The 72089-nt window shown below is 46.6% G+C and overlaps 1 long non-coding RNA gene across 1 annotated transcript; it reads right to left on the bottom strand.

Annotated features, from left to right (window-relative positions):
- Positions 1-17455: 17455 nt before the first annotated feature.
- LOC146210339 (uncharacterized) lies at positions 17456-24383 on the bottom strand. Its single transcript, XR_014703530.1, has 3 exons — positions 24206-24383; positions 22188-22324; positions 17456-17576 (listed from the first exon to the last, which is right to left on the bottom strand). It is a non-coding gene; the product is annotated as an uncharacterized LOC146210339 (long non-coding RNA).
- Positions 24384-72089: the final 47706 nt, after the last annotated feature.

Here is a 72089-nt window from a genome sequence, read left to right as displayed (position 1 = left end):
GGTGACTCGTTTTGAGACCATTCCCTCCATAAGCTTACCGACGCAGCTCAGTAGGGCGATGGGTCGGAAGGATGCATAAATTGTTGGCTGTTTAGAAGGTTTCAAAACGGGCACAATTTCCGCCTGCTTCCATTCCGTTGGGACTTCACCAGACATCCAGGAAGAATTGTAGTAATCCAGGAGTCGAAGGCGGGAATTGTGAGGTAACTTTGCGATTGCGTCATAGGTCACTTCATCATGGCCCGGAGACGTCCGTCTATTTAGTTCTGCGATAGCTGTGGTTAAATCCTCAATAGTGAACGGTAGGTCCATCGCTGACACTGCCGCCGGGGTGATGTTTGACAGACCATCTGTGGAATGTGTGGAAGTCACTGACCCTGCGGACAGTCGTCTGCAGTATTCTTCTGAGACTTCTTTAATGGATTTTCGTTCATGCAGAGATAGTGCTGTTAAAGGGTAAAGCTGTTGGAGGGGCGTTCGCATACCGCAAGCCGTCCGCCAAATTTTGGCTACTGATTGGCGCACGTCCAGTATAGAACAAGTCACGCCATCTTTGCCGACTAAGCTTATCCAGGTAGCGTCGAATGCGACGTTGTGTGCGTCGGCAGGCACGAAGGTCTTCAATGTTTTTTGTGCGCTTAGCTTTCCTTTCAGCTCATCTGCGAATACCGCACAGCCTTTGGAATGTCTCATCATTTTTGGGCAAGCTATCGCTTTTAGTTGTGATTCGCGTGCTTTCTCTCAGGCAATAACCAATTGTCGATATTAGTTCCTCACGCCGGGTTGCGGCAGTAATTTCTTTGCAGCATCTTTGTACATATCCCAGTCTGTAGATTTTATAAGAAATTTTTTTGACGCCATCTGCGCACTGACAGCCGATATGAGAATTGGGTAATGGTCACTACCACGTGTTTCCGGATAGGTGGGCCAGCCAAAGTTGTGGGCAGCTGAACTTGTCACAAAGGTCACGTCAGTGCTGCTGGAAGTCGTCAGGCCTCGGAGATAGGTTGTGCTACCGTCATTTAGCGGTTCAAATAATGTTTTGCCAGAAGTTCTGCAAGCTTGGCACCTCGGGCACATGTGTGTGAGCTTCCCCAAATTTCATTGTGAGCGTTGAAGTCTCGGCAAATAATATGTGGAGTGGGCGTCCTGGTTATCAAAATTTCAAGCATCGAATGGCCTGCCTGGCTAAATATATACTCCAATAAGAGTGTACTCTTGTCTCCCAATTACTGTTATGGCGCACACATATTCCTTATTATTGTGAGGCGGAACTTCAACCAAGGAGGCCGGGATATCCTTGCGAAAGCCTATCAGCAATCTGCTAACGTCATCTAGTCGTTGTGAATGATGAAAATAGTATCCGCGTAGTATAAAAGTTTTCTCCACGCGCGATTCAGAGATGACTATGAAAAGGAAGTGGTACGCTCGCACAAGTTGCCAAAAATCAGAGAGTTTCGAGCGTAAACCACGAGCGTTCCACTGGAAAATGGTGCATGTGCGATAGATGTTGTGGATGGTTAGCTGTGGTGAAGCTCTTCCTGTCGAAGCCATGATTACAGATGTGTAATATTACGCCCCTGCAAAGCGTAAGAGACCGACAGCAACGGCTCCATTGCTAGAACAGCTTCTACTTCTGGGAGTCCTTGTGACGAAGGGCTAGCGCAGACAAGTGCCTTGATGGCGGCAAACAGCATCGGAATCAGTAGACTTGTGATTTCTTGTTCGGTGCTTCCGCTTTGCTGCGTTTCGCTGATCTTCTTGTTACATTGCGTTGCCTTAGGCTGAGAGTAAAAAAGGTTGTTTGTCGGATCTTGTGCGGAGTGTCGCTGCTGCTTTGTTGGAGGAGAAAAGCCAGAGGACTTTCCACGCTTCTTTTTGGCTGCAGCCGCGTACGTGTCATCACGTTTTTCCATCATGTAATTTTCCATGTTGTGGTGACTGATTTTGGGATATATCTAACGTTTTTGTAAAAACCACGTCAGGGTTAGTTGGTGGATCATGACGCTTGGGCGGTTTTCCTTGCGCTTGCTTCACTGAGCGTGCAAGTGTAGCAGCTTTCTTTTTAACACAACCTATATATGAAGCAGGGTGTGGGCCATCGCAGTTTGTACATTTAGGTTGCGCTCTCGAGGTGCACTCTTTGTGGGAATGGGGGCCAGCACACACTTTGCATCGCACGGGGCCAGTACAAAGTCTCGATATGTGGCCATGCCTTTGGCATTTGTAGCATTGTGTCGCTGCTCCGATGTAGTCAGTTACAGGGTAACTACAGAACCCAAGCGTGACTCTTTTAGGCAATGGTGCATCTTTTGAGAATTCTAATATAACAGAACGATGACATACCTCTTTGAACTTGCCACCGTCCTCAGGGATGTATGCTGTTTGCCTCGTAGCTGAAAGGACACCTTGGTCACGTAGATACTCCTGCAGATCTTCATTTGAGTAGGTGATAGGTACGTCTTGAATTTTCCCGTAGCTGGCTGTGTTAGAATACGGTACCCGAGCCTCTACAGCCACTCCAGCCAGCTTAGTTACTGTGAGCAAACGGTTTGCAGCCGGCAATGTTCATACTCTAACCATTAAGCTTCCATCCTTATTGAGACGAAGGCTGAGAACTTTTTCTTGTGCCGATGCTACAACTGCCGAAGCCACGATGTTAGGGTTGGCTTTCCATAGATTTCCTCCTACCTCGGTGGGTCTGAAGACAACCGGAACACCAGCAGCTCTCTTTTTCTTGTAGGAGACAACCGTGAAGCATGCGTGGTCCATGTCCTCTGCGTGGTCACCCAAAGCCGCATCGCTGGCGTTTTCTTCACGTGGTCTCTTGTTCGCGGGGCCCTGATCTGTTGCCGCCACTACAGGGGCCGCTTGACTAGCCGATGGCTCTCCTGCCATTAGTGTTGATACTAATATACTCTCTCTTCATAAAGACCAGACCACTCGAGAAATCGCCGAGGCTTTCCTTATTAACCGGAAGCAAAATGTTTGTGTCAGTAAAACGTCCGTCTAATTGAAAGAAAAAAGAGATGACCATGCTGCACAATCGATAGTGCGTCGGCAGTTTTCACCACGTGCTTGTGATGGGGGGCGTTTTACATGTGCTGATATATTTTTATATATTTTATAAATTTTTACTATGCGCATGTGGGTACAACAAGTGTGTATATTGTTACGATGAAATAGCAAAGGGGTGTTTATTTACAGTGATATGGCAGTGGGATAAGGTGAAGCCTACTAGCCCCAAGCACCAACGCTTTCTCTTCTTCTTCTCCCAGACCATCACAACCCTCCGTCGTCGTCAGTGGCGTGACATTTCCCCCCTACTCAGCCTAAGCCCTCTGGACGTGTTCGTGAGTCGTGCGAGGCTGACACGGCTTCAAGCAGGCAACATGACATAGTTCGTTTTTGGCAGACCGACGACCCGATGCTGTCAGGCGGGCTACTGCATAAGTTAAGTCACTGATGTGTTTGACAACCATATATGGTCCATCATAGTGGGCCAAGAGTTTTTGATGTAGGCCTCGGCGCCGAATTGGGCGCCACAGCCAGACTAGATCACCTACAGAGTACGTGACCCGCCGGTGTCTGGCATCGTATCGCACTTTAGAACGTTCTCGTGAAGCACCAGACCGTAATCGGGGATTCTCCGAGCTTCTTCGGCGAGACAGAGGGTCTCAGCCAGGCAGGGGCCTTCACGGCTTGTGAAGGGCAGGATAGTATCCAGAGGGTAGCGTGGCGGTCTGGCATAGAGAAGGAAAAATGGACTGTACCCAGTCGTCTCATGCGTGGCGGTATTAAACGCATACGTGATGAAGGGTAGTATGGTGTCCCATTTCTTATGACCTGCGCCCACATACATGGCTAGCATGTTGATAAGCGTTCTGTTGACGTGCTCAGTCAAGCCATTTGTCTGGGGATGGTATGGCGTCGAGTGTCGGAAAGTAACGGAGCATAAACGCATGAGCTCTTCAATAACATCAGCAGAGAATTGTCGGCCCCGATCAGTGATGACAATACGCGGCAGCCCGTGTCGTAAGATGACTGAGTGCAGCAAGAAAAGCGACACCTGATGCGCCGTAGCAGATGTAAGAGCGGCGGTCTCACAGTAACGTGTGGGATAGTCCACGCAGATTACAATCCAGCGATTTCCATCCACGGACTTCGGAAACGGACCTACGAGGTCAATGCTACTTGATCAAACGGAACTGTCGGGGTCTTCACAGGGTGCAGCAAGCCAGATGGAGCTGCAGTTGGACGTTTGTGGCGTTGACATTGCTCGCAACTGGCAACGTATTGTTCAATCGTCGAGCGCATTCTGGGCCAGTAAAATCTTTCTTGAGCACGGTGGAGTGTTCGAACCGATCCCAAATGCCCAGAAGTTGGATCAGCATGCATAACACGCAATACGTCCGTGCACAGCGTCTTGGGAACTACGAGTAGGTATCGCTGGCCGACAGGCGAATAACTCTTTTTTCATAGGAGGCCATCACGCACACAAAAACGGCTTGTAGGTACGCTGGCTTCGGCGGCGGCAAAGAAAGGCTGCAGACTGCTATCATTTTGCTGTTCCGTTTTGAAAACACTCGTGTCGGGGAACGCTGGCTCGAGGGTCGATATATAATTGTCGAAATCGTCACTGTCAGGTCCAGTCGTGGCCATTGGCATCCTAGAAAGACAATATGCGTCTGCATGACGCCTCCCGCTTTTGTACACCACGGCAAAGTCATATTCCTGTAACCGGAGGGCCCAGCGTGCGAGGCGACCACATGGGTCTCGAAGGTTCCGCAGCCAACAGAGGGAATGATGGTCAGTTCCGATAGTAAACGACCGTCCGCACAAATATGAACGGAAACGCTGCACAGCGAAAACTACAGCCAGGCATTCCTGTTCGGTGACTGTGTAGTTTCGCTCCGGCTTGTTCAGGGTACGACTTGCGTACGCAATAACATGCTCTCGTTCATCGTGCCGTTGGACAAGGACTGCCCCGAGACCGATTCCACTAGCGTCCGTGTGAACTTCTGTCACTGCAGCAGGATCAAAGTGACGTAGGATGGGTTTCGATATTAAAAGAAAATTCAGCTGACGAAATGACGCGTCGCAGTCTGGTGTCCAGTCAAAAGTGGAGTTTTTGTTGAGACGGCACGTCAATGGGTAAGCAACGTCAGCAAAGCGATGTATAAAGCGTCTAAAATACGAACACAACCCTAGAAAACTGCGCAACTCCTTCACTGTCTGCGGGGGTTTAAAAGACTACACAGCGGCAGTTTTCTGGGAATCCGGCATTACACCATCACCATTGACAAGGTGTCCTAGCACCAGCGCTTGGCGCTCTCCAAAGCGGCACTTTTTCGAGTTTAGAATTAGGGCGGCGTTGTGCAGACAATTCAAGACGCGTACTAGACGGTCATTGTGTTCTTGGAAGGATTTCCCAAATATGACGACATCGTCCAGATAGCAAAGACAAATGTCCCATTTTAAGCCGCGCAAAACTGTGTCCATAAAGCGTTCAAATGTGGCTGGCGCATTACACAGCCCGAATGGCATAACATTAAACTCATAAAGGCCATCCGGCGTTACGAAGGCTGTTTTTTTCTTATCCGCAGGGTCCATTGGAATTTGCCAGTAGCCAGATCTGAGATCAAGACAAGAAAAATAGGATGCACCAGAGAGGCAGTCGAGGGCATCGTCTATGCGAGGAAGAGGATAGACGTCCTTTTTCTTAACAGAATTTAGACGCCGATAATCGACGCAGAATCGCCAAGAACCGTCTTTCTTGCGTACAAGAATAACAGGGGCAGCCCAGGGGCTAGATGACTCCTGTATCACCTTCTTCTGTAGCATGTCCTCCACTTGCCCATGAATGACTTTGCGCTCAGATGGGGACACGCGATATGGCTTTTGACGAATGGGACGAGCCGAACCAGTGTCGATAGTATGATGGGTCCGATGTGCAGGGCGAGAGGTCGGTCCATATGTTTGAGAAAAGTCAAGCATAGGCGAAAAAGGTAGAAGAATATCCACAAGAGTATGGCGTTGAGGTGAGGTGAGATCGGCGCTGATCATGCGGAAGATCGAAGTTTCATCAGTAGGCAGAGGTGCGGTGGCACTCGTAGCATCTGTGACCAAAGCAACTATGTGGGGCGCATCGGGTCTACAGGAGGCAAGCTTCAATCCCGTTGGTAAAACTGCGGGTTCGGACGATGGATTGATTGTCCATAACGAGGCACTTCCGTGATGCACGGAGATCATACAGTGAGCGATAATAACATTTTTCTTCAGGCATGCTGGGTGAACAGGGTGCACCATGGCCTGAAATGAAACCTGGTCAAGAAGTGGAGCGGACACGGGGACGAACATGGCAGACAAAGGTGGAACTACTGTGTTTTCGGTAATACTAAAAACTGTTTCTTCATTGCGGCCACTTTCAAAAAGAGTCGGCAGATGCGAGCCGTCAAAATGAACCTCTTGACTTCGGCAGTCCACGGTAGCGCCACAAAACTTCAAGAAGTCCATTCCTAAAATGATGTCATGCGTAGAGTGGGGTAAGACTACGAATTCGGCTTGAAAAATTGCACCACCCACAGACACTTGCGCACTACACACACATAGTGGCCGCAACGCCTCTCCACTCACACCACAAAACGTTGAAGCACGGTCATATTCAAACATCACTTTGCATCCCAACAAGCGCCTAAACTGATTACTCATCACAGACACAGTCGCACCCGTATCCACCAAAGCTAATGTATACACACCATCAATGAACACACGAATTTTGTTTTTGAGCATTAAAGTTGGAGGGATGTTGGCACACAGCACATTTCCAGCGGCCTTACCTCCATTGGTCGCCCTGGTTAGTTTTCCTGCTGAGGATGCTGAGGCGACATGGAGTGCCGTCGTGGTGATGGAGAACGACGCGCACGGAAGGCGGGTGGTGGAGTAACACTTCTATCAGATGCAGGGGGGTTGTCGCGGAGATCCTGGTTATGGATGTTGCGGTAATACCCATGCTGAGTATTTGATTGCTGAAAAACTGGATTGTATTGCCGATTGTTGGGTACTGTTGGAAGCGCCGGACGGTTATAGCGAGGTGGGAACCTACTGCGGCAGTATCTGGCGATGTGACCTTCGACGCCGCAGCGGTAGCATATCGGCGGGGAAGGTAGAAAATGCTGTTGCGAATAAGAGCAGGGAACAGCTGGGTGCGTCGTAGGTCTGGCTGAATGCTCATACTGCTCAGGAATCCTGGTAGATCGAATGGAAGATCTATGTGCACTTGAGGCGACGTCATACCTTGGGGCGTCAGGCACCGACGCATTACGGTTGGCGAAATGCATAGGAGGATAGTCAATGGAAGCTGCAACTTCAGGAGCTTGCGGGAAAGGCTGAACTGTAATCGTTTGTGGTGGTGAAGCCGGCCGTCTAGATACCCTCTCGACAGATACCTGAGCAGATTCGTGCAGGGGAAGTGGGTTGAGCCGCAGGAGTTCTTCCCGCGCGATTTGCCGGATCGTCGACGGAAGATCTAGTTGGGCGTGGTCATCAAGGCTGGCCACGGTAGGCACGTTGGCCAGCCGCCCACATTTTGGCACAATACGACGCGTTTTGAGAGCTTGAAAAGCGCGGATGTGTTTAATAACATCGGAGACGGTTTCAAGGCTGTCATTGACGATTAAAAAGTTGTACACGTCAGCCGCGATGCCCTTCAGAATGTGGCCGACTCTGTCTTCTTCGGGCATGTTGGAATTCACACATTTGCATAATCTGAAGATCTCTTCTGTATAAGTGGTACAAGTTTCATCCGGCAATTGAGCTCTTTGGGCAAGGGTCTGCTCAGTCCGCTTTTTTCTCGGCACAGAGTCACCAAAACGCTGTTTGATCTCGGTGGCAAACCGTTCCCAAGTTGTCAAATTGTCCTCGTTATTCTCGAACCATGTCATAGCCGTGTGAGTTAGAAAGAAAACGACATTTGTAAGCATGGTGATAGGGTCCCACCGGTTGTACCGACTAACTCTTTCATAATGAAGCAGCCACTTCTCAACGTCCTCACCTTCTTCTCCTGCAAACGGTCGTGGTTCCCGGTAAGGCTGGCAGGGAATAGAGCTGGAAGGGGCAGGCCTGTCACCAGCCTGGCTTGCAGCGTCGCGGCTGGCACGGTTAGAATCGGTGTGGTCCATGATGGTTTGAAGCGATGGCAGTCCAGCAAGGCGGCGACTACGTCGAAACTCCAGTTGGTCTTGCTGCGCCGTACTTAGGGATCGAACGGAGCACCTCCACCAAGTTGTTACGATGAAATAGCAAAGGGGTGTTTATTTACAGGGATATGGCAGTGGGATAAGGTGAAGCCTACTAGCTCAAGCACCAACGCTTTCTCTTCTTCTTCTCCCAGACCATCACAACCCTTCGTCGTCGTCAGTGGCGTGACAATATATATATATATATATATATATATATATATATATATATATATATATATATATATATATATATATATATATATATATATATATATATATATATATATATATATATAAAACTGTCGGCCACGATCGCTTATTAACACACAAGGAGGCCCATGTCGAAGAATGATGGACCGTAGGAGTAACGCCGAGACATCAGAAGCAGTGGCTGACGGTATAGCAGCAGTTTCACAGTACCGCGTAAGGTAGTCTACGCACACTATGACCCAGCGGTTTCCGTTGGAGGAACGGGGAAACGGTCCTAGAAGATCAATTCCCGCCTGTTCGAATGGGGTTCGTGGTGGCGTTATAGGCTGAAGATGACCCGGCGGTGAGCAGGTTGGGTGCTTGAAACGCTGGCACTGGAAGCAGCTGGCCACATAACGTTGAGTAGTTTGACGCATCGTCGGCCAATAAAAACGTTCCTTAGTACTGTGCAATGTCCTTGCGAAACCCAAGTGTCCAGCTGTGGCATCGTCGTGCATTACCCGAAGAACCTGACACCTAAGACTTGTAGGAACTTCCAGAAGAAGCCGCGCACCTACTGACGAGTAGTTCTTCCTGTATAGTACACCGTCACGAATGCAGAATGAGGTCGTAGGGTTCCGGGATTTTGCTGCCTCAAAAAGCGGCGCCAACTCGTTGTCGCGCCGCTGCGCAATCTTGAATTCGCCAACATCAGGGAAACTTGTAGAGATAGCAGCTATATATTCATCCAAGACTTCATTGTCGCAATCAGTAGTTTCAAGTAGCAACCGTGACAAGCAGTCAGCATCACCGTGCTTACGACGACTTTTCAAAGACACAGTAAAATTGAATTCTTGAAGGCGCAAAGCCCACCGCGCAAGGCGTCCACAGGGGTCACGAAGGTTTACAAACCAACATAAGGAATGATGGTCCGTCACAATTTTAAATGCACATCCATAAAGATATGACCTAAACCGTTGCACACCGAATACAACAGCTAAGCATTCCTGTTCAGTTACTGTGTAATTACGCTCAGCCTTGCTCAAAGAACGGCTTGCATACGCAACGACATGTTCATCGCCATTGTGGCGCTGTATGAGCACAGCACTAATTCCAACTGCGCTGGCGTCAGTGTGAAGTTCTGTTGGAGCTGATGGACAGAAGTGGCGTAGTACTGGTCCTGATGTCAAAATAAACTTTAACTGACGAAAGGCGGAGTCACAATCGGCAGTCCACTTGAAAGGCACATCTTCTTGCAGAAGACAAGTAAGGGGATATGCTAGATCAGCAAACTTCGGAACAAAACGCCGAAAATAGGAGCAAAGCCCCAAAAAACTCCTGAGCTGTTTTAACGATTTCGGCGGTTTAAGACAAGTGACAGCTTCGATCTTTTTCGGATCAGGCCTGATTCCATCCTTGTCTATGAGATGTCCAAGTACCACAGTCTGGCGTTCTCCAAAACGACATTTCTTGGAATTGAGTACCAGACCAGCTTTCTCAATACACTCCAAGACAACCTCTAATCGACTGTTGTGTTCATGAAAAGTTTTCCCGAATATCACTACATCGTCCAAATAACACATACAAATGTGCCTTAGCCCGCGCAAAACTGTATCCATGAATCTTTCGAACGTGACTGGAGCGTTACATAATCCAAACGGCATCACAATAAATTCATACAGCCCGTCTGGGGTGATGAATGCCATCTTTTCTTTATCTTCCGGGTGCATGGGGATCTGCCAATAGCCTGATCGCAGGTCAACTGAGGAAAAATAGGAAGCGGAATGTAAGCAATCAATGGCGTCATCAATACGTGGCAGGGGATACACGTCCTTCTTAGTAACAGTATTCAGACGTCGATAATCAATACAAAATCGCCATGTGCCATCTTTCTTTTTGACTAGAATCACGGGGGCAGCCCACGGACTAGACGATTCCTGAATGATGCCCTTATGCAGCATGTCACGAACTTGTTCTTCGATTGTTTGGCGCTCTGATGGGGATACACGATAAGGCTTCTGGCGGATCGGATCAGCAGTTCCTGTATTGATTCGGTGCTGAGTACGGGAAATGGGAATCCGTGGCGGCGAGTCCCGAGAGAAATCGAAAGCCGCAGTATGTTTCGCCAGAACTTCCACTAAACTGTGACGGTCACTTGTTGGCAGGGATTTGTTAATCATGGCAAGAAATTTTGTCTCATCTCCTTCTGAGCATGCGGTAGGCTGGGAATTGTCTGTGCTGAGCACGGCCACTGATTTAAAAGTGTCTTCGTCAAAGTTGGCAAGTTTTAGACCACGTGGTAATACAACAGGTTCGTTAGAGCAGTTAGTCGTCCACAAAGAAGAATGGCCATTCATGACTGAGATGATGCAGCGGAAAATCAGAATACTTTTCTTCGCGCAGTTGAGGGTGAGTGGTTCAACCACAGCGTCGAACGCATCACTGGCACAGCTGGAACTAACAACTCGTATAAACTCTGCTGACATTGCAGGAATAACTATGTCTTCCGCAACCGAAAGCGTGCTAGGATGGGTCCGCGAATTTTCACGCAAAGCAGATTCAATTCGAGTGCTCACAGAAATGTCTCCATTGCGAAAGTCGAGAGTGGCCCCACATTGCTCCAGAAAATCGAGTCCAAGAATTACGTCATGCGTTGATCGAGTAAGTACTGCGAATTCAGTTCGGAATGTGTGGCCGGCGATAACAAGATTCACGGAACAGACTCCAAGTGGGTTAAGCGGTTCGCCACCAACACCACATAATGTTGTCGCACTATCCCAAGCAAACATAATTTTACGACCAAGGCAGTTTTTAAAAGCGAGACTTATAATAGAAATAGTTGCACCTGTGTCCAATAACGCCATAGCACGTACACCGTCCACAAACACTTCAATTCGGTTTTTTAACATCGAAATGGGCAGAGGCATGGGTAAGCTAGAATCTTTTGCGACCTCACCTCCATCGGCCGCACTCACTAGTTTCCCGGAGGTGGCGACCGTCGTCGAGGAGAAGGGGATTGTCGTAGGCGCCGAGATGGTGGTGTCAGGCTACGGTCAGAGGCCGGTGATTCGTTTCGGTTCAGCACCATTCTGCGTTCTTGTCGGCTAGTTGTTGATCTGTACTCATTCCGGCCAAGTGTTCTTCTATATGAATCATCATTGTCAGCAGGAAGCCTTGTACGGGAGTTCACCCACTGTCGGCGATACTGCTGGTACGGACGACGGTTGCGGCAAAAGCGGGAAATGTGGCCGATCATTCCACAGGCATAACATACTGGCGGCTCACGTTCATTCGATGAATAAGGCTCATCGTCGCTTGTATTAAACGTTTCATGCTCTGGATGTGGTCGACGAGGAGGACGAGAGTGCTCGCTGTTGTAGGCGTTGATGTTGAGAGGCTGGATGTTCGGGCGATGAGCAGCAGAGCATCGGGTGTCCGAAGGAGACGTAACAGAGGGAGCATAACAGGTAGAAGATGGGCTGTCTGACGAAGAGGTGCTCCTGTAGACGGGTCTGACGTGGCCCCCAATATCTTGATGCCTCCGAAGCTCTTCGCGGACGATCTGGCGAATTGTATCTGCCAAGCTTGTCGTTTTAGACACATCCACACTAGCGACAGTTGTCACATTAGGCAGCCGACCAAACTTCGGAATGATACGGCGTCGCTTCAAAGATTCAAACGTGCGGCAGTGTCGTGTTACATCAGCGGTGGTATTCAAATCCTCCTTGCAGATGAGAAAGTTGTACACATTTCGCGCTATTCCTTTGAGGAGGTGGCCCACTTTGTCTTCTTCTGTCATTCGATCATCAACTATTCTGCATAGCTTGAGGACTTCTTCTATATAAGTTGTGCAGGTCTCCCCCGGTACTTGCGCTCGATGAGCCAGAGTCTGTTCTGCGCTCTTTTTTCGAGCATCGGCATCGCCGAATCCCGCTCTCATTTCTTCCATGAAGCGATCCCAGGTGGTAAGATGCATCATGATTGTCAAACCATGTTAGTGCAGTTTCTTCAAGAAAGAATACCGCATTCGCAAGCTTGGTATTCGCATCCCAGCGGTTGTATTTGCTCACCCGATTGTAGTGGGTGAGCCAGTCATCCACGTCTTCCCCAGGCTTGCCATAAAAGTGTCGGGGTTCCCGATAAGGCTGTAGGATGGTCGGTTGTGCTGCTGACATGGGCGGCGTTGAAACATCTGCTTGCGCCATCTCCGTCCGTAGGGGGGTAGCCCAGCAATTCTGCTCCGGCGAAGTAGGAGAGGTTCCGTGGTGATCTTTACCCCGCACCTCCACCACACTTGTTACGACGTTTATTTAGACAGACAATAGGCTGCGCTAGAGAATAGCACACAAAAGCGGGGCAGAACCAGCTTCCTCCTCTTCTGCTTATCCCGCCAAACCTCATCTTCCTTCAATAAGGACCACGGGAAATGCGTGATACTATATATATATATATATATATATATATATGCTCTTCCGTTCTTCCATTAAATCAGTTGTCAGTTCTGCGCCGTCGTTGTCCACTTCTCCTATTAGTCTCGTCTTTGTTACGCACTTATATTACTGTCCATCATGGTTCACCAACTCGCCCAATCAGCCGTTCTTCTACAGAAAATATTGGCTTGCAACACGTCCGGTCTAGTCCGCACTATCCCCGTTGCAATGAAATGGCAGAACCATATTTGGGAACACAGAGCGGAACAGGACGCAACAGAAGAAAAGGAAGGATGACAGGACGGAGCGCTGAACTGACAACCTTTATTTCAAAAGAAAGAAGGTGACCCGTATTTAAGCGGTGCCTATCATAACACGTGATAAATTCAGGGGGAAAAACACTGCTAAAAAACCTTTCTTGAAGAAAGAATTGGCCAAAGACAACAAAAATGTTAAGAGGGATAAGCTCTGATAGGGATAAGAGGGATAAGCCCTTCGTTTTCTTGTGTTGCGTCCTGTTCCGCGCTGTGTTCCCAAATATGGATTTGAACCAACTAGGCCAACAGCACGTGTTGCTGAAATGGCAGAAAGAGCAGTACGTTTCGGTAGCACTAAATTTTGTGCCGCATTGCTTGAGTGCCGAAATTCACCTCGGGATTCCTCTCTGAAGTGCCCTGTACAGAGGCGCATGGACCGACAACCAAGAACAGTGCTTCCTGTACTAACCAGCCACCTACAGCCACAAACAGTGCCACCCAAGATCGCGCGACAAAGGCTAGAAGACATCTGGAGCAAGCGACGCTGCTTCTACAACAGAAGTACACGGCCTCTTCCAGAGCTTCGCACTGGCTCGACCGCCACCTATGTACAACCTGTCCTCAAGATCATGGTCCTCTGTCACGGTCATACAGCGGGTCGAGACCCCTCCTGCCTACATAATCAAAACGAAAGAGGGCACCAGTTTCAGCGCTCAAGAGAACACCTCAATCCGGCTCCTCCTCCCTCGTGGGCAGACCACGAGACAACCGCGCCACTGCCTGCTGTGCAAGCCCAAGACACCACATGGCCATCCGAATATATACAACTCCGCAGGAGTCAACGGAAGCGCCAACCACCACGAAGATACCCGGCGCTAGAGTTCTAAAACATTGCTTGTTTCGACTATAAAAAAGAAAAGAGAGGAAATGTAACATAATGCAGTCATACACACGCGCCTAGCCGGACAGAAGCCGCACCCATTTCCGCTATCTAACCCCTTACCTATATAACAGCTCGCCTTCTTGAATAAAGCGTCATTCATGCACCATTCCTCGTCGTGTCTACAACGTTGTTCGGCAAGGAGACACAATCTCCCCAGTGCTATTCAAAGCTTGTAGAACTATTCACAGACTTGGAATGGGAGCGGTTAGGGATAAGGGTAGATGGAAAATACCTTACCAATCTGCGATTTGCTGATGACATTGTCTTGCTAAGTAACTCAGGGGATGAACTACAAAGAATCACTGATGAACTAAACAGGAATAGTAGAAAGGTAGGCTCGAAAATCAATATGCAGAAGAACAGGATTATGCTCAACAGCTTCGGGAAGGAACATCAATTTACGTTAGGAAACGAAACACTAAGTTGTAGCCGAATATGTCTACTTAGGTCAGGTGGTAACCGCAAATCCAAATCGTGAAAGGCCGAAAAGAGAAATTGCCGAAGCACTTGAAATTCACTGCGCAAACGAGCAATGTGCTATCATACCTTCCCTGTGTTTGTCAAAAAAAATGCAATTTTTGAGAGGCACGGTACTGTTTAGTATTTCCCACGCTTTCTGCCATCTAATAGCCTTAAGAAGCTTTTTTTACTGCAGGTTGCTACCATTGTCCCTTACCGTATAGCGTATCATATATAATACGGTAATTCTTTGTGCTAAATTGTTTTGAACCAGCAAGAAAATAAATTTTCATTATTTACTATCACTGTGTGTACTGTCTGGAATTCCTGTGCCTAGTAACGGAATCTTCAGATTGAATTATTTAGTTATGGTAATTCCAAATGAGCAAGAAGGTGGGATTTTGTATTTCTTGCAGAAATTCGATGGGTAGAGGGAACATTTTTTTCATTCTCACTGGAAGCAGCGCTTACAGAAAATTATTAGGATATTATTACTATTCCTTTTGTTTGCATACAGCATCATCTGCGCAATACTTATTTGGGCTACATTGTGATAACGTCATTTACTCGTGTATCAGATATTATACACCCTTGCAGTTAGCCCTTACAAAAATGTCTATGATCACTTTATGCGATGTCTTTAGACAATGTGATCATAGAAGCTATCGACCATCAAAAGAAAGTCTTTAGAACACGTATGATCTATGTATGATCTCCCTTCCGACAATTGGCCACCGTGATTGAATAGAATGTATTTAAATAGAGCGTATTTATACCTAATATGATTAGCCTGTTGATAGCGTATATGGACACTGTAACGACTGTGTTCCGATAATTGGCCACCGTTATTTTAAAAAATCGTGTTCATACAAAGTATTAATACCTTGTGTTGTGCTAACTATATTTCAAGTGTCCAATAATAACGTGTATTTTACTCACTATTCACATGCATGTAATATTTCGTGAAAAGTGAAAGTGGCGAAAGAAACAGATGCAAATTCATACCTTCATTTATTGCACAAACCCTTGACACAGAAACACTTGGTTTCCGACGGCAACGACATTGTGTGTTTGATGTACCAGCCATATCAAAATTTATCATGGTGTCACCTAGAAAAGAAATATACATGCTCAAAATTTTTCTGCCAATTTCACACGCTTTGTCCTAGCATCACACACATCTCTCTTCACTCAGATGCCTGTTTTTCCTCAAAATATGCTAACTGGTTTCCAACCACTTTCTGTGCAAACTAGTACCTGCAAAACACCCCCTGGAGATAGAGACTATTGCTGTGTTTAGTTGTATCCTTTTGATCCTCTATATCATTCGACATTAGTTTATCACAATAGGGGCCCAGGAAACAAAGGAGTGAAATTTACATGCCAGTATGCTTGGTCATCAGATAAACTCTCTCCTCTGCCATTTGCTACATCAAGCAAATACACATGTTGAGCGGCAACGTATCAGTATGTATACATACATTTTGGTGCATGCTACCAGCAAGTGATGCCACTATGCCTGTTTGCTTCCATTTTTCCTGAGTGATGGCTATGTTTGCCATAGCAGATGACACACACACATAAGTAATTACTGAAGGAGACCAGCTACACCAAGCACCTAGGGGAATACAAGAGCGATAATAGGGAGTGATGAAGTATATTATAGTTAGCCTACAATATGCAGTCACACATACTTTTTGCTACATATGCAGGTAACAAGTCTCAATAGTGTATTCCCAGAGAGTAAGAAAATAAGAAAATGCCACTCATGCCCATCTTTTCCTTTCAAGAGCTTGTCACCAAGGTAAAATCTTTATCACATATGTAAGACAAATTTAGAATACCGTTCTTTTATAAGAAGTCCACATGGATGCTGCTACGTCCCACTGCTACTTGTCCAGGAAGTCAGGTTGCCTTGTTACTTGTCGGCACAGACCCCGGCAACAAGGTGTCTCCAGATATGGTCGAATGAAGCAATAAGAGGACTGCATGTACATATGAGAACACTACTCAGAACAGCAGGAAGAAAGATTTTTTGAATAATAAAGGAAAAGTCAAATGCACAAGTAAAAGAAACATAGGAGGAGTATTTCATATGGTTGCTGAGTGACAGCATGAAAAGCCCAGAATTGAAAATGCAATGCTCCACTGAGGAAAATTACATAATCATAAAATACATAAATACATAATAATCTAGGTAATCTCAGGAATAGTGGCAAGTCTTATGTAGGCACTATCTTTTGGAGATACGTGGAAAGACAAGTCAGATGGGGTGGTAAAAAATGACTGGTTTGCTTTATGTGGTTTAACATCCCAAAGCAACCCAGGCTATGTGAGATGCTGTAGTGGAGGACTTCAGAGCGTTTGACAAGCTGGGGTTCTTTAACGTGCACTGACATTGCACAGGACATGAATGCCTTTTTGCTTCAGTTTTGAGCTTACTGCTGAACTGGTCGTACTCAAAATAGGTTGGCGCTACTTTTATTTAAATTTAGACAAGGTATTTTTGAGGATACAAGACTTGCATGTGTCCCAGACACATTCAGGGAGACACGTTGGCCCTGTACAAAGGCTTAAAACGTGGAGAGCTTGTCTCATTAAAACCCACCCGGCCCCGCATAATCACTTTTTGGTACCTAATATTGCCTGCTTTGGCTCGTCAATAGTAGGCTACCGACAATAGGAGCTAAATTATTTCATCCTTAAAAAATCATGACTCTTACTGCTGGAATATGCAGTCGCACATAATTTTTGCTACATATGCAGTTAACAAGTCGTAAGAGTGTATTCCCGAGAGAAAGAAATTAAGGAAGTGCCATAAATGTCCATCCTTTCCTTCAAGAGCTTGTCACCAAGGTAAAATCTTGATCACATATGAAAGTCAAATATAGTAGAAATACCTGTCTTTTATCAGAAGTCCACATGGATGCTGAAGAAACCATGCAGCTATGTCCCACTGCTACTTGTCCCGGAAGTCAGGTTGCCTAGTTTTTACTTGTCGGCACAGACCATGGCAACAGGGAGTCTCCAGATATGGCTCAATGAAGCATCAAGAGGACTGCATATGCATACGAAAACACTAGTCAGAACAGCAGGAAGAAAGTTATTTCGAATAATAAAAAAGAAAAAGACAAATGCGCAAGTAACAGAAACAAACAAGGAATACTTCATATGTTGCTGAGTAACAGCATAAAAAGAGAAGCACAGAATTAGAAATACAATGCTCCACAGAGGCAAACTACAGTAAAATGCTTGTGCACAAAATTCTCTTCTAGAGTGGAAGATTCAGTGATATATGCAAGGGGTTACATTTATCTATTGTGCATGCATACGGTACAATAGGAATAAAACAAAGTTGACGACTGGGCACGTTAGTATGGGTTCATACTGCACCAGCCAAAAGACGAGACACAGCAAAGAGGACAGGACAAGGCTGGACTATCAACTGAATGTTATTGATAAGAAGAAAACAACGAAGACCCCTTCCGAAAAGCTCGCGCACAACCTAACCGGTGGAATGGCAGGAAATTGGGAAGAAGATGAAGAAAATCCAAAGCTAATTCCAAGTCAAGGCGTAACTAACGACTTTTCTAATAGATGAAGTTCCTTACAATGAAGGCTAACAGACGCCTTAGCCACACACTTGTCCTCGGCTTTAGCAATGTAAAATGCTTCAACGAACTCTCTGCAGAGTTGATTACCATTGCTGTAAACTACACCCGTATTATTGAAGTCAGGCGCACAAAGGGACGGGTCATGCTCCGACTTACACTCTCGGGATTGCACATGTAGCGCAAGATTAGAACTCGCCTTCCCTCCCAGAGAATTGGAGTGCTCCGTCAGGCGCACATTTAGACATCTGCCTGTCTGCCCGTAGTAGCACCGGCCACAATTCAGCGGAACGTGGTAGACCACATTCTTTCTGCAGGTGGTGAACTTTTTCTTATGTGACACTGCACAAAGAAAACTATCACGAGGTACACTGTCGAGCCCTTTTCTAACTCTAGCGCACAAGGCTCCTATCTTGTTTCTCGCTGTAAATACAACGGGCTGACAGGCAGATGTCTAAATGTGCGCCTGACGGAGCACTCCAATTCTCTGGGAGGGAAGGCGAGTTCTAATCTTGCGCTACATGTGCAATCCCGAGAGTGTAAGTCGGAGCATGACCCGTCCATTTGTGCACCTGACTTCAATAATACGGGTGTAGTTTACAGCGATGGTAATCAACTCTGCAGAGTTGGTTGCAGCATTTTACATTGCTAAAGCCGAGGACAAGTGTGTGGCTAAGGCATCGGTTAGCCTTCATTGTAAGGAATTTCATCTATTAGAAAAGTCGTTAGTTAGGCCTTGACTTGGAATTGGCTTTGAATTTTCTTCTTCATCATCTTCTTCCCAATTTCCTGCCATTCGGAAGGAGTCTTCGTTGTTTTCTTCTTATCAATAACATTCAGCTGATAGTCCAGCCTTGTCCTGTCCTCCTCTTTGCTGTGTCTCATCTTTTGGCTGGTGCAGTATGAACTATAGGAATACATTACTGTCTGGGAAGTAAACCTCCACATCACCAGGTATCAAACTATTTCAGAAGTTTCTGAAAGATTTCTATGCAATGACAGAAAGATCTTTCACTATCAAACACAGTTGCAAATAACACTAAAATCTAATGAGCCCATGTATGTTTCTCTTAAAAATGTGCGGACGAAGGAAATGTAGTTGCTGCTCCTTTTATTTATTTACTTGTAACTAATACTGCATAATTTCCAGCTATAGCATGCGTGAACACAATGCAAACAAACAATAGAGGTGAGCAAGCTTATTTAAAGATTTAGAATGACTTTTTGTAATAAAATGAACAGAAATCATTTAACTAGCCATGTACAGGAGACAATGTATGTACTAAAGCAGAGCTGCACAGATTTAAGAGCCTTAAAAGCTCTAGCAAAACACCCTTCTTGTCACTGTTGCCTTTTCACAAGCACTACAGGCTGGTCGAGAGCTAGTTTAGATACAATACCTCTAATTATCGCATTCAAACTGATCACTTTTTCAAATACATTGATAAACACAGGTACACATGGCTGAGCTTTCAAAACATCATCTGTTGGACAAAACCCTCATTATACTCTTGGATAGGTCTGATAATAAAGATCAGCATGGCGAACAGCCATTCGGCACTTCCATGCGCTATGCAAGCTTAATAGCCTTATCATATCTTACAGAACACTGTTGTAATTTTCAAAACCTGAGAACCAAATTCCATGGGGGTTTAAAGGGACATCTTTGAGCAAAGTTCACTGTAGGATATTTCCCCCAAAAAACCCAATCACAACAATCTATAAACACATGTTCGACAGCCTCTGGCTTTCTGCACAAAATACAGTTCACACCCCATGGCAGAAAGATCTCTCTCTGCCATCTATGTTTATCCAGGCAGAACCCAAACATGCAATTTAAAAAGATTTTTAGCAGGTTGCAAAGGCATTCGTTTTACATGTTAGAATGCATTATTTGATAAACACAAAAGGGCCGCCACACTGATACTTCCCTTCGTCCATGCAGCCCACCCCTTCTGTAACAAGCCCCCTCATGTTTGCAGAACTCAAAAACACACAAAACAATTAAACAGAAAATGTTCTCCAACAGATAAATATCAACATATTACTTTTGTTATTGCTAGTAACTGTTTGGCTCTAGGGTTAATGATGCATTTATTTAGGTTGTGAAAATAAAATGAGTTCGGAAGTTAATTGCAAATCTTGGTGACTAGCAAGAAAGTAAATATTTGTGTACATGTTGCTTTGAGCAAAGTAAATGTTCTCATTTAGTCACAGAAAAACAGAATACCACTTGAACGAACGTCACTTCCACGATGTATTCAGACGTACGAACTTTATTAAATCCCCCCACTGAAGCTCTATTGAACACTATGCAAACGCACTTCATTTTAACAAACTTCAGTTATTGCTCATTTCAGTTCAACGAACATTTTCCGCGGTGCTATCCTGTGTCTTCAAAGTCATACTGAGCGCTTAAAAAAGCACAGTCCGCACTCTTTGTAGCATATTTTTACGTTAAGAACCACTCTTCATTATCGCGTGAAGAAAAGTGGCCGTTATTTAGCTTTAAAGTGAATTGGCTGTCTAAACTAGCTTGTAACCAGATGAATCCATAGCTGTCTCCACGCTTAATTAGCTGTACAGTCATAGCCAGTCAAAGCCAGATCTTCAGCCCTACCAGGCCCTTTAGCTCCAAGAATTGCAAATGTGTGCATTTTGGTTAACCATGATCTGCTTGGAGAAAATGAAAGCCTTGTCTCCTCAGCAGGCCGTTGTGATAGGCAAGATTCTCAGAGCTTGCACAGTAATCGAGTTCAAAACCACTGTAGTCCTTTCAAAAGTGCTGCAAAAGGTTATGCACTCTTCACTTGCAAATCAGCGCAGTGACAAATAAATGGGCTCAGATAAGATTTGAACAACCTAAAAATCTGTGACAGATTTTCTCTTCTTGGGCTCCAAGATTACCTCGGAAGGAGACTGTAGCCATGAAATTAGGAGACGCCTTCTTCTGGGAAAGAGAGCAATGGTTAGCCTTGACCGCCTAGTAAAGAGCAGAGACATTAGTCTGCCAACCAAGATCCGTATAACTCGTGCTGTGGTCTTTCCAGTTGTGATGTATGGATGCGAGAGTTGGACTGTGAAAAAGGCTGACCGCCGAAGAATTGACGCATTTGAATTGTGGTGCTGGCGAAGACTCTTGAGAGTTCCTTGGACTGCCAGAAGATCAAATCAGTCGATATTGTCGACCATAAACCCTGACTGCTCATTGGAGGGTCAAATTCTAAAGTTAAAGCTCAGCTACTTTGGTCATCTGATGAGAAGAGAGGAGTTGCTGGAGAAAGATTTGATGTTGGGAAAGGTTGAGGGTCGCTGGAGAAGGGGTAGGCAGCGAACGCGATGGTTAGATGGTATCCTCGAGGCACTGCAGATGAAGTTATGTGATGTTAGGAAGATAGTGAGAGACCGGAAAGCATGGCGTGACATGGTCCATAGGGTCACGAAGAGTCGGACACGACTGAACGACTGAACTGAATATTTCTTGAAGCTAATGGAAACAATCTTCCACGCATTTATTTCAGTCCAATGAACTTTCATTTCAACAAACTTTTTCCTGAGGTCCCTTGAACTTTGTTCAAGTGAAACATCACTGTATGTGTACATATGCTGAGGCAGTCTAAATAAACAGTAACTGAACGTCAGCATGAACATGCACACATATGCACAGTGCAGTCAGCTATATTATGAAACCATGTTTGTCACTGAGCTATTAAAACACAGGTTTACTCAATTTTGCCTCAACTAGAAATAGTAGGTACTACTGCAATAAAACAGCTAAGTATATCTCCTGTTTTAAAGCTCTGAAGAGGCCATGAAAAATTTTCTTTAGTGCAGACTATGAGCAAGATTCACCAACATGTCAGTCTTGCACTAAAAACACAGCAAGAATCATATAACAACACCGAGCTGGTTTCAAGCTTTGCTTTAATGAAGCCTGTTACACATCCGCCCTTTATACTCTCAAAAGAAAACAATAAATGCAAAGCATGAACCAGTAAAAATTTTACAGTTATAAAGCAAACACACGAATGCAAAAAACATCAGCATGTCATACCTACCAATTCAATGTCTCCTTTACAGGAAGGATGCTTTAAGGCAGGGCACCCATGGCTGATAGAATAAACTGCCTCAACAGATTCATGACGCTGTCTGCTTCATATTCAGGCAGCACTCCCTCGATGGCAGATGAAATCTGCTGCAAAAGCAGTGTGACAATACAATTGCATCAGCTGGACTGCAAGCATTATTGCCAAACAAGCCGTAAACGCAGTAAAAGAAAGACTTCATTAAATCCATGCTTCTCAAAACCCATAACATACCATTATTTTCCCTACACTCCTAAAGAAAAGCTGTCTCAGAAAATGAATTCCTAGCAGCTCTAGGTCACATGCCATAAGTTACCAAAAAACTCGATCCTATCATCTGTTTCAATTCTGACCCTTGTCAGCAATGTCAAACATTAATAAACGAAGAACTTCCATAGTTGAAATTCACTTTTCAAAATATGCTGTTTCTCTGTGAAGCTTAAAGGTTCTTAGAAATTAAACAAAACAGAAGCCTAAGTTTGAAAGCTCTAATCGCTTAATTCACAGCCAATTGTTAGCTTGACCCACATAACTTGCCACGCCTCCGTTAAAAAAAAGAAACAGAACACTGGGCCTGCACTAAAATAATACGTACTGACCTACTAGGGATATAAATATAACCATCACTGCGTTGAAGTCTGCAAATTGTTATATATAAAATTATATATCACCCCCCCCCCCAATCTATGCTTACTCTAAAGGAAAGCTTAAAAACCTAATTTTACGCGGAAAGTCGTTGCTTATGGACTGTTCCAATAAAGCGGTAACCACATGAGGCGACAGTCCCTAGCGATCCGTCGCGCGACGCCGCCGCCAAAGCCTGTCGTTGTCGCTGGTGCATACCGCACGGAGCGACGGCGCTCAGCGACAGAGGTGCGTTTTCAGCGTTGCTCTGTTACCGCCGCCTCGTCATTCGGTCAAGGGGAATGCAATCACGCTATATCCCATTTTTAACACTAAACAGCATGAAGTACGATAAAACACTGATGAAATTTCTTGTAACGCATCGTATTTTAAAGGGTCACAGCGCAGCGGTGCGTTACTATACACTGCGGTGCCGACTTGCATTGCAAGCAGCGACTTTCTCCTGCTCCTTTCGGAAATTAACAATATCAAGCCACGCTAACCTTTTTCTTTCTTTTTTTACCCTTCCAAGCTTCTACTGAATTATCTCGACGCACTCATATATATACACGGATCAGACGAAGTGAGCGCGTGAAGGCACCAGGTTCTTCGCCCAAACCGGACTAGGAAAACTAACTTCACACGCAATAAAAAGAAACAGAAAGCCAGAACGGAAGTTGAGCACCCTAAAGCCCTCTGCGATTGGCTGCCTCGCGAGCTGCTTCCGGGCGACACGCGAAATTTTCTAAAAATTCAGAAACCGAGCGACGGCGACGAGCGGCAATGCTTTGGCGGCCCTCAGCCCGTCGCGCGACGGCGTCGCGCGGCATGTCGCCGCGAATTGTCGCCTCATGCGGTTAGCGCTTTAACCTCGAATTACCGGCTCCATGTGCAAATAGCTCAACGAAGAAACGCTATAAATAAAACAGATAGGTAGCGAGCGATCGCACACATCTGATGGAATTTAAAAATGACAGGTTTTATACGTCTACATAGCTTTTACGCAGTACAAGGCCTCTCTCAATATTTGAAATTTGACGGTTATGGCTGCGAGGCCAAGCGGTTGCTTACCTTTGAAGAATTAGTAATAACTCCGCAAAAAAAACGACTTAAAGATCTGAACTATGTTGCAAAATGATCGGAAAGAGGCCGCGGACAATCGAGGATCACTTTTTAAAACTTAACTAGGTGATTAAAACGCTAAACAATGAAAAATCTTCCTAGAGCATTGGTCGTGCAGTATGCAGCAAAGTAAGAAATGGGTAAACGCTTGTAATGTAAAAACTGCTCACTTCTGAAACACAAAATTTTCCACGAGTATGCACAAAGCGTTTATAAGAAAGGAATGAAAAAGTTTGTCAACTTACACTGAAGATTTCTGGCAGAAAGAACTATTTTCCAAGCTCGACGTCGCCAAACAGCCAAACGCCGCCTCTCAGTCACGGGAGTTTTTGCAGATCTTCGGTGCGCAATCACGTGACACATGAAGCTGCATCACGTGTTTTGTGGAGTTCGCTTTCTTTCTTTCTTTTTTTTCCAGTCGCGCTGCCACGCCGCGCTGCTCCATCACGTGTCTTGTGGAGTTCGCTTTCTTTTTTTTTTTTCCCAGTCGCGCTGTCGCGCCGCGCTGCTCAGTCGAAAGGCGGGATTAGTGGAACGCCGAGCGAGCGTCAGTTCTGTACGTTCGCTATCTTGTGCTTTCGTTCTTTTTCTTCCGGTGGTTTTGTGGGGTGGCTGGTATTCGAGGCGATGCAGAGACTCGGAGTGGCGAGCCCACTTCAGCGATCTTGTGTTTGCTTCCTTCATTGTAATGAAAACTTGAGTTCTCACCGTATGCGGAGCCGCACATATTGAGTGCCTGCGCATGAGTTATTTGCACGCACGCGCGCTCACACACATGCAGCTTTGCAGAGGCGAAAAAGAAATAGCTCTCAAGACTGAGAGCATCATGCATTTGTGATAAATAAACACGAAAAACTGATTGCTGATTTCGTTACCTCGGAGACAACTTTGCTCTGTGAATATTTTGTGAAACTTTAAACCCATCCTTTTTGCTGTATTGTTGACATCACTGCGGTAATACCGTGAAATGGCGCTGTTATTCGGTGAACACATATCTGTTTTCCTTTTCTTTCCTTTTTTTTTGCTTTTGTGCTGTTCATCTCTGTAATGTCTACAATGTTTATGCCTGTGTTTATGCCTGTAATGTGTTCCATGTAAACTAGCTTCCTGTTGAGCTGTTACCTGCTGATGTTTGCGAGGGTCCTCGGCACTCTCAAGCAGTGTGCAACTGCTTTTTCGCTGAGGTGCCCCCCCCCCCCCCGTCCTCTGGATTTGAAAACAAAAAATTGATTGATTGATTGATTGAAGGGCGCGTAAATGAAGCCGTCACAGGTTTGATACCGCGCGTTGTCTACGTTGGCTAGCCTGCCCGCTTCTCCTTTCATACCTCCCGCACTTCTAGGGAAAAAAAAAAAGAATGCGTGCGTGCGTGCGCACTGCTGTGTGCTTTTCTCGCAGGGCGGCTAGACGCCCCCCCCCCCCCCCCTCCTCCAGCTCGAAACCGTGCTCTGATGGCCAAGCGCCTCCTTGCATCCTTCCCGCGCATTGGATTTGAAGGACATCTTGCAGCCAACCTCTCGAGAGGGTGGTTGCGACTAGAACTAGCATAACGTTCCCAATGGATCACAGCGGAAGGATGAATATGTTCAGCTACAGCTGGTTGATATTCCGTGGTTCGGGTCAAGTGCATGTTAATTGTGCCGTAAGGGCGCTTAATTGATTTACAGAGGTCGGTGCCGCGGACCGCAGGTTGCGCGCTGATATAGTTCACGAGGCTGCATGAACGCTATGCGAAGGCTGCGAGCGAATATGCGTGTTTCTGCTAGCGCATTCTGTGCCGTTATGTGTGTTAGTTCGCCGCCCCCCCCCCTCCCCAGCCGCCGCGCCTTCTCTTCCCCCCCCCTCTTCCCTTACCATTAGCGCGCTTCCTTACCCTACCCTTGCCCTAAGCTCGCACCTCACCCAGACACCACCTCCAGCAAAAACATAACAAACAAAAGCAGAACCTGTAGAGCGTTCGCTCGGTTGACGCACATGTCCAAAGGCTGCTGGGTGGTGTCGGATAACCTCCGCGAGCGAAACATACTGTAACGAGTACAAGGCAGCGATCCCTGATCGGAACAGTTCCACGCGCTACACTCAGTTTCGTCCTCTTTGTCCTCTGTTCTTCTTTGTCCTCTTTTCAGAGAGGCACGCGGCATTACCCCCCTCTTCGAAAGCGGCGACTCGACGCTGGGAATATCCTCAGATTATGCACACAGGAGAAGCAGGGAACACAAAGCTGCACACGCGCAAAATATCACTGCCTCTCATAATACGGTTTCATCCGCACTACATGAACAGTTTCAGCACTTGAGCGCCGCCGTGTTGAAGGTCGCTGGCTCCGAGCAACAACTTCGTAAGTCACGTTACTAAGACGCCGAATGACCTCGTATGGCCCAAAGTAACGGCGAAGTAGTTTCTCGGAGAGTCCTCGACGGCGCACTGGTGTCCACACCCATACAAGATCGCCAGGTTGGTAGTGAACGTCTCGGTGTCGGAGGTTGTACCGACTGGCATCGCGATGTTGTTGTTGAATACGGCATCGTGCGAGCTGGCGCGCTTCTTCGGCCCGCTGTAGAAATATATCGACGTCTGCATAGGCGTTGGTGACATCGTCGCCATGACTTATGGGTAGCATAGCGTCCAACATTGTGGTGACGGGACGACCGTAGACTAGCTGGAATGGTGCAAGACGCGTCGTCTCCTGTTCAGCCGTATTGTATGCAAAAGTTGCATACGGAAGGACTTCATCCCACGTGCGATGCTCAACGTTGACGTACATGGAAATCATGTCTGCAAGCGTTCTATTGAGGCGTTCAGTCAGTCCGTTTGTTTGCGGATGGTAAGCAGTAGTCCTACGATGACTTGTGCGGGTAAGACTGAAGAGAGCCTGCATTAGTTCAGCCGTAAAGGCTGTACCGCGGTCAGTGATAATAACCGACGGGGCACCGTGGCGCAGTACGATGGTCTTAAGAAAAAACTGGGCTACTTTTGCAGCAGTTGCACGGGAAAGTGCCTGTGTCTCGGCGTATCGCGTTAAGTAGTCCGTCGCCACTACTATCCATCTGTGCCCTGATGCGGACGTTGGGAAAGGGCCCAGAAGATCCATACCCACTTGCTGGAAAGGGGCTGTTGGCGGAGTTATCGGCTGAAGGAGCCCTGCAGGCTTCAGCGGAGGTGTCTTTCGCCGCTGGCAATCTCGGCATGTTCTCACGTAGTGCTGGACTGAAGGCAGCAACTTAGGCCAATAGTATTTTTGTCGAATGCGTGCTAATGTTCGCGTGACTCCTAAATGTCCAGCCGAAGGCTCATCGTGGCATGCGTGCAAGATTTCTGGCCTGAGGTCGGACGGCACAACGAGAAGAAAGGTTTCCTTGTTGTGCTGAAAGTTTCTCTTATATAGGACGCCATTGCGAATGCTGTAGGAGGATAAACCCCGTGCAAAAGCACGTGGGACAGCTACATAAAGGCCTTGGAGATGCTGAATAAGCGGGCGTAAACCGGGGTCAGCCCGTTGACGCTGGGCCATGTCGGTGGTCGTTGTTACGACCGTGCATCATCCGCACTTGCGCGCTCTATTGTTCGCCTGTGGGCATGGATAAGTGCTGTGGATATGTGGTGTTGGTACAATGGCTCTAAGTGAGCCTGTTTCCAGGAATCCTTTTGTGTAAACCTGTTTTGCTTTGTGGACACCCTGCAAATGCCAAATTGACCCTGTCAAGAGAACGTCTAGAAAAACACAAAGAAATGTTCCCCTGCGGGAAATAGCAGGAGGTGCTTTGGTTCAATTGTTCACCCTTCCCGTCCAGAAGCCCTATCGTCCAGTGAGGAATGCCTACTGTACAAAGGAGACGACAGAGTGACACGTCCGCTGACCTGCAGGACAAGAAAGGAGCATGACGCATACGGCCATTAGATGATTTCCTGGGAATGCAGGAAAGATTTGCAATTGTTGGAAAGGGACAATGCTGGGAGCCGTATGCGGCGCGCACGTGCACTTGGGTTTCTGAGAAGTAAATCCACTTGCCGGAACCAGCCTATCGATTCTTGGCTGAAGAATAGAAATGTACCTCCTCGCCGTTCCCAAGCTTTTCCCGCCAACAAGTGACCAGGCCCAACGAAACAATGCCGGGCCAGTCAGTGCTTCAGACCATCAGTGCAGTGATGTGTTCGATTGGATGCCGATATCTGAGGGGCGTGCCCTGGATTTGGTTGGTCAGCATCTTCAGAGAGGGGCTGGACATAGGGGGTTTTAAGGACGCTGTAGAGCACGAAATGTCGCTCTGAGCCCTGGGTAAACGGCTCATCCAGTCGCTTCTCGCTATGAACTCTTAACGCTTGCCATTTTGCTGATGTACCCTTCTTTTTCGTGTAAATAATCATGTAAATAAGTTTTCTCAAAGTGCCATTAAACCTGCTTGTATATATTTTACCAACTTCGAAGATTCAGTCCTTCTTCAACCCCGAGTCTCTGCACGCTACCAAGTGAAGGCCGGGTCGACTTAGCCCCAGCGTCACGACATCGTGACGACAGCAAGAAACGGGAAGTTATCGTCTTCTCTGTCGGGAGGGGCAGCATCAACTGGTACACGAGACAAGCAATCGGCGTCGCTGTGCTTACGGCCGCTCTTGTATACAACCGTAATGTCGTATTCTTGGAGACGGAGACTCCACCTTGCAAGCCGTCCAGAGGGGTCTTTGAGGTTGGCTAGCCAGCATAACGAATGGTGGTCGCTCACAGCCCTAAAAGGTCGGCCGTAGATATAGGGTCGGAACTTAGTTATGGCCCAAACTACCGCGAGACACTCCTTTTCCGTGGTTGAGTAGTTTGTCTCTGCTTTTGAAAGAGAGCGACTTGCGTAAGCGATAACTTTTTCAGTGCCATTTTGCCACTGAATCAGAACGGCACCGAGTCCAAAATTACTGGCATCGGTATGGATATCCGTAGCGGCGTTTTCGTCAAAATGGGCAAGTATCGGGGCGGCCTGCAGTCGCCGGCGCAACTCGTTGAAAGCATCCTCTTGATCATATTGCCACGCAAAAGGAACATTGTATCGGGTAAGACGCGTAAGAGGCTCGGCAATCAATGAAAAAGTCTCTACGAAACGGCTGTAATAGGCACAAAGCCCCAAAAACCTTCTAACGGACTTTTTGTCGGTTGGGCGCGGAAACTTTTTCACAGCAGCAGTCCTGTCGGGATCTGGTTTCACGCCCTCAGAACTAATTACATGGCCAAGAAAGCGGAGCTCCTGGAATCCGAAATGGCATTTCTGTGGTTTTATCGTCAGTTGGGCTGAACGCAGTGCCTGTAGTACCATTCGCAGTCGGTCAAGGTGCTCCTCAAAACTAGCCGCGAAAATGACGACATCGTCAAGACACACTAAGCATGTTTGCCACTTCAGTCCAGAGAGAACGGTGTCCATCATTCGCTGGAAGGTTGCTGGTGCAGAACAGAGACCGAAAGGAAGCACTTTAAATTCATAATGCCGTCGGGGGTGACGAACGCTGTTTTCTCTCTGTCCCTTTCGTCCTCTTTGTCCTCTGTTCTTCTTTGTCCTCTTTTCAGAGAGGCACGCGTTCAAGACTGGAGGATGACGAACTGGGGTGAAGACTCTCCGTTAGAAGCAATGTTCGGGTTGGACCTATGCATGTTGGCCACAGGCGTGCAGGAAAGAGGCCCGAACTCTGGCGACTGACCTCGAAGGCGGCGGCTGCAACTGCGATGGACCGGTGTCAAATCCGTGGTGGCTCTCGGTTGCCCTTGAGGGGTTGCACTCAGCAAAAAGGGAAATCGTACCCGGCACCTCCACCAGAAAATGTAACGAGTACAAGGCAGCGATCCCTGATCGGAACAGTTCCACGCGCTACACTCAGTTTCTTCCTCTTTGTCCTCTGTTCTTCTTTGTCCTCTTTTCAGAGAGGCACGCGGCAATACGATGCGCGCGGTCAGGAACAGATGGGCTGAGATATGGCCGCTGCCTTGACGGGAGCGGCGGCGCAGAAGTGAATAAGAGAATGAGACAATCGCTAACATACTGAGCGCGGCGAGAGAAAATGTCGGCGGCGGGCGCCGATTTGTTTTCATAAGTGGTGGACAGGGGCGTATGCACAGCGGGGTGGCTCGGATGCGTCTGGGAGCACGCTTCTAAACACGATCGGGTCGATAAAGAAAAAAAAATACAAATTCATTTGGTCCTTGCCAGGGAAATGCACCTTCCATTTTCCAATAATTTCGGCGCGTGAGAAGGAAAGCGAAAATTGGGGGGGAGGGCTCGTTCGGTAGCTTACTGTACCTGTGCATATACCCAATCATTGTGTGTATGCCAATATATAATTCTAAAGTTTCGCCCATATAGCTTCTGCTGGATGAGCTACGTGGATCCGAGAGTCCAGGGCGTGCGTCTCAGCATCGCGTGATGTAACCCGACAACACCCACAGCGCGCATTCTCCACTGTAAAGTCGGCGGCGCGGTGCGTTTACCTTCCATTTGTGATGTTTTTGTATTTAACTGTGCGAGCGAGCTCGATAAAAGGACTCAGTGCGTCCTCAACAAGAGCGGACGCTTGAATAAGAAATGCGCGATGAAGAAAGAGCGAAATTGTAACCAGTTAAATTTTCAAAATATAACCTTATACGTTTTATCTATAATTCATGCAAATTGATCGTATCAATTTTCCGTTTCCATTTCTTTTTTAACAGATGCTATTCATAATAAAAAATGTAATTCAAATATGAGTTGCAATGAATAGCATGCACACGGTCAGTTAATTTGGACTATATACTTTCGATCTGAACATTTTTTCTTACATGCCAAATTGCTTCAATATATTTTAATAGCTGTGTATGAGTGGTATAACCAGAAATAATTTTCGAGGGCGTTATATGGCATCGATAAAAAAAATTGCAAAAAAGGCCGAAAGAAGGAGTTCAAAAACTTTCAGAAGGGTTTCTGACATCGAAACAGAGCCCTGGCTACGCCCCTGCTGTATATTGATAGGAGTATATACAGAGAAGTATATTCACCTAACAACTTGCTATGTACAAACTTTATATGAACTGATTTAAATACACAAAAGTAACCGTGTATGAACTTCGTATTTACGCATGTTCATACAGATTAAAAGTACGTACAATATTGATAGAGTCAATAAGGTGTTAATACAGATTCTAAAGACTGTTCACGACCATTTTTGTAAGGGAGGGGTCATTTTTGTAACATTGTGTTTTATAATTTCATAAGCACAAATAAATACCATAATTTTACATACTTTTTGGAGTTCAGATTATTTCCCCTTCCTTATTTGCTACATATTCTAGTCAAAGTAAGGGCATTACAGTGTATAACAGACCCGAAAGGGTGCTCCTGTGCTCATTCTACATCCTGTGGTAGTCACATTGAAAGTTTACTAGAGGTCACTATACAGCGCACTGACTGACTAGGAAAAAGGCAACATTCTCTGGTAAGTAGGAGGCAGAAAAACATTCTGAAGGTTGCAACAACGGCTGCTTGGGTGGTTATCCATTAGTGTTGGTTATCCATTAGTGAAAAAACAGCGCAATAACAACGAGACACACGAGAGACAAGCGCTGACTTACCAACTGAGTTTATTGCAAAGAAACATGCCTTCTTATGCATGTGCAACAGCCACGTGCGTCACAACCATATCGCTCAAGCATTGGAAAAAGTAACAGAAATTTGTAATCATGCAAGCGCGTCAATTTACATGTCCAGTTCACGTTTTGTTAATGCAATACACGGAGTGCTGATACACTTATCTCTCAGCTTCGCTATAGCAGCTGCCTCGATAATCTCGCGGACTAGCTGTTCTTTGTGCTTGGCAAGCACTTTGCACCTGCTGAGTTTCGGAGCACAAGTTTTTGAGAGGCAGTCTCTGCAGTGAACCCCTAAATGTTGGTAAGCTTGCTCAAAATTCCTTTTATGCTCTAATAGTCTTTCATTCAAACATCTTCCCGTCTGCCCAATGTACTCCTTTCTAGAGGACACCGGCAAAGGATACACAAGGCCTTCAGTACATTCAACAAAAAGGTTAATGTGCTTTGTCAGGCACACCTGTTTTTTACCACTTGAATTAGTGTTTACCTTTCTAGAGAGACTTTTCAATTTGTTAGGGGCAGTGAAAACCACATTAACACCAGCTTTTCGTCCAATTCTTTTAAGGCGATGAGAAAAATTATGGATGTACGGCACAGCAACCACCTTCCCCTTATCCTTTATTTTCTCTTGCCCACATTGTTGTTCAAGCCTTGGCAATCTCAAGCCCTTATTCATCTTCTTGGCAGCCGACACCAGCACATGCAAAGGATAACCACCACTAACAAAACGTTCTGTCTGACGTAGGAAGCTAATTTCCATTTTGTGCACGCATGATTTCTTTAAAGCATTTGTCAAGCATAAGTTCACAATAGCTCTTTTTGTCAGCTTTGAGTGAGCCGAAAGGAATGGCAATGGCGCCTTCTCCCCCCTAGGCTCAATATGCCCAACAAGTATGCCCTCTCGTAAACTCAAGATTGAGATCTAAACATCTCAAAGACCTTTGAGATGGAAGCTCATGAGTAAAAGCAAGGGGCTTTAACGCTTGAGAAAATTGACCAACAGCCTCCAATACTGCTTCCTGGTTGTTCGAGCCTTGGCCTTCACATAGCACAAGGTAGTCGTCGACATACCTGAAACTTTTTTGACATTTGTGCCAGCGAGCATATTGTTTAAGATCCTGTCTTTTTGGGCCAGGTACAAATCACTAAGAAATGGCGCAATACATGACCCAATACACACCCCGCGTTTTTGTATATACACCTTATCCTCCCAGAGGACGTAACTCGACCTAAGGTACACTGAAAGGAATTCCAGGAACCCTTGGATTGCTATTCCGCAGTCGTTTTGAAAAGCGACCGCACCAAACGTATCTATGCATTCTTCAACACATATCATCAATTCGTCCTGGGGAATGGAATAATATAAATCTCACACATCTATGGAACACGCTGCAAAGTCCCTGCTAAAGTTGTCACTTAAAAACATCACTACATCGTCAGAGGATTTTACCTGAAAGGGGACGTCAATAGTTAGCAGTTTAATTTTTCCTTGAATGAGAAGAGAAGAGCCATGAACAGACAGTGCTCTGAAAACAAGATCTTCCCATGCGGCGTCGAGTTTCTGTCATCAGCGGTGCGCGAAGTGTTAAGTCTTGGTCTAAAGTTCGCCACTTTTACCTAAAAAAGACTACACCAGAGCTGCTAGCCATGGTACGTCAAGTTTAAAAAAGAGGCCCTGAGTGTGAAAGTGCAAGGTGCGTCTCCGATGGGGCGCAGGTCGTCAGCCGCGTCCAACAGAGCTACCAAAACCTACCGGTGGGAAAAACTGTTAGGTGCTTGAAAGAGAATTCCCTCGCGTTGCTGACCTCTGATAAAGAGGGGTGTTTTGCTGTAATTCCCAAGCACCTGTACAAGGCTAAGGCTTTAGAAGCCATCACATCTGTTTTTGACGAGCACAATACTTCAGTTTTGAGGAAGGCAAAGTCATCAGCTAAACAGCTTTGTAAAAGACTAAAACTTGACCGCCTCTTACGAGGAATCACAACTTGCAAGAAATCTTGCCTGGACGTATTTTTCAATGTAAAAACGCATAAGCCTGACTGGCCCTTAAGAGTAATAGTCTCTGAGGACGGCGCTTGGCAAAAGACGTTCGGCAAGTTCTTGCAGGAAAAACTAAAACTACTAACTATTGACGACCCCTTTCAGGTAGAATCCTCTGACGACGTAGTGATCTTTTTAAGTGACAACTTTAGCAGTGACTTTGCAGCGTGTTCCATACATGTGAAAGATTTATATTATTCCATTCCCCAGGACGAATTGATTAAGAGATTAAGAAGATTAAGAAGAGATTGAGATTAAGAAGTTCGCAGGGCTCAAGTGGATGCAGCTAGCACAGAACCGGGTTAAGTGGAGAAATATGGGCGAGGCCTTCGCCCTGCAGTGGGTATAATCAGGCTGATGATGATGATGATGATGTTGAAGAATACATATATACGTTTGGTGCGGTCGCTTTTCAAGACGACTGCGCAATGGCAATCCAAGGGTTCCTGGAATTCCTTTCAGTGCACCTTAGGTCGACTTACGTCCTCTGGGAGGATAAAGTGTATCTAAAATACGCGGGGTGTGTATTGGGTCATGTATTGCGCCATTTCTTAGTGATTTGTACCTGGCCCAAAAAGACAGGATCTTAAACAATATTCTCGCTGGCAAAAATGTCAAAAAAGTGTTCAGGTATGTCGACGACTACCTTGTGCTGTGTGAAGGCCAAGGCTCGAACAACCAGGAAGCAGTATTGAAGGCTGTTGGTCAATTTTCTCAAGCGTTAGAGCCACTTGCTGTTACTCATGAGCTTCCATCTCAAAGGTCTGAGATTTTTAGATCTCAATCTTGAGTTTACCAGAGGGCATACTTGTTGGGCATATTAGCCTAGGGGGGAGAGGGCGCCACTGCCGTTCCTATCAGCTCACTCAAAGCTGACAATAAGAGCTATTTTGAACTTATGCTTCACAAATGCTTTAAACAAATCATGCGTGCAAAAATGGAAATTAGCTTCCTACGTCCGACGGAACGTTTTGTTAGTGCTGGTTATCTTTTGCATGTGCGGGTGTCGGTTGCCAAGAAGATGAATAAGCGCTTGAGATTGCCAAGGCTTGAACAACAATGTGGGCGAGAGAAAATAAAGGATAAGAGGAAGGTGGTTGCTGTGCCGTACATCCATAATTTTTCTCATCTCCTTAAAAGAATTAGACGAAAAGCTGGTGTTAATGTGGCTTTCACTGCCCCCCAAAAATTGAAAAGTCTCTGTAGAAAGGTAAACACTAATTCAAGTGGTAAAAAGCAGATGTGCCTGACAAAGCACAAAAACTCTTTTGTTGAATGTACTTAAGGCCTTGTGTATTCTTTGCCGGTGTCCTGTGGAAAGGAGTACATTGGGCAGACGGGAAGATGTTTGAATAAAGACTATTAGAGCATAAAAGGAATTTTGAGCAGGCTTGCCAACATTTAGGGGTTCACTGCAGAGACTGCCCCTCAAAAACTTGTGCTCCGGAACTCAGCAGGTGCAAAGTGCTTGCCAAGCACAAAGAACAGCTAGTCCGCGAGATTATCGAGGCAGCTGCTATAGCGAAGTTGAGAGATAAGTGTATCAGCACTCCGTCTATTGCATTAACAAAACGTGAACTGGACATGTTGTAAATTGACGCGCTTGCATGATTACAAATTTCTGTTACTTTTTCCAATGCTTGAGCGATATGGTTGTGACGCACGTGGCTGTTCCACATGTATAAGAAGGCATGTTTCTTTGCAATAAACTCAGTTGGTAAGTCAGCGCTTGTCTCTCGTGTGTCTCGTTGTTGTTGCGCTGTTTTTTCACTAATTCTTATGGTCTTCCGTTGAAAAAGCTTTGCAGCAAATACCACAGATAGGCGCCATGTGCTACAGTCATAGTTTCTATAGATCCTGTCTGTTTGGAACTCTAGAAAAACGTTTTTGCCCTCGAAGTGCCGTTTGTTAATCATTTGTGTATATTTCATTCAGGTAGAACTGCTTCTGATAAATTTTATATTTTCGCAAAAATACACCTAACTGCATGCTGTAGCATATATGATACACGACAAAATTTTACAAAATATTGGCAATTTCATCGTTTTTCTCAAAATCATTGTCATCATCATCATCATCATCATCAGCCTGATTATACCCACTGCAGGGCGAAGGCCTCTCCCATATCTCTCCACTTAACCCGGTTCTGTGCTAGCTGCATCCACTTGACCCCTGCGAACTTCTTAATCTCATCCGCCCACCTAACTTTCTGCCGCCCCCTGCTACGCTTTCCTTCCCTTGGAATCCAGTTTGTTACCTTCAGCGACCATCGGTTATCCTCTCTTCGCACTACATGTCCTGCCCATGTCCATTTCTTCTTCTTAATTTCCACTAGAATGTCGTTAACTTGCGTTATTTCTCTGACCCACTCTGCACGCTTTCTATCTCTTAATGTTACCCCTACCATTTTTCGTTCCATAGCCCTCTGGGTTGTCCTCAACTTAAGTAGAACTCTCTTGGTTAGCCTCCACGTTTCAGCCCCATAGGTGAGTACAGGCAAGATGCAACTGTTGTATACTTTCCTCTTGAGCGATACCGGTAAGCTGCTAGTCATAAAATCATTGTGGATATATGCATTTGTGTCATGAATGAAACACACTAATTTTTTGGGCTGAATAAGAAAATTCATGCATTAAGGAGTTAACGCTTTTACGTGATGTTTTGGCTAAGCTACTCATCTGTTTTTGTCCCGGTCTTTACAACTTTTTATCGCTTTTAGTTTTCAATGTTTTCTTTTTTTTTCACCTGACTTTGCTGTGCTTTGGAAGTGGCGCATCATCGCCATGGCTCCACCCCCTTCATGTACCTTTAAATGCGTTTGCTCCAAAATTAAAATTAAGTTATTAATCAGCGCTTGTGTCTCTTCTTCGTTATTCTCATTCTATCTCGTTGCCGCTGTTCTTTAGCCACATATATTTAGTTTTCAGGGCTTATCTGTGATAACGTAGGTCCGTGTGTTCTGAAAGAGCGGGGGAAGCTTTGCTAAAATACAGTCTGAATAATTTGCTTTAAGCAACGGGCATTCGCCAAGAGCCGCCGCGAAAGCCTAGCAAGCCAGCGCCACCCTGCGAGCAGCGGTGGGAATATTGCAGGGTCGCTCCGGCGCAGCCGGCGTAAAAAGAAAGCATGCGAAAAAAATGGCTATTCTGGTTGCGATTTATGCCTTAGAAGCTTGAATTATCTGTTCTTTCATTTTTAGAGGCCATTTCAAAGCGGGACGCGCTTATTTGAAGCAGGACGCGTATATGATGTGAAGGAGGTGATGCCCGGCTCCTCTAGAAACACATGGAATTTGCTCGTCTCCGATGATCAACGCGGAGCCGCACTTCCTTTTCAAAACATCTGTATTAAATGGGCTTATAGTTCTGGCTGCTTTCGCGTGGCTAGTACGGCCAGTGCCGTACTAGCGCGCATCAGTTATGTTATGGCGACACGGCATAATTTCGATGTCTTAGTGGAGCGGTACTCGAACTTCCTATGCATGGTCGTGTGTCAGCATTTCGGCTAGAATGTGACTCTGAATGGAACCTAAACTGCGTCGCAGTTCAGTGGGAAGCTCAGAAGTATGCTGTGCCGCGTAACTGGCCGTAGTTTTGGCATACTTATAGAACGAGAATTCTAGGACTTTGTGACGACACCGCAATACTCCCGATGTCTTGAGGCTGAGTGCAGGACACCCATAACAACAAAAATGGTGCAATTTTAACTGATCGAGTAGCACTGGTGGAAGCTTTTCCGCACAGCTGGAAGTTGATGAACAGAGTGTGTTGCCTTCTGCACATGGGGTAATCGGCTGCGGCGATAGCTACGAGACTTCGTGCCCGCTTCCTACGAGAAATTACTGGGTTCGAATCCGCTCATTTCCGACGGCTTTTTCCCCCTGTGCTCGGCAGAGGCTTAAGGCAAGATTCTTGGTGTGACCGTGTTAAGTCTTGTCTAGTGCATTGAACGTAGTGTAGCTGTTGTGCTTCTCATTCATAGCACTGAATTTCGATCACGAACCAGCCAAGTCTAGCATATTTACGCAGGTAAATAAATTATTTTTCAGCGGAATTGTCCGACATATAAAGAAAATAGCATGCAAATGTAGCAAGCAGTTGCTAATTTATATCTGGATCAGGTGAAATGAAATATTTCAAGTTGGCGTACAGCTAAATTCAGCTGAACTAAGGTTGTGTAGTAATCCCGATCGCCATCAGCTCGCGCGCCAACCCGAAGAGGTAGACGAAGTGGAGCCGGAGCCTTGTTGGCGCTGCACTGTTGGCAAGCTGTTGGTTCGAAAGCTACCCCCGTCGCTTTGGTTTGCGGACGTTGTCTACGGTCTTGGTGCTCCAATATACACCTTACACTTGGTGGAGGTGTCTCGGTCGTCGCCCCAGTCCTCGAAAATTTCACCCTGGAACTTCGGAACCGCACGCTACCGCCTTCGGTCACAACCATGCAGGACGCTCCCAGCCAACCATCGACGCCCATGCCTGCCACTCCTGTCACCATCTTCTGTCCCGGGGCACAACGCCCCCGTGACCCGCCTTTCTTCAGTGGTACCGACGACCATGACGTTGACGACTGGCTGGCCTCTTTCGAGCGCGTCAGCACTTACAACCGCTGGGGCAATTCCATAAAACTGAGCAACGTCCTCATCTACCTCACGGACGTGGCAAATCTTTCAACACGAAGCCGATCTTTCAACATGGTCTGTCTTCAAGAAGAACTTCGCGGATGTCTTCGGCCGTCCTGCAGTACGCAAACTCCGCGCCGAACAACGCCTCAATGCACGGCTTCAACTTCCCGAGGAAGCGTTTACCAGCTACATTGAGGACGTGGTTGACCTCTGCAAGCGGGTCAATCCGTCCATGCCCGAGCCCGAACGAGTCACACATGTTCTAAAAGGTCTCACTGATGATGCGTACTATATGATGTCGGCCAGGGACCCTACTTCCGTATCCGGCATTATAACCCTGTGCCAGAAGTTTGACGAGCTACGAAAGCAACGCGCTTCTACGCGGCGGAATGCCGCACCTGCCGGCATTGCTGGCTTGGCACTGGCTACGTCGTCGATGGAACAGTCTCAATTTATTCAGAATATCCAAGACTTAATCCGCGAAGAAGTTGCACGCCAGCTGTCCCTCCTCCATCCAGTTCAGCCGACCGTCTGCACTTCGCAATTAGCGCCGGCCAACGCGCCATCCATATCGCCGGCTATCCGCCAAGTTATCGAGGAGAAAGTCGCCGAAGCGCTGCCTTCTAGTGTTCTCATCGCTCCTGTGCAAGCCCCACTCACGCTCGAGTAACCGCTGGAACGCGCGGTCCGCTTCCTACATCGTCTTACCAGAACGGCCCTACATTTTATGCTCCACCTCGTTTCATGGCCCCTCAGTCTCCGATCCCTCGACCGCGACGCCGCATTACGAGCCCATGGCGAACCGCCGACAATCGCCCAATTTGCTATGCTTGCGGGCTCCCGGGTCACGTCGCTCGCCTTTGCCGTCAGCGCCCGCTTCATCCTGAGAACACATTCCGTCAGTACCACTACGATCCCGAGCAGCCCTTGAGCAATGTCTCTTCCGGATCGTCTCCACCTCGGGCTCAGTACTCGACACGCGTTCGCCTTCGCCTCGCCGACGTTCCATTTCGCCGATGCTCCGGCGACAGGGCCCTACGCAAGGGGAAAACTAAATACCGCACTTCCGGAGGCAAGAACTGCGCGTTTGGCGAACTCGTTAAGTCCTCCGCCTTCTCCCGCCAACGTCATTGAAGTGTTCGTAGAAGGTTTTCCCGTTCTTGCGCTGGTGGATACAGGAGGTGCTCTGTCTGGTACGCAGTCGTGGCCGAGTGGTTTGGGCGCCCGTCTCGGCTGCGGGAGGTGGTCAGTTCGAAACCCGCCGCCGGACACCCACCGGTAAAATTGGGTACAAGCGTCCCCCGGCCCGGCGCCCGGCTCTTTTAGGGGTGTGCGTTTGGAAGAGGCTCTGCTAACCCTGCTGTGCCCCCTCGGGGGCTTAGTTTCGAACAACCATGGCCTGCAAAGGCCGTGCTGAAAAAAAAAAAGGGCCACATAATGGGCTTTTGCCGCGCGAGGCGGACTTATTGTTGTCCGATGGCGGAACGAATCACTGCCACATCGGCGCAACTATTTAGGCCGTGACACCATTTCCCAAGCATTTTACCCCAGAAGAGCCGAGCACCAGGCCGGGGAAATGCTTGTACCCATTGAAAAACCGGTGGGTAACCGGCGGCACTGGGGATTGAACCCCGTACCTCCCGAATGCGAGGCGGACTTATTGTCCGCAATCGGACAATAAGTCCATTATGCGACCCTTTTTCCAAGCATTTCACCCCAGAAGAGCCGAGCACCAGGCCGGAGGAAAGCTTGTACCCATTGAAAAACCGGTGGGTAACCGGCGGCACCAGGGATCGAACCCGGTACCTCCCGAATGCGAGGCGGATGCTCAAGACTTATTGTTGTCCGATGGCGGAACGAATCACTGCCACATCGGCGCAACTATTTGGGCCGTGACCCCTTTTCCCAAGCATTTCACCCCAGAAGAGCCGAGCACCAGGCCGGGGGAAAGCTTGTACCCGAGCACCCGGCGGCACCAGGGATCGAACCCGGTACCTCCCGAATGCGAGGCGGATGCTCTACCACAAGGCCACCGCTTCGGTGGCCTTGTGGTAGAGCAAGGCCACCGAAGCGGTGGCCTTGTGGTAGAGCATCCGCCTCGCATTCGGGAGGCACCGGTTTCGATCCCTGGTGCCGCCGGGTACCCACCGGTTTTTAAATGGGTACAAGCTTTCCCCCGGCCTGGTGCTCGGCTCTTCTGGGGTGAAATGCTTGGGAAAAGGTGTCACGGCTAAATAGTTGCGCCGATGTGGCAGTGATCCGTTCCGCCATCGGACAACAATAAGCCCGCCTCGCGCGGCAAAAGCCCATTATGTGGCCCTTTTTTTTTCTCGCAAAGTCAGACAGGCCGGAAATCCGGACTTGCCGTGGGACTGCAGTGATCTCTGAGAAGTGAACTTCATCAGTGACAGTGAACCTTTACGTCTTTCGACACGCTGGCTTAAAGCGTTTCGCACTTGAAACAAGGCATTTTCTGAGTTTTCGCGTGTGCAGGACACGACTCGTTTTCAGTTTTGAACCCCGTGAAACACGGTAACTCGAACCACCTTTGCAGGCTGAATGTTCGAAACTATTTTGCCCCAGAAGGAGCGCAGCGGGGTTTGCGGAGCCTCTTCCAAGCGCACACCCCTGTGAGAGCCGGGCGCCAGGCCGGGGGACGCTTGTACCCATTTTTACCGGTGGCTGTCCGGCGGCGGGTTTCGAACGAACCACCTCCCGCAGCCGAGACGGGAGAACTACCTGGAGTTGGCGTGCTGCGCGGCTGTGCCTGGTGGCGGCCGGAATAGAGAGTACGCCTTCCACGTTCTAGCTCTCTGCCAGGGAAACCTGCAGGAGGCGACCTTGCGGCTGATGGAGCGGGAGCCGCGCCTGCCCGGCGGCCACCCCCTGCTCACGTACCGCTACCCCGAGTGCCACCGCTGGAACCGTGAGGAGGTGGAGCGCTTCCAAGAAGGCCTGGCCACCTTCGACAAGGACTTCCTGCACGTCGCCGCCAAGGTTGGAACAAAGAGTGTACAGCAGTGTGTCGAGTTCTACTATGTGTGGAAGAAAGTAGCGCCCGAGGAGTACCGGCGGTTGCGGTGCTTGCGTCGGCGCCGTGAGTTGGACCAGGTGGCGCCCGAGGAAGATGACATGGAGGAAGCGGCCGGTAGCCCCGCTGCCATAGCCGCAGCCGCAGCAAAGCCGACAGTGCCCTCGGAACCTGTGCAACCCTGCGAGCCACCTCAGGAGTTCCCCTGCAGGCTTTGTGGCAGGGTCTTTGCGAAGGTGAAAAGTCGCAATGCCCACATGAAGAGCCACGGGGCGCCCCGCTCGGTGGCGAGCAGCCGCTTCGAGTTCTGAACGCTGCCCGCTGGTGCTGCCGAAACTCCGCTGCTGGCCCGGCGCTACCGCTGCAATTGCACAACGCCCCGCCCCGCCTCATGTTGTTCGTCTTCTTCTCTGTACATGGCTTGTAAATACTAGGTTCTCATTGTTCTTTTTAATTGGGGGAGTGCGATCCCGTTGCCAAGGCCGTCCGGCGGGTCCCGTTATTTTTGTACTCGCGACGCGCATTCTCCACAGATTAAAAAAGGGCCACATAATGGGCTGTTGCCGCGCAAGGCGGACTTATTGTTGTCCGATGGCGGAACGAATCACTGCCACATCTGCGCAACTATTTGGGCCGTGACCCCTTTTCCCAAGCATTTCACCCCAGAAGAGCCGAGCACCAGGCCGGGGGAAAGCATGTACCCATTTAAAAACCGGTGGGTACCCGGCGGCACCAGGGATCTCCTGTGTTTGTCTTTGTTTGCGCCACATATCTGAATACAGGTGCTGCCGTTTCCGTAATTAGTGATGCCCTTCGCCGCAAAATTCGCAAGGTCACGACGCCGCTTTCTGCCTTTTCGCTTCGTACGGCCAGTTCAGAGCGCATCACCCCTGTGGCAGCGTGCACGGTACGAGTTTGCATCAAAGACATTACGTATCTCGTCGAGATGGTGGTGCTTTACGCCTGCTCCCACGACATAATCCTCGGCTACGACTTTCTGTCGACTCACAGTGCTGTGATTGATTGTGCTCGTGCTGAAGTTGAGCTTTCCCCTGTGTGTAATGTTTCCCTGTGTGACTCGCCTGTGCGCCCTGCTAAACTCCTTGTAGCTGCAGACACCGACATTCCTCCCTTTTCTTCTGTTCTCGTTCCCATTATTTCGACATCTGCCCTCCCTAGTCCTGTTCTCTTTACGCCCAAACTTGCCTCCGCCCACCATAACCGCCTCCTTCTCCCTTTCGCCGTTCTAACGATTTCTGATGGCAGCTGTGTCATCTATGCTTCCAACCCTTTTCCCTGCCCGACGGTTGTTCTTCGCGGGGAGTGCCTCGGCTACATTGAAGAGCTGGACCCTGATCGCACTTACATGTTCTCCGAACTTGAAATTTTTCCTCACGTCGCTGCCCTGATGTCTTGTGCTGCTACGAGTGATGAGCTTCCTGTCGAAGCCCTTCATCGAGCTATCGCGACCGACCTTCCGTCCGCCCAACGGGACCAAATAGTCGCCCTCCTTCAGCATTTCAGTGCATCTTTTGACGTGTCCCAGCCTTCCTTGGGTCGCGCCTTGACCGTTTCTTATGCAATCGACCCTGGTCCTCATGCTCCCCTGCGGCAGCGACCATATCGCGTGTCGCCCACTGAGCGCCGCGTCATTCGTGACAATGTCGCCGATATGCTTCAACAGGGCATCATACGACCATCTCGTAGCCCTTGGGCCTCCCCCGTAGTGTTGGTGATGAAGAAAGATGGCACGATCCGCTTCTGTGTGGACTACCGGCGTCTGAATAAGATAACCCGCAAAGATGTTTACCCACTACCACGAATTGACGACGCGCTAGATTGTTTGCAAGGAGCGGAGTTCTTTTCGTCGCTAGATTTGCGCTCTGGCTATTGGCAAGTACCGATGGCTTCCGCTGACCGCCCGAAAACAGCCTTCATCACTCCCGATGGCTTGTATGAATTCAATGTGATGCCATTCGGACTGTGCAATGCCCCCGCCACCTTCGAGAGAATGATGGATAACATTCTCAGTGGGCTCAAATGGGAAACGTGTCTTTGTTATCTAGATGACATTGTCGTTTTCTCGAAAGATTTCTCTTTCCACCTTCTGCGCCTTCAGCGTGTTCTTACGTGCCTTACTGAAGCCGGACTACAGCTCAACTTGAAGAAATGTCACTTTGCCGCTACCAAGCTCACAATATTTGGTCATGTCATATCCAAGGATGGCGTTCTATCAGATCTTACCAAACTTCGTGCCGTCGCAGACTTCCCCAAGCCCACAACCTTAAAAGAACTTCGCAGTTTTGTCCGCCTATGTTTGTATTTGCGCCGTTTTATCCGCAACTTCGCCAGTATCATCGCCCATTTAACGCAACTTCTCGCCGGAGGCCCGAACCTCTCCTCTTGGTCACCAGCCTGTGATGCTGCGTTCAGTACACTATGCCGTCTACTGGTCTCTCCCCCTATACTCCGCCATTTTTGACCCTGCCTGCTCTACCGAAATACACACTGATGCAAGCGGCGTAGGTCTGGGCGCTGTTCTTGCTCAACGGAAACCTGGATATTTCGAGTATGTCGTCGCGCACGCTAGTCGTGCTCTCACGAAAGCGGAATCGAACTATTCTGTGACCGAAAAAGAGTGTCTGGCCATCATATGGGCCATTACCAAGTTTCGTCCTTATATTTACGGTCGCCCATTCTAAGTTGTTACCGACCACCACGCGCTCTGTTGGCTATCCTCCCTCAAAGACCCCTCCGGCCGCCTCGCCCGCTGGGCGTTACGTCTTCAGGAATACGATATCCACGTCATCTATCGATTTGGACGCAATCACACCGACGCTGATGCCCTTTCCCGTTCACCGCTTCCTAACGACTCGACGGCTGGCTTCGTTTGTGCCTATGATATGTCGCCGCTCAACATTACCAACATAAAATCTGAGCAGCAGAAGGATCCATGGATATCCTCCCTCTTAACATTCCTGTCTACGCCCGCAGAGTGTCTCCGTCACGTGCACTTCGTCGTCAGGCCCACCACTTCGCCACTCGTGATGGACTTTTATACCGCCGCAATTACCATCCTACAGGGCGAAAGTGGCTTCTCGTGATTCCGCGACATCTCCGTGCTGAAATATGCGCCTCTTTCCACGCCGATCCCCAATGCGGTCATGCAGGCGTCATGAAAACATATTCTCGACTGCGTATGAGATATTACTGCGCGGTGTGTACCGCTTCATTCATCAATACATCCGATCCTGTACCGCCTGCCAACGTCGCAAAAATCCACCCCCTCAGCCAGCCGCTCCGTTGCAGCCATTGCCTTGCCCCAGCCGCCCTTTTGACCATGTCGGAATCGATCTGTACGGCCCGCTTCCGACCACTTCGGCTAACAACCGCTGGGTCATCGTAGCCGTTGACCACCTAACCCGTTACGTGGAAACATCGGCCTTGCAGTCTGCCACCGCACGGGATGTCGCTTCGTTCATTCTGCATCGCCTCGTTCTTCGTCACGGCGCACCGAAAGAATTGATGAGTGACCGCGGACGTGCGTTTCTTTCCGACACTGTCGAAGCCCTCCTCAAACAGTGCCAGATCATTCACCGGAGCATCACAGCATATCACCCCCAAACGAACGGCATGACTGAGCGATTTAATTGCACTCTTAGTGACATGCTAGCCATGTACGTTGATAGCGCTCACTCTAATTGGGACCAAGTGCTGCCTTTCGTAACGTACGCCTACAATACAGCTACGCAGACTACGACTGGGTTCTCCCCCTTCTTTCTTTTATATGGTCGTGAACCCACGTCCACCATGGATACTATCCTGCCCTACCACCCCGACGCTTCAGAGACCACTCTACTGTCTGAAGCGCACACATTTGCCGAACAATGCCGACAATTGGCGCGCTCCTTCACAACAGAGAACCAGGCTCAACAAAAGCATAACCGGGACCCTACAAATCCAGCGCCTTCATATCCCTCAGGTGCCCTCGTTTGGCTCTGGGTGCCTTCCTCAGCACCCGGCCTCTCATCCAAACTCCTATCGCGCTATCATGGACCTTACCGCATTCTCGAACAATCTTCTCCCGTCAATTACGTAGTAGAGCCTTTGAACCCGTTTCCAGATCATCACCGCCGCGGCCGAGAAACTGTACATGTCGACCGCCTAAAGCCGTATTATGATCCCCTACCCTTTCCTCCCCATGAGTCAACAGGATGGCTCCTTTTCCGCCGGGGGGTATTGTAGTAATCCCGATCGCCATCAGCTCGCGCGCCAACCCGAAGAGGAAGACGAAGTGGAGCCGGAGCCTTGTTGGCACTGCACTGTTGGCAAGCTGTTGGTTCGAACGCTACCCCCGTCGCTTTGATTTGCGGACGTTGTCTACGGTCTTGGTGCTCCAATAAACACCTTACAGTTGTAATAATTTTTCCTTGCCACACTTCTACCACTAAAGATATTGTTACGTGGTGCCAAGCAAGAAGACAGCACAACACGGTAAATGGATGAACGATGCTTCATTGGCTGGCCTAGCGCGAGGGCTCCTCTCAAGTCACTGCCGACCCTTCCCGGGACCACCTAGGGATCGTCCCGATCAGTTCGTTGAAGGCACTGGTGACGTGACAGTGCGGATGGTCAAGAAAAGATAGAAGACTGACGCGCTTGCCACCACGATGACATTGACCACGATAATGTTTGGGTGATCCGCCTCCTCTCGAGCTCTGCACCAATTCGTCACCGAAGCATTCATGGGACCGATGGCTCGAGGTAGCGTCGGGCGGCTGGTTGGGGCGGGTGTTGCGTGTTCGTGTCTTTCAGTTCTTCGGGTCCGTCGGGTCTTTGATTTGGTCTGGTCAGTTTGTGCCTTCAGATCAGGGCGGTGGTAGTTGCGGCTGGTCGGGTCTGGGCAGGAAAGGCTGGGGCGAAGGTGCGCGGTGTTATCCCAGGGCTCTCGATCGATGGCGTCGATGATCCAAGACGAGGATGGGGATGACGTACCCCGCATCTTCACCAAAATCTTACGTGGTGACACGCAAGAAGACGGCACAACATGGTAAAAGGATGAACAATGATTTATTGGCTGGCCTAGCGCAAGGGCTCCTGTCGCGCCACTGCCGATCTTCTTCTTCGCAACAATATTTTTAACTTCGGGGAGACGGATGATGATTCTTTCGAACGACCTAAACTTGAACACTCGCATGGAAAGCCTTCATAAAGTATTTCTTTTTCGCCATTTTCCAACGAACCGCAAACGTTTTCCCAACTGTGAATTTATTGCACGCACGACGGGCTCAGTAGCATGCTTCAAGTGAAATATGCTTCTGCAGCAGGCAGTCTTCATCACGCGCCATTGTTTTCTGAAAACGGTATATATTTGCTAGCGAATGGTAACGAATTCAGGCAGGTACCACAATTCTGAACGACCTTTTTCTTCTAAAAATTTGTAATAATGTAGCAGTCGCCAAGCAATTTTTCCGAGTGTTTGTTTTATAAAACGTAGGATGGGCCTCTTCGTTTGCCTTCGCAACGAGATTTAAATCATCATCATCATCAGCCTGACTATACCCACTGCAGGGAAAAGGCCTCCCCCATATTTCCCCACTTAACCCGGCTCTGTGCTAGCTGCATCCACTTGACCCCCGCGAACTTCTTAACCTCATCCGCCCACCTAACTTTCTGCCGCCCCCTGCTACGCTTTCCTTCTCTTGAAATCCAGTTTGTTACCCTAAACGACCATCGGTTATCCTCTCTTCGCACTACATGTCCTGCCCATGACCATTTGTTCTGCTTACTTTCCACTAGAATGTCGGTAACTTGAGTTATTTCTCTGACCCACTCTTCCAGCTTCCTATCTCTTAATATTACCCCTAAGATTTTTCGTTCCATAGCCCTCTGGGTTGTCCTCAACTTAAGTAGAACTCTCTTGGTTAGCCTCCACGTTTCAGCCCCATAGGTGAATACAGGTAAGATGCAACTGTTGTATACTTTCCTCTTGAGCGATACCGGTAAGCTGCTAGTCATAATCTGCGAGTGCTTGCCAAATGCGCTCCATCCCAATCTTATTCTTCTTGTTATTTCCTTTTCATGGTCCGGATCTGCGGTTACTACCTCTCCTAAGTAGACATAATCACCTACTATTTCCAGTACTTCGCTACCTAATGTAAACTGCTGTTTCTTCCCGAGGCTGTTGAAAATTACCTTAGTCTTCTGCATATTGATTTTCGAGCCTACCTTTGTACTTTACCTGTCTAGGTCATCAATCATTAATTGCAGTTCATCCCCCGAGTTGCTTAGCAAGGCAATGTCATCAGCAAATCGCACATTACCGAGGTATTATCCATCTACCCGTATCCCTAACAGCTCCCATTCCAATTCTCTGAATACTTCCCCTAAGCAAGCTGTGAATAGTACTGGGGAGATTGTGTCTCCTTGCCTAACACCTTTCTTTATGGGAATTTTGTTACTTTCTTTATGCAGAACTATGGTTGCTGTGCAGCCACTATATATATCTTCCAGCACTTTCACGTATGGCTCGTCTACCCCCTGATTTCGCAATGCCTGCATCACCGCCGATGTTTCAACTGAGTCAAATGCTTTTTCGTAATCAATGAATGCTATGTATAAGGGCTGGTTATATTCCGAGCATTTTTCTATCACCTGATTGATGGTATGGCTATGGTCGATAGTAGAGTACCGTTTCCGAAAACGTGCTTGATCCTTTGCTTGATTGCTGTCTAAGGTTGTCCGGATTCTATTAGCGATTACCTTAGTAAATACCTTATACGTAACAGACAGTAAGCTGATTGGTCTGCAATTTTTAAGGTCTTTAGAGTCCCCTTTCTTATGAATGAGGATAATGTCTGCATTCTTCCATGGTTCCGGTACAATCGATGACGCCAGGCACTGCGTAAACAGGGTGGCCAGTTTTTCTAGCACGATATCCCCCCCCCCCCCAGTCTTTTAGCAAATCTGTAGTTATATGATCCTCTCCAGCTGATTTCCCCCTTTTCATAGTTTCTAATGCTTTCTTGACCTCGTCCTTCATCACTGGTGGAACGTCTGACTGTTTTTCCCCGCCGCCAATCTCGTTATGGTCCTGACTACTTTGGCTGCTGTAGAGATCTGTATAGAACTCCTTGGCAACTTTGACTATCTTGTCCATATTCGTGATGACGTTGCCCGCCTTGTCCCTTATCGCATACATCTGGTTTTTGCCTATGCCCATTTCTTCTTTATCGCTTTAAGGCTTCCCGCGTTCTTTACAGCATGCTCAATTCTCTCCATGTTATACTTTCGTATATCAGCCACCTTGCGCTTATTGATTAGTTTTGACATGTCGGCCAATTCGATCTGGTCTTTTGCATTGGAAGCTTTCATACTCTGGCGTTTTTTATTCAAATCTTTCGTCTCCTTAGACAGCTTACCGGTATCCTCTCCAACTATCCTACCGCCATCTTCTACCGCACACTCAGTAATGATATCTCTGAAATTATTGTTCTTTGCTTCTAGGATAATGTCGCCATCCTCGGTTAGAGCTGAATATCTATTCTGTAGCGAGATCCTGAACTCTTCTGCCCTTTTCCTCACCACTAATTCTTTGATGGGTTTCTTTCTTACTAATCTGTTGCGTTCCTTCTTCAGATTTAGGCTAATTCGGGACCGGACTGTCCTGTGGTCACTGCATCGCACTTTCCCGATTACCTCTACATCTTGCACAATGGCGGGGGTTGAACACATTATGAAGTCACTTTCAGTTTTAGACTCCCCGTTAAGACTTCTCCATGTCCATTTCCGGTTCTTCCGTTTGCTGAAGAAGGTATTCATGATTCTTAAGTTATTGCGCTCTGCAAACTCAACTAGTAACTCCCCCCTGCTATTCCTAGCAGCAATGCCATAGTCTCCTACTGCCTGGTCTTCTGCCTGCTTTATCCCTACCTTGGCATTGAAGTCGCCCATTAGTACAGTATACTGCGTCTTTGCTTTTCGCATTGCCGATTCTACATCTTCGTAGAAGCTTTCAACTGCCTGGTCATCATAACTACATGTAGGTGCATAGGCCTGTAGAACCTTCAGTTTATACAGCTTATTAAGCCTAATTACGATGACTGCCACCCTCTCGTTAATACTATAGAAATCTTCATCATCAACGAAATGCTTGCTCTCTATTCTCGACTGACGATTGGGGAGAAAATTTGATCGATTTTGCAAAAGCTGCATTCATAAGCTGCATAAGCTGCATCCCCGGTAAACGACAAGTGCTGTATCCTGTATAAGGATAACGAGACCAGCTGCAGTCATATGAGTAGTGTAAACTGTCAAACAGGGTTCATGGGAAAATCTTACGTGTTCATGCCTGGGAAATCGATTTTTTTTGCGGCATCGACATTCAAAAATCGATTGTGTTCGCTGAGAACGCGGCGACATTGGATTGCAGCCGTTTCCACACGCGCGGCGGCGAGAGTATCCTGTGCACTCCTTTGGCGCACCTGTCGGCGCCGGAGTGGCGTTCGCCCGTTGCCTGTACCGCTGGACCTGTTCTGTGGAATTGCAACTTGAAAGACAGCCCACAAGTCACGTGCTCTCAATGCAAAGTCAGTGACAGTATACCGTTTGTGGCTCGTCTTACTGATCCTCCTTCCTATACATTTATTTTCCTCCTCCATTAATCATCACTCTCTCAGTTCGTGGCTCACATATTCATCAGCATGCAGTCGTGGGCTACACATTATGTGCAAGACCACTGAACATAGATAGGGTTCTGCATCTTTATCGGAATTGCTTTGAAAAAAAAATGTGGGGTTTAAGCATGACTTGAAATAGTGATAGACCGACAGGCCTTGTAGCACCGCCTTTTCAATCCCTCGTTTTTTCATAACTTTCCTTTAGCAATAATAATTGGTTCAGAGGAAAGGAAATGCGCAGTATCTGTCACATTTGTTCTGTGGACACCTGAACCACACCGTAAGCGAAAGGAGGAAGGTGGGAGTGAAAGTGGAAATAGAGAAAGGGGAGCCATAGTGGAGGGCTGCGGTGTAATTTCTACCACCTGGAGATCTTTAACGAGCCACTGACGCCAGTGAGTTTCGCCTCTTTCGAAACGCAGCCGCCAGCTGTCGGATTCGAATCCGATTTAACTTTTCTTTAGGTCAGGTTTTGGGGAAAGAAAGTCGCCCTTTTATTTATTTATTTCAGAGTCTGGTCAAGACCAAGATAGGAGTGATATATGGGTAGCATAGACTACCAAAGTGAGAACACAATAAACAACACACAAGCACCGTTCAATCGGTGCCAAATTTCAACACTTCAAAAATGGAACATACCTTTTCGCAACAAACAAACGCGCAAAAATCTCGATGCAACCAAACAGAACAATATGAAACGGCCATGTTTAACACAATGCAAAGCACATCATATCAGGCACTATACTAACAATTCATGAAAACCCGCAGAGAAAATATCCACACTTTATGCGAGCACTATATGTTCTGGAAGTTTGTTTCAGTCTCTCGCTGTGGATATGAAGAAGGAATGTTAGTAGCAGCGTTTAGAAAACTTTTCTTATTTTTACATGCTTGCAAGTTTACCCCGAGTGATACATGTAGTGGTTTCGCTTATGTATTCTTGCTTATCGATGTGCACTATGCTGTTCATAACCTTATAGAAAAGAATGTCTTTTTTGTTTCCTTCGATGTTGAAGAGGCGCCAGCTACTTAACTGTAAAGTGGGGTCACTGGATCTTGTCTTCGGAAGAGAGAATAGCTAAAGCGAAGTGCACGTCTCTGCAATCGCTCCGGTTTGGTTGTAAGTGTTTGAGTGTAGGGATCCCACACCTCCCACGCATATTCCAATATCGGGCGTACCAGTATCTTATAAGCCTTAAGTTTAGTATACTCTGTAGCATGCTTAAGTGACCGCCTAATGAATTCCAATCTTTTGTTTGCTTTAGCGACCATGTTATGTGCGTGTGTGTTCCATCGCATGTCTGAAGTAATTTTCACTCCCAGGTATGTATATTCTGTTACTGGATTCAGTTTGTTTTTGCTTGTTACTCAATTCAGTGGACCCAACGAAATGGTGGAAACCTCCACCTAACCAGGTCAAGGTCATGTTTTCAATTTTGTCTTGTAAACTGTAAAACAAAATATTGGTTTATAAAAAGAAAAACCGCAGTATCTGTCAGACTTGAAAGAAGCGATGAAGGTGAGAATGAAAGCGGAAAGAGGGAAAGAAGTGCCGTAATGGAGTGCTACGGAGTAATATCGGTCAACGTGCGGTGGCTTCACACAACACAGGCTACCTCTCCAATCAAGTTTGGTTTTTGGAGAAAGGAAGGCGCAGCATATTTTTGAGCAGACAACATGGAATCGTGGACAGCAACACTTGAATAGGTCAAGGTCCTTGAAGGTCAAATTTAATGCTACGCGAAGACCAGCTCTACATAGGATAATAACGGTTTCGTTTCAATTATCGATCAGTTTAAAAGAAAGTAAAGGCGTAATATCTCTCAAGGTCACTTGAAAGTTGAAGTGACACTTTCGCGACTACTTTATTTAGCACAGCGAAGTTTTCGCTGGAAAATTCTTCCGCGTCAGCCATGGCTCGTTGCGGTGAAACAGCGCCCAAAGCTTGCGCAATGTTGCGTTGAATGTTTGACAATTGTGATTACCTGTTCTGACTGCCCGAAGGAAAGATAGAAGAACTGCCTGTGACGAGATTGAGAAAGTAAAATACGCATCCACCAAATTTCCGGTAAAATGTCAGTTGTGGCGCTATCCGGGGTCGCTCGAATAAAACTTTGCACGTCTATGCGCAGAGGCCCTTCGGCAGGGTGCCTTGAAGATAGCACATGTGCAGTAAATCCATGGAAACATCCTATACTTGAATGTGATGGTATCCATCCGGAAGTCGATGCAGGCGCAGCCATTCTTCCTAAGGCCCGGGGGTTTAGAGATACCAGTGGCCGGGTGAATGAAGCTTTGGTGGAAGCTAAAAAAACCATTGGAAGATCGGTGGCTTAAGAGAAGAAAAGCAAAATAATGTTGTTAATGTAGAAACAAAAGTTCAATAAATGGCATCTTGCCTGTACTCACCTATGGGGCTGAAACGTGGAGGATAACCAATAAAGTTCTACTTAGGTTGAGGACATCCCAGTGGGCTATGGAATGAAAAATGGTAGGGGTAACATTAAGAGATAGAAAGCGTGCAGAGTGGGTCAGAGAAATAACTCAAGTTACCGACATTCTAGTGGAAATTGAGAAGAAGAAATGGGCATGGGCAGGACATGTAGTGCGAAAAGAAGACAACCGATGGTCGCTTAGGATAACAAACTGGATTCCAAGGGCAGAACGCGTAGCAGGGGGCGGCAGAAAGTTAGGTGGGCGGATGAGATTAAGAAGTTCGCAGGGGTCAAGTGGATGCAGCTAGCACAGAACCGGGTTAAGTGGAGAAATATGGGAGAGCCTTTCGCCCTGCTGTGGGTATAGTCAGGCTGATGATGATGAGTATAGTCAACAGATCTAAAAAAATAGTCAGGACAAAGGGGAAAAACCGATCATGATAGCTACCACCCCGTTTCAAAGGGGACGCTTTTATATTCCATCCATCCGGCGGAAAATTGACGTTGGCGTCTTTCTCTCCTTCAATCGCGTCGCAGATCGTTGTGGTTTCTCATTAGGCATGGCTAAACTAAGTAAGCACTCATGTCAAGCTTACTGCTTAACAAAAGGGTCAAGAATGCGCTGGCTTTCTTCGTGGTTTTAACACAAGCAAGCAATCGGTTGAGGCGGCATGATGTTTCAAAACAGTTCCGATAAAGTTGGGGAGCACCGTTTAAAGCCTCGCTTTCACCAAGCTGTACGAGCGTGCCTGCGTGACCTGGTGCCCGCAATGACAAAGCTGCTCTAGCAAAGATAAGTGCTTATATCGGACTGAGACTCAACACATTTATTCCGGTTGCTCTCTGAAGCTTCATTCTTTTCACAATTATGAAAGCAGAAATGGTGGAAATAACTCGAACATGGTATAGATTGCCGCACATTCATCTGTGCCTTATCCACGCAGCGATGTAAACCTTCCTGTATTCATTCTCACAGTGTAATAAATCCTTCCATATTCATCAAATGAGGAATATCGCCCATGTGTCGCTTTCTTTCGTGCAATTTGTAAGCGCTTTTCTCCTCACTCTGAACCGACCAGCCATTCTTCTACTTCAAATTATGTGTTAATACAATTGAAACTACGTTCCTGAACTTGGAGAGGAATTTACAGCGGTTTTTGAAACAAAGAGGTGCGCCGGTACTTCACACCACTCTTTATTTGTTCACCCGAAGTGACGAATAGACATTCGCTACAGCCAACGCAGAGCGGCAGGTTGGAAGCGGCCAGGAACAAACAAAACACTCTGATACCAATTTGCTCGGCGGAAAACGTTGCAGAGTTGTTCCATTCGCCAATGAGCACGACAAGTGCGTGTGAAAGGATCACACGGAGAGAGGGACCTGCGCCACCGTGAAGAACGCTTCATCGGGCGCTCCACTGAACTTTGACCCTCGTTCGTGAAGGTTGCGGCCGATTTGCATTCGAGCAGCAAAGCGGACAATGGGCATCCAACCAAGGGCGGTCGCGCATTCCGCCAGCGTAACCTGTAGCGCTTTCACGCCGTCGAGTTATTACGCAATCTGAGTGGTTTAATTGGCGCACTGGCGCGGAAGTAAGCTCCGCAAAGTGAATCTCACCCACGGTCCTTGCGTCATTCCCGCATTTTTGAAATGTCAATGGCACACTTGTTGCCATGTGAATTATGCTCTGGTCTTGTAACTTTCGGGTGTGCTCTTTAGCGAGCATCGGTGCGGTATAGGAAATAACGCTTTTGGGTCGAAAGAAAGCATAGTGAGTGGTCATTAGGGTTGCCTGTGCCGAAACGAATATGGCTTCAGGTCAGCATTATTCATAAGAACGGCGACAAAAAACACCTAAATATATTCAGCTCAATTACTCCACTCACAGTAATATCTAAGATGATAGAACGTTTGTCGTTTCAACCGACGCCTTCAAAAACAGAAAATAAATTGTTGTTTTGCAGCGATATGGCCTTCACGAAAAAAAAAATAAAAGAAAAAGTGTCTCATAAAATAGGGAGAGGTTTATAAACCACAGGTATTGTTTAAACCTGTGGACACAATTTTAATCGGGCAGCCACGAAGAAAACTGAATTACTTTCGAGTGAAATCTTTTAAGTTTTGAACCTTTTGTGAGATATCGCAAGAGTTTACACCATGGGGCTGTGACTACGAAATTGAAGCTACAAGTGCGCTCGGAATCTTAATTTCGGACACATTCTTCTTATATACATGAATGACGGAGCAAATATTTCACACTTGAAGCAATGAACTCTGGAAGTTCTATTTTGTTTCGTACGAGCTCAGACCTTAAATCTCTACAGAAAAGGGCTGTATGACTGGTTAAACAAGAACAAGCTTGATGAAACCCAACTACGTAATAGTATTATTGAAGACCTTCAACGTAATTATCTGCTCAATTTCTGACGACTATATATATATATATATATATATATATATATATATATATATATATATATAAACAGGATGTCACACAATTTTCCCGATTATCTATTTTATTCCAACAGTTTCGGGCTGTGGACCGTCCTTCTTCAAGGTAGAATGGAGAATATATATATATATATATATATATAAAATAGACATGGTTTGCTTCTTACTAATGGGCCATAGTTAAATTCAAACAGGATGTCGCACAACTTTCCCGATTATCTATTTTATTCCAACAGTTTCGGGCTGTGGACCGTCCTTCTTCAAGGTAGAATTGAGAATGGAGAATATATATATATATATATATATATATATATATATATATATATATATATATATATATATATATATATATATATATATATACAGTGGACTATATATATTCAAACATCCTGTTTGAATTTAACTCTGGCCCATTAGTAACAAGCAAACCATGTCTATTATTTATATATATATATATATATATATATATATTAGCTTGACGTTTGCTCGAGGCCAGAATCCCTGGCTGTGTTCTCTGTGTTTTTTGACCTCTGATACGCCTTGTGCGTCTGTCCAGTTCTGTGTGAGTGTTCCAGTGGTTACGTGGCTTTAATCCTTCAATCCGTGGTTTTAATCCTTACCACTATGTACTAACTGGCCCAACTCTCCACTCTACTGGTATATTGCTACGGGTCGCCTCATCGATGATGAGACTGAAGAAGTGTGTGGGCGCTTGGCGCCCCAATCGTTGGCAGTAGTCTCGGTGTTTTTTGACGTCCGATACGCCTTGTACATTTGTCCAGTTCTGTGTGGGTGTGCCAGTGTTTACGTGGCGTGGACGCCTCCTGCCACGTAACATCTTGGTGGTGGTGAGGACTTTTCCATTCGCCGCTTCTTGGCTTACTGCACAATGGAGCTTCGCAGCGGACGCTACACCGGTACTGCCACCATGACCCAACGCAGCGACTCCCAAACCACCACTGTCCCTATATTCTTGAACATGGCTCATCCTCGTCACCCCAACATCTTTTCCAGTGCTTCAGGTGATAATGTCGACAAATGGCTATCGCTGTAGGAACGTGTCAGAACCCGCAATAGGTGGAACCCCACCGTAATGCTGGGAAACGTAGTTTTCTATTTGTCTGGAACAGAGAGACAATGGTACGACACCCACGAACACGATTTAACAAGTTGGGACATCTTCAAAGAAAATCTTCGCGCTCTCTTCGGACCTCCAGATGCTTTGAAGCGCGCCGCCAAAACACACCTTGAGTCACGAGCGCGGTCGTTCACTGAAAGCTACGTCACCTACATTCAGGACGTGCTCGCTTTATGTCACCAGGTTGACACCGCCATGTCAGAATCTCAAAATGTGGGCCACATCCTAAAAGGGATTGCGGACGTCGCTTTCCATTTCCTCTACGGCAAATGCTGTGATAACGTGGATGTTCTTATCAAGGTGTGCCGTCTCCTCGAGCAAGTAATGAGCCGGCGTATTTTCCACAGTTTCAGCGACTTCCGATGCCGCCGTCAAGTCATCGTGCGTTGCGCAGCAGTCATCAACTAGCGCACCTTCACTTCCTCTCTTAATATCACCGACACCGTCACCTGGATCGTTCACCGCGAAATAGAGGCCTGCACCACCTCAACTCACCGTCCCTTATTCAGGCCGTCGTGCGAGAGGAACATGCACACTTGGACCTCTCCCCGGCTGTCTTTTCCCTCGGAAACCCCCGTGTTCGGCCACCAAGCAAGAATGTTTCCGTCTCTGAGCCCCGTAATTTCATCGATATAGAAATACATCGCTATCCTCGCTATCAAAATGCTGTCAAGTTGCCTCATTGGACACTGACCATACTCCAGCTTCATCAGACCCTGCCCACGATGTTACTCAGACTGACGCGATCATTGCAATGATGCCCTTCAATTTGCTCCCTGGCCGACCTCGTCAGCTGCGTGCGCTTCTACAGTCCTATTCCGACATCTTCGACCTCCAAAACAGAGCCCTTGGCGGAGCTCTGTCACGTGCCGCATCGACACCAACGACGCTCCTCCTCGCCGCCGACCACACAGGGTCTCCCCTGCAGAAAGACAAGTAATCCAAGCAGAAGAAACGAAAATGGTGAAGAAGAACATTATTGAGCCCTCTAATACTCCTAGGGCTTCGCCAGTCGTCCTGATCAAGAAGAAAGGTGGCTCGTGGCGCTTCTGTGTAGATTACCGACACCTGACTAAGGTCACGAAGAAAGATGTCTATCCACTTCCTAGAATCGACGATGCCTTGGATTGTCTCTACGAAGCCATATTCGTCTCGTTCATTGACCTACGATATGGCTATTGGCAAATTGCTGTGATGACCAGGATCGAGAGAAGATGGAGTTTGTCACTCCGGATGATCTGTATCAGTTTAAGGTTACGCCTTTCGACTTATGTAACGCGCCAGGCACTTTTGAGCGCGTGATGGACTCCTTTCTGCAAGGATTGAAATGGTCCTCTTGCCTGTGCTATTTAGACGATGTAATAGTGTTTTCACCCACGTTTACTTCCCGCATGACAAACCTCTCTATAGTTCTTTCACTCTTCCGCCATGCCGGACTACAGCTCAACTCTTCGAAATGCCGTTTCGCCCGTCGTCAGCTCAATGTACTAGGCCATGTAGTCGATGCTATGAGGGTTCATCCCGATCCAGACAAGATCCAAGCAGTAAAGGGCTTACCCAGTGCCCGATTAGCGCAATGACGTCCGATGTTTTTTGGATCTTTGATCCTACTTTCGTACATTTATTACAAAGTTTTGGCGACATTGCTCAGCCGCTCACAGATCTTCTTAAAAAAAATGTAAGCTTTTTCTGGGGGTCGTCCCAAAACCAAGCCTTTGCCCAACTTATAAGAAAGCGTACCACCGCACTGGTTTTGGATTACTTTGATGTGTTAGCTACTACGGACGTTCGTACTGATTCCAGTGGCCAGGGCATCGAGGCTATCCTTTCACAGCGCCAATCCGGCACTCATCTGTAATTGCCTATGCCAGCCGGCTCCTATCCCCTCTAGAGAAGAACTACTCCATTACCGAACGAGAGTGCTTGGCTCTCGTCTGGGGTACTGGCAAATGTCGACCCTACCTACATGGCAGGCTATTCACAGTTCTCACAGATTATCACGCACTGTGCTGGCTTTCTTCTATGAAGGATCCTATTGGCCGCCTCGAGCGTTGTGCGCTACGACTTCAAGAGTATGACTACACTGTGATCTACAAGTCCGGCCGGTTTCACAGATACTGACTGTCTCTCTCGTTACCCTGTTGGCCACACTAATACTACCACTAGTACATGCACCAGTGACCTGTTCTCTCTATCACCGTTTACAGTTATTGGGAATGACAACCCCGTTCCTGCTTTTTGCGCAGATATTTCTCTGCTTGCCTGGACCGGCAAGCATACCCGATAAAGCAACATGTGTCACTGCTGCTGGACTCTACGGAGTCTGCGCCACGTTACGTCGACGTTTGTACGGCACCGCCCTCGACGTCTTCGGCCCCGGCCTATATAAGAAGCTCGTCATACAGCAATCACTTCAGTGGGCACGTCAGCGCACCGGCCAACACCATGACTAACCCATTCTTGCTTTTTTGAGCAGGTCAGTAATAATTCTTCCACTATAAAAACTAGCAACCGTTGTCTGGTTTGCTGGCGTGCCCCAAAGGTATTTCTATGGTGCACCTATACGTACACAATATTCTGCTTTAATTGCTGATGTTTTGTGGCGATGTCGAGGTTAATCCCAAAACAAACAATCAGGAGCAACTGCTGCAACTTTTGGATAGTCAAAAGAGTATAATGAAAGACTGGACACAATCCAAGCAAAGATTAAACAGGCCGAAGAATCAGCAGCGATAGTTAAGAAGGTTGGCACGAAGATCACTGATATGAAAAATACAATTAAAACACTGGAAAAAAGTTTGTTGACATCGAAGACAGAAGTAGGAAAAACAACCTCATTGTGTTAGGCATTCCTGAGAGCACCGATGAAACGTATTCGTCACTTATGGAAGATGTGATGAACGACTTGTTTCAAAATACCCTCGGCGTACCGGTATCTTCCGTGGAAAGGATACAGAGACTAGGAAAAAGTAAAGTAGGGAAGCCGAGACCAGCAATTTTAAACTTATTGATCACCGAGAAAAAGTGAAGACTATTCAAAACTGCTACAAGATAGAAAAGGAAAAGAATATAGGCAGACACGTTCTAGCGCATATGGACAAGGACGAGAGAGATGTAGACAACACGAGCACTAACTTTCAACTGATCATTTATTGACACAATTGCACATTAAATGCAACCTGCATCAAGACGTCACTGGACGTGAACGCCGGCATCATGTGGTCCCGCACAAAAAATGTAACTCTTTGGCAGTCAAAAAAACAGATGGTGTGCTGGCACAGGAGGCACCCGCTTTTTGTAATAAACTCGGCCTCAATTACTTCCCTAACATCTTTGCACACATGCTTGGCAAATATCTTGCACGCGTTAAAACACGGTTCGCACTCATTTTCATTCTTTTCGGCAAAATTATGGCAATTCAGAGAGAGATTACCATCCCTGTAGTTGCCTACATTCCTCCTGTGCTCTAACAATCTCTTTGGCACATCGGCCACTTTGGCCGATGTACCTCGAGCCACATGACAGGAGAATCTCATGCACCACCCCGAACGAACAAGCTACAAAGAGGTCTCGATGTTTAATTGTGCACTGCTGCTTTGGCCTTCAAAAAGGGTTGGTCATTTTGACAAGTTTTCCTAACTTCTCGGGAGTCGATAGCACCACTCTGACGTTGCTGCGTTTCGCTATCTTTTTTAGGCGATGCAAATAGGGAATTACCACTGTTCTTTTACAACGGCGACGGCAACGCGAAACCAAGGAACGGGCGCCAAACAGCTTAATGCTGAAACGACGTCATTCGAGACACTTTCTGAAAAGCGGAGTCTTATTTTTACCGTAGTTAACTAGCTGTATATACGCAAACTACATCCAAATATGATGATTTTCTCTTTGAGTGTGAATTAATGGTTACTGTCCATGTAACCGCATGGGCGCTCGCATTATTCATGAATCATTATCGTTGCAGCGTGTACCACGCGTGGTCAGGTCTTCCACTTAAGCTCTGCAGCGGGCCCTTTCATAATTGGTTCACAGGAATGGAAAAGCGCAGTATCGGTCACTCTCGTTTCTGTGGACACCTGAATCGCGTCTAAGGAAAGGAAGGTGGGAGTGAAAGTGGAGCTGGTTACGAGGGACAGCCCCGACGGCGACGACTTTATGCCAACCTACAATGCCTTTCAGACCGCACCCTATCATCAGACGTCGTTTTTCTCATAGGAGATTGGAATGCTAAGGTCGGGAGTGAAGAAATATCCCGAATTATAGGCAAGTTCGGTCTTGGCGAGCCAAATGAAGCTGGGCAGAGGTTAGTAGAGTTTTGCCAAGAAAACAATCTGACCATAGCGAATACTCATTTTCAACAGCACAACAGGCGCCTGTACACATGGACTTCACCGGACGGTCTGTGCAGAAATCAGATCGATTATATTCTTTACCGGCAGAGATGGAGAAGCGCTATACAAGCAGTAAAAACGAGGCCTGGGGCCAATTGTGGCACCGATCATCAGCTTCTTAATGCCAAAATTATGCTTCGATTGAGGAAAACGCAGAAAACTAGAAGGACTTTCAGGTATGATCTGGATCAAATTCCATCAGAATATGCTGTGGAAGTGAGGAATCGATTTCAAGAATTAGAACTAGAAGACAGAGCCCGAAGAGATGTGGACTGATGTTCGTGATATAATACAAGAAGTTGCTACTAAGGTAGTTCCTAAGCAAAGGAAATGCAAGAAAGCAAACTGGTTATCTGAAGAGGCTTTGCAAATAGCTGAGGAAAGGAGGATGGCAAAAGTTATGGGGGAAAAAGAAAGATACAAGGTTCTCAATGCGGATTTTCAGAAAATAGCAAGGAGAGATAAGAATGGCTTCCTGAACATACAGTGCCAAGCAGTTGAGGACAACAGCCAATTAAGGAACACAAGAGCTCTGTATAAGACAGTCAAAGAAATCAAAGGAAGCTTCTGTGCTAAGTTGTGCGTAATAAAGGACAAACGAGGCAAGGACCTCATTGAAGCCTCAGAGATAAAGAAGAGGTGGCAGGAATACACAGAACTGTACAAGAAGGACCCGAATGTGCAAACCCAACATAAGACGGTTGTGATTACTGATCTCGAGCCGGGCATCCTGAAGAGTGAAGTTGAATGGGCCTTAGCCAGCCTTGCTAAGAACAAAGCTAGCGGAATTGATGGCATTCCAGCTGAGTTGCTTCAAAACCTCAACTATGACACTGCTCACATTCTGCATACATTATGTGAGAAGATTTGGACAACCCTGCAGTGGCCACAGGATCGGAGGAGGTCAGTTTACATCCCCATTCAAAAGAAAGGCAGTGCCAAAGATTGTTCGAACTACCGCACAATCGCGCTTATTTCGCATGCTAGCAAGGTGATGTTGAAAATCCTCCAAGGTAGGCTGCAGCAGTATGTGGATCGGGAGCTCTCGGACGTGCAAGCTGGGTTTCGCAAGGGCACAGGAACTAGAGACCAAATTGCCAACCTTCGCTGGATCATGGAAAAAGCAAGAGAGTTCCAGAAACCCATCTACTTCTGCTTTATTGATTATGCGAAAGCGTTTGACTGCGTAGATCACAGCAGATTGTGGCAAGCTCTCCAAGAGATGGGAGTTCCAATTCACCTCATCTGTCTCCTCAGGAACCTGTATGAAGGACAAGACGCCACAGTCAGAACTGGGCATGGTCTTACTGATTGGTTTCCGATTGAGAAAGGAGTGAGGCAAGGGTGCATACTGTCGCCCTGCCTATTTAACCTATATGCAGAGTGCATCATGAGGAAGGCCGGTCTGGACGAGTCTACAGCTGGAGTGAAGATTGCTGGAAAACATATCAACAACCTTAGATATGCGGATGATACCACTTTAATGGCAGAAAGTGAAGTGGAACTCAATAGACTTCTGATGCGCGTACAAGAAGAGAGTGAGAAGTTTGGGCTTAAACTGAACATTAAAAAGACAACGATCATGGCGTCTTGCCCTATCAAGTCCTGGAGCATCAATGGACAAGAAGTGGAAGCTGTGACAGATTTTCTCTTATTGGGCTCCAAGATTACCTCAGAAGGAGACTGCAGCCTTGAAATTAGGAGACGCCGGCTTCTGGCAAAGAGAGCAATGGTTAGCTTTGACCGCCTAGTAAAGAGCAGAGACATTAGTCTGCCAACCAAGATCCGTATAACTCGTGCTGTGGTCTTTCCAGTTGTGATGTATGGATGCGAGAGTTGGACTGTGAAAAAGGCTGACCGCCGAAGAATTGACGCGTTTGAATTGTGGTGCTGGCGAAGACTCTTGAGAGTTCCTTGGACTGCCAGAATATCAAATCAGTCGATATTGTCGACCATAAACCCTGACTGCTCATTGGAGAGTCAAATTCTGAAGTTAAAGCTCAGCTACTTTGGTCATCTTATGAGAAGAGAGGAGTCGCTGGAGAAAGACTATGTTGGGAAAGGTTGAGGGTCGCCGGAGAAGGGGTAGGCAGCGAACGCGATGGTTAGATGGCATCCTCGAGGCACTGCAGATGAAGTTATGTGATGTTAGGAAGATAGTGAGAGACCGGAAAGCTGTGGCGTGACTTATGGTCCATAGGGTCACGAAGAGTCGGACACAACTGAACGACTGTACTGAACTGAGGGCTCTGTAAGTATACTGTGTATAAATAAAGAAATAAAATAAATAAGCGTCTATTTCGTCGTTTGTATCAGAGGCGGCTACTGGCGCCCATTCCTCTCCTTGGCAGTGACCCAGCAGATCCAGTTGATAAGGCGGCGGGTGCACTGGAACCGACTTTCTTGTTTTCGACGTCAATCACGAGTTCTTTCAAGCGCCTTATAAAATTACCGCTTTCGCCTACGTAAACATGGTCGCATCCAACGCAGGGAATCTTGTACACGGCGCCGGGAAATTCTTCTCAGTTCATCCTTCACGCTCACTAACTCGCGTTGTACCTTGCGGGTGGGAAGATGGGCAGCGCGAACGTTGTGTATATGTACCCAGGACACGTCCCAGTGCCTCAGTTAGGTCCGAAATATTTTACACCCTGTGCCCGGTACATACAAAATGGCGACACGTGATTGACATTCATCATCATCATCAACCTAATTATATCCACTGCAGGGCGAAGGCCTCTCCCATATTTCTCCACTTAACCCGGTTCTGTGCTAGCTGCATCCACTTGACCCCTGCGAACTTCTTAATCTCATCCGCCCACCTAACTTTCTGCCGCCCCCTGCTACGCTTTCCTTCTCTTGGAATTCAGTTTGTTACCCTTAGCGACCATCGGTTATCCTCTCTTCGCACTACATGTCCTGCCCATGTCCATCTCTTCTTCTTAATTTCTACTAGAATGTCGGTAACTTGAGTTATTTCTCTGACCCACTCTGCACGCTTTCTATCTCTTAATGTTACCCCTACCACTTTTCGTTCCATAGCCCTCTGGGTTGTCCTCAACTTAAGTAGAACTCTCTTGTTAGCCTCTACGTTTGAGCCCCATAGGTGAGTACTGGCAAGATGCAACTGTTTTATACTTTCCTCTTGAGCGATAGCGGTAAGCTGCTAGTCATACTCTGTGAGTGCTTGCCAAATGCGCTCCATCCCAATCGTATTTTCTTGTTATTTCCTTTTCATGGTCCGGATCTGCGGTTACTACCTGTCCTAAGTAGGCATATTTGCCTACTACATCCAGTATTTCGCTACCTAATGTAAACTGCTGTTCCTTCCCGAGGCTGTTGAACATTACCTTAGTCTTCCGCATATTGATTTTCAAGCCTACCCTTCTACTTTTCCTGTCTAGGTCATCAATCATTAATTGTAGTTCATCCCCCGAGTTGCTTAGCAAGGCAATGTCATCAGCAAATCGCACATTACTGAGGTATTATCCATCTACCCGTATCCCTAACTGCTCCCATTCCAATTCTCTGAATACTTCCCCTAAGCAAGCTGTGAATAGTACTGGGGAGATTGTGTCTCCTTGCCTAACACCTTTCTTTATGGGAATTTTGTTACTTTCTTTATGCAGAACTATGGTTGCTGTGCAGCCACTATATATATTTTCCAGCACTTTCACGTACGGCTCGTCTACCCCCTGATTTCGCAATGCCTGCATCACCGCCGAAGTTTCAACTGAGTCAAATGCTTTTTCTTAATCAATGAATGCTATGTATAAGGGCTGGTTATATTCCGAGCATTTTTCTATCACCTGATTGATTGTATGGATATGATCGATAGTAGAGTACCGTTTCCGAAATCCTGCTTGATTCTTTGCTTGATTGCAGTCTAAGGGTGTCCTGATTCTATTAGCGATTACCTTAGTAAATACATTATACGTAACAGACAGTAAGCTGATTGGTCTGTAATTTGTAAGGTCCTTAGAGTCCCCTTTCTTGTGAATGAGGATAATGTGTGAATGAGGATTGACAATGGTCCGGGCTTTCTGGCCGCACAGAACGGCGCTCCACGGAGTCCACAAATTTTGGGGTAGCCGCAACTGGCCAACTCACACCGTACTTCGGTCAGGTCTGAGGCATGGTACTCAAGTCGTGAGCAAGCTTTGCAGGATCGCTGAATTAATGAGGCTGCAATGGCAGTTCACTGTGTTGAAATGCAGGTACCTACCATCTGGGTTCCTAAAGACTCGGAAGAAAAGAGTGTGGTCATCTCGTTCCACTGAAACGTCAACCAACTTGTTGGCCTCTTCCATACTGTCGAGGTGCTCCGGGAAGGTGGTCAGTGCGTCCTTCTTGATGACTGAAAAGCAGTCATCAATTATCGCAGGACGCTTTTTGGCCGAGCTTGGAAAGAAGCAGAGCCCGGTTTTCTATATCTTCCATGGTCAGCTTAGCGGTAGTGACAGAAATGGAAGCATCCATGGCAGTTTCGTAAACCTGTTTTTAGAATGTACCTTGAAAGGCGAAGTATGTGTTTACGAGACAAAATTTGAGCAGCCTCAGTAGATGCTCGAAAGGTGTTCTCTCGCCGAGCTTCTCGCCGTTCTCAAGTGCAACCGCGAAGTTCACTGGGACGCTTGTGAGCAGAGACATCGAAAACACCAAGAGGTCGTCTTCGTCCACCGTGAGGTCACCTTTCCAATGAGTTTAGTATAAAATTGGACCCTTTCCCAAATAGCCGCGTGAAGACATGGCCTGACAGTTGGTACAGAGGTGAACCGGTGAAATCCGCTATCGGTCGCATAGGGACGCCCTCCTTGTGGATTTTTAGAAGGCCGCACAAAGCAGACCCATTATGGCAGAGGAGCCTGTAGTATAGAGACACGAAGCGGAAAACGTGGGCGAGAAATTTGTAGCTCTCGTTTTTTCAGAACGACTTACGTACTCTTGTTTTCCAGGAGCTCCGTATAGAAGCCAAAACGTCTACATTTCTTGACCCAAACCTTTAGTCGGCGTTTTCCTTTTTTGGTATCTTGCTACCCGACCAGACAAGATTTTGTCAAACTTTAGACTTTATCCAGTTATGTCTTAAAATGTACTATGCCTTTCCCTTCATACTTTTCATGTGAACATATTTTGGAAGGCGTTGTCTTCAATATACTCGCCGATGCCTTGAGTAAAAGTTGCTTATCACTGTGAATGAGAACGTCTCCATAGCAAGCCCAGTCCGTACTTGACGATGTCTCTAGCGTATATCACCGTCTACGCCGAGCCGGACTGTCGTATTACAAAAGGGCAGCCATGGACAGTCATTTCGACATCGGTGCAAACACGAACGCTCCTCAAACGCTTCGAAACAAAAGGCTGAATTGCCGCATCACGGTTACGCAAGGCGCTTCCGCTCGATCGACGGAAACAATGGGATCTTTGGTGCGAGAAACAGCGTGGCGGACTTAATCGGCTCGCTTCGCGCCATGATTGTCTAAAGGCAGCCAAGCGGGAAGAAGGCTGTTCGCCCTTTTTGCACGTGAAGCATAGGCAGGCAGTATCGCAAGCAATCGTCGATTGGTGGGTGATTCACACATCGCATTTTGTGCCCACGATTGCTTTCTTCAACAATTGTTTGTTTTTGCTTTCCAGGCGACGTGCAGTTCACACACAACCATACATTGAGACGCAGGACGACGAACTTGCAGTAACAAAACGAAAACTAACTTTATACGGCACAAACAAAAGATACAGAAAACTTATTTACACGAGACAGAGAGGCGACACACTTTACAAACGAGACTGAGCGAATAACTAACGGCAAAACGAGCGCACTGCTCTTTTTACGACTTCTCAGTCGGGGCCTGCCTGCTACGCTGTCTTCGAGCGAGAATCAAATCAAACTCAGAATCAGAACCGTCGATGGCTGCGCGCTCTTAAAGGGGCCCACAAACACCTCCCGAGCACTCCTCACAAACTATCTCAGTCGCTAGATTATGCTGCGATACACATTTGAACGCAATAATACACGTCTACGCGCAGTGCAGGTCCCACAATCCCATTCGAAAGTTGGCGCGTTCTTTCCTTCGACTTTTGCCAGTCCTCCTCCTCCTCTACGCAACGCTGCTACGTGCATGCGTTTTCGAATGACTATTGGACTGCTTCTTTGCGACGTCAGACAACCATTAAACTATCGCTTATGCCAGAAAAATGGAAATACGCTTAACTTTTAATTATCAGGAAAGAAAATTAGGATGTTGTGTAGACAAACATTTTTTCAAAGCTTTTTTTTCCTGCACGTCCGGTCTCGCGCGCGCACGCGCGCATCTTTGCCCTTCGCGCAGGCACCACGGCAATCGCGGCGCGGTCGCGAGCGGCGATCTCGTTTCAGTTCCTTGCAGTGTACTTGCGGGGCACTTTCCGCCTGTGAATGTTCTCGTTTCTTGTGTCGCCCATGTGAAATGAACTTTGAAGTCGGCTTACAGGTTTACAGCATTAAGTCGGTGCTTTAAATGTCGGGCCCCAATCCTCTGCGCCTTACGTAGTGCAGCAAAATTTCGGAGGCAACCGCTGCTCCGTTCCTGTGTCCACCAAACCAAAATACGCACCTCGGATCAAGTCAAGGCGACAAGATACGCTGGTAAGTAATGTGTTTACTAGCTTGAACATAGCGCACAGATAAGCGACGGTTTCACAGGTGCAATGAGTTAGTCATTGTTGTGATGCATCATTACTGTGGCGGCTATTAAAATCCTACCGTCTTAACCGTTGACTTGATTGCGTGAAACTACTCACGGAGGTTGCATTTTGTCTCGTAGTAAGTTTGTAGGTTATAAACTTTTGCCTTATAGTAAATTACCTAAGACAACTGCGCCTACCTGGCTCGGCCGTGCGCGAACCCGCGGAATCGTGCGCCGGCGTTGGCGGCTTTCGGCCCCGATCCCGGCACAGACTGCGGGTTTGCATTGTACGCAGCAGCAACGAATTAAGCACCCTTACCTAACTTCCTACGAGCAAATAAAGTTTACCGTAATATCAAATCTCCGTGCGCAGTTTCACCGCAAACGACTGAGCGGTAGAGCCGGAGAGGTACAAGTCGCCGCGGTAAACATGTAGTATCAGGATACGCATGCTGTATCTGGCCCTTGCAAGGTTTCACATGACGTGCAGTGATGAGGACGCACCGAAGAAACAAAGAAAACGACTTTATTTCGAGATTATTCCTAGAGAATTGCTCTCCTCGGCGAAAAACTGTGCTTTCTTAGTTTTATAACCTTGTTGTTTCTTATGCTTGAGCCGGTGTACATTCGAATGTATGTGACACTTTAATATTTTTTTTGTCACCATGTCTTTCTTTTATGTTCTGCGCGTTAAAGATACTCAGAGTGTGTACAAGAGTCAGTGGCAAGTGAATGTAAATACATGTACATTTCTCACACTTTGTTTCCGACACAGCCCCTGTCCATATTGCACATTTCTTTTACTTGCTGATCTTTTTTTTTTTTTCGCTAGCGGATCACTGTAAAAATATGACTGTCTGTCGTCCATGTGAAACAGGGCTAAAAACCTCGTCAAGCTACTGTATCAGTAGCCTTTTATTCCTACCTTAACATTTGTTTTTCTGTCGACAGGAGGAAAAAAATCTGAATGAAGTTGATTGAGTCGCTCAGCAGTTTAAATTGCCGCTAGGAACACTGTATTTTTCGCGCACATAATAATAATCAGCATAATTACACTGTTGTCTTGTAAACTGTGTAGCTTAACGGATGGGGAACAGCAAGCCCATGAAAAGAGAGATGTTACATGGTCACTTGTGAAGCCGGCTCACTTGAAATTTCCATTTACTTCTAGTTTGGCCTCAAAAACTCTGACTGGCATAATTATTCGCAATCTAGCCTTACACACCTTGAACCCACAGTTGCTCTGCCTTTTTTACTTTTGTTTCAAGCGGCAGCTTTGATATAATACTTGAAAGGCCTGCGAGCGGTCACGCACCATGTGTAGTTGCCGCGATAAGCAAACAGCAACACGTTTTGTGTGCACTTTTGCTTAGCCGCAGCCACAAGGAAAACGCAGAGATATGGGTACAAGATTGCACTCAGACAACAAAAGTCATATGAAACTGCGCTCCAGCTATTGTCAGCCGCAGCAAACATATTGAAACAATTTTCTTGGCTCCAGTGGCCAATTCTTTGCGGCGCTGATGCCAGTCTCAAAAGAACTGTGAGTTGAGCTAGTTGGTGCATCATTTTTTAAAAATACACAGCGCAACAAACATAGGACAAGCGAGTAGACGGGAACAGCGCTGACTATCAACTGCATGATTTATTGAAAGAACACGAATATATACAAAAATGCTCTGACAACCAAGTGCTCATGTTCATAGATAAAACATTCAGAGCATTTTTGTATATATTAGTGTTCTTTCAATAAATCATGCAGTTGATAGTCAGCGCTGTTCCCGTCTACTCGCTTGTCCTATGTTTGTTGCGCTGTGTATTTAAAAAAAAATGATGCCAGTCTGTTTAGCATTTAGGTTAAGCCCACTGACAGTTGTACTGTGTAATTGACTAGTCATTGTGAAGAGCAAATCTGTGTCTGTGAGCAGCAATCAGTTCTTCTTTTGACGGTCTTTCATAGGCATCCGTCATAAAGTGACGCTCTGAAGCTGCGCTTGCAGCTGTCCCTCTGTGCGAAGAGCCCTCATACCGTTTCTCCACATCTTGGAGGAGCTTGTGGACGTACGCTGCATGAAATAGTCATCGAGATTACAACAGTGCACTTAGTTTTTCGTGTAATATTATAAGTAGAACAAACTTTGAACTTACAAAACGTAGGCTGCGTTTTCACTGGAGCGCCACTGAAATGTCCTTTCCTTGCTTTTGCCATCTTTACTTTCCAGCGGTCATCTCCTTTTTTTGTCTGTGCCTGGAGCCTTGAGGAATTTTCATTAAAGTGAATTACAGCCAGATGTGACCTATAAAGAAGGTAAATATGAATTAATTTTTCATACTTTGGAAAAAATGTTTCTTGTTGCCAACCAGCAAATTTATACAGAAGAGGCTACCATAAGGAACCATTATACATTATATTCACAACACTGCAGCAGAAATTGCTTCTGATTTAGCTACTATGTTCAGCGCCTTTAGAATTAAGAATGTGATGCAATGATCTCCAAGCAGCAAAATGAATGTATGACATGGGCTATACAACATCATATCGTGAATCACCTGTGTTCTCCCTGCTGTTGTATTCTAGCGATCATCATTAGTTCAAGTGGTCAAGTGAACCTTGAGCATTCTTGCAGCTTCAATACAGTAGCCTCGGGACATTCGAGATGGTTCTAGAGGGGTCGGAAACTTGCGCTGATAACTTCCAGTTCTTTAAAAACTGCCTTTGTCTTGGGACTGCACTAAGATGAGGAGCACAAAAGAGAGACGAGGTGTTTTTTCAGCCTGTTTTTTCATGCTTGTCCTCAACTTCGTTCTTTATGTCATCCCATCTGCCTATTTTAACATAAGAGCAGTGACTTCCAATGAGGACCCTTAGATGGCCTGTGCAGTCTGCAGCCTCCTGTCTCACTTTTTCTATGAAAGGGGATTATAGAATGGCTAGTGCTACCATGCAAGCAAATATGTTTTTACGATATTATATGAAGCATTCTTAGAATGTCAGAAGTGTGCACCGCAGTCTCCTTAAAATGTATGAGAACTAACTTTGACATGGCAGCAGTCTTGAGATTCGAAGAGAAAGACACAATACAGGTTCAGCTAATTTTACAGCAGAGTATTTAATGTCAGGATGGAAGGATTGTGTAAAATCTCATTGGGTGCATACTTTGAGCAGGAGTTGGGATTCACTTGACATAGTGGGTGCCCTTTTTTGGCAGATGTCAGAATTGACTCCTGTGAGTCGTAATTGTAAGGTCTCATATTACCTGGCCTGATAACATGACAGCTCCAGATCAAGCACTGTACTAAGGGGAGTGCTGGTCGTAGTGGCTATTGTAGCATTAACTAAACGCGATCTGCTTAGTTGGGCTACTTAGCAAGTTGAAGAATCGAAAGGAGGAAAAGGATATGGTGCGAATGAAGCACAGGCTTTCATAGATGAACTTCTGTTTTTTTTTTACTGAGTTCTATTTGCTCTGGCCTCTGTTCCTTCTACAATGACAATATTATGAACATACATTAAATGCTTCATGCAAGGATTGATTGTTTGCATATGCAATGCAGAAAAGTTGGAATGCGTACTGGCAATGGAGTAAAAAATAATGTCGTATCCTTCTCTTTCATTCAACTTACCTTGCTTGCCTCCCATCATCCGAGTATGCAATTGATTTGGGAGCAAGTCTGATGACCAAATTATGAAATGATTCAAGGGAGGATGTTTGGGCTTTAGGGGAGAGTTGTCGAATGTCCTTCAGGAACAGGGAGTTCATGAGAATGCAGTTTAGCTTCCTGAAAGCACATGAATCTGCAAAAATGTACATATATATACACACATATATATATATATATATATATATATAGCATTTAAAGGAGCGAACAGGCTGCGAGTGCAAGGCAAACATTTTTTTTTATGTTTATACTGTTGACATTTACAGGAATTCCTCTTATGATGATTATTGGAATAAAGAGCATGAAATGCAAAGCGGAAGGAAAAACAACGCGCCGACGGTATATATATGTATATATATATATATATATATATATATATATATATATATATATATATATATATATTTGACTGATGAGTTGGTAGTGTTGGTGTGTATTCTAGTCAATCATAGATGCTGAACCTGCTTACAGCTGCTGCATTGCAGTTGAAAACAGTTTTAGCAACATATTCGTTAAAAGACACCTGGTCTTGTACTGCTATTTTACTGTGACAAGAAATCTAAGAGGTGTTGTTGACCAAACAATTGTCAGTATAAGAAAGTATAGAACATCCCATTGTTTTTGTGTTTCTTACTGGCGTTATAACCAAGCTGCCTCAGTATTAAATTAATCTCGCAGTCTCAGCACTCACATTTACATTATGTTGTTTCTTCACTTCATTATGGGTTTCTTTCTTGGCTATGTCTTGTGTAATGTGCGGATGTGTAAAAAGGTTTTTCCGTGAAGTTCAATTTGCATTACCTATCTCTTAAATTTATCATTGGTTGACAAATGCCACAAGTGTGAGCCGTGCACCTTCCAAACAACATCAAAGTGAAAAACTTAAGAAAAAAAAAACCTATACAAAACAGATTACCTCTACTCATCCATTGCCTGTTTGCAAGGAGCTAATGCAGGCATTTGCTGTATGGTCTATCATGGCCATCACGCTTATCGCATATGTGGTTCAACAGGCTGCACTACATGCTGATGATCAGGTCATCATTACCGTGGCCCAGGGCAGCAACATAGACTTGTGATTGTCTGGATCCATGGTTCTATTGCTTCACAGCCCTTTGACCTGCTCACAGCTTTTAACTTAGTAAATGCAGTATAGAATAATGTTATTACCATGTATTCGCCCTAATTATTAAAGCAAGCAACTGCATGCATCTTTAGTAATGCGCCAAGCATCAAAGTAGTGCTGTATAGGCGATTTGCAGCTCTTGCAATATGTCCAGATAGCTGGGTGGCAGTTTGTAGATAGATGAAATTAAAACCTCATTACATAATAATATATGTCAGCAAATGTACCTCTTCCCCAGTGGTTTGCAACGATGAAACATTTTGTAATTCAATTGTTTGTATTATATAATGATTAA

Source organism: Amblyomma maculatum, chromosome 1 (assembly GCF_055883805.1).
Source record: "Amblyomma maculatum isolate TAMU_Amacu chromosome 1, ASM5588380v1, whole genome shotgun sequence".
Classification (NCBI taxonomy): Eukaryota; Metazoa; Arthropoda; class Arachnida; order Ixodida; family Ixodidae; genus Amblyomma; species Amblyomma maculatum.
Note: the sequence above shows the minus strand (reverse complement) of the source record. Positions and strands in the feature narration are given on the sequence as shown.